At 37.8% G+C, this 72,089-nt stretch overlaps 5 protein-coding genes across 8 annotated transcripts; 3 read left to right on the top strand and 2 right to left on the bottom strand.

The window, feature by feature from the left end:
* Positions 1-9,590: 9,590 nt before the first annotated feature.
* On the top strand, positions 9,591-11,139 carry LOC108336938 (wall-associated receptor kinase 2-like). The gene is made up of 2 exons (XM_052880615.1): positions 9,591-10,485; positions 10,958-11,139. Exons 1-2 carry the CDS (start codon positions 9,591-9,593, stop codon positions 11,137-11,139), a joined length of 1,077 nt encoding a protein of 358 aa, XP_052736575.1.
* Positions 11,140-11,519: 380 nt separating this feature from the next.
* LOC128193368 (wall-associated receptor kinase 5-like) lies at positions 11,520-13,144 on the top strand. The gene is given in 3 exon segments (XM_052881112.1): positions 11,520-11,858; positions 11,860-12,177; positions 12,180-13,144. Coding segments are annotated over 3 exon segments (1,017 nt in total). The 5' UTR covers positions 11,520-11,525; the 3' UTR covers positions 12,546-13,144.
* A 13,225-nt stretch (positions 13,145-26,369) lies between these two features.
* LOC108337232 (uncharacterized) lies at positions 26,370-31,306 on the top strand. Its single transcript, XM_017573714.2, has 5 exons — positions 26,370-26,657; positions 28,923-29,061; positions 29,228-29,259; positions 30,298-30,384; positions 30,972-31,306. Exons 1-5 carry the CDS (start codon positions 26,469-26,471, stop codon positions 31,107-31,109), a joined length of 585 nt encoding a protein of 194 aa, XP_017429203.1. The 5' UTR covers positions 26,370-26,468; the 3' UTR covers positions 31,110-31,306.
* Positions 31,307-33,103: 1,797 nt separating this feature from the next.
* Positions 33,104-54,437, bottom strand: LOC108337998 (uncharacterized). 3 transcript variants are annotated; one of them, XM_052881111.1, is made up of 7 exons: positions 54,261-54,431; positions 52,988-53,927; positions 37,975-38,307; positions 35,671-35,760; positions 35,497-35,541; positions 33,856-34,315; positions 33,104-33,633 (listed from the first exon to the last, which is right to left on the bottom strand). In XM_052881111.1, the coding sequence occupies exons 2-7, from the start codon at positions 53,813-53,815 to the stop codon at positions 33,404-33,406; spliced, it is 1,986 nt and encodes a 661-aa protein (XP_052737071.1). In that variant the 5' UTR covers positions 53,816-53,927; positions 54,261-54,431; the 3' UTR covers positions 33,104-33,403. The 3 variants fall into 3 exon arrangements, with proteins under 3 accessions (XP_052737071.1, XP_052737070.1, XP_017430092.1); XM_052881110.1 differs by having other exon boundaries at positions 33,104-34,315; positions 37,975-38,047; positions 38,159-38,307; XM_017574603.2 differs by having other exon boundaries at positions 33,104-34,315; positions 54,261-54,437.
* A 7,704-nt stretch (positions 54,438-62,141) lies between these two features.
* Positions 62,142-70,117, bottom strand: LOC108318733 (probable methyltransferase PMT10). 2 transcript variants are annotated; one of them, XM_017556417.2, is made up of 9 exons: positions 69,296-70,117; positions 67,801-67,950; positions 67,455-67,725; positions 64,491-64,601; positions 64,128-64,287; positions 63,592-63,849; positions 63,326-63,448; positions 62,971-63,048; positions 62,142-62,893 (listed from the first exon to the last, which is right to left on the bottom strand). In XM_017556417.2, the coding sequence occupies exons 1-9, from the start codon at positions 69,929-69,931 to the stop codon at positions 62,689-62,691; spliced, it is 1,992 nt and encodes a 663-aa protein (XP_017411906.1). In that variant the 5' UTR covers positions 69,932-70,117; the 3' UTR covers positions 62,142-62,688. The 2 variants fall into 2 exon arrangements, with proteins under 2 accessions (XP_017411906.1, XP_052737068.1); XM_052881108.1 differs by having other exon boundaries at positions 69,285-69,417.
* Positions 70,118-72,089: the final 1,972 nt, after the last annotated feature.

The raw sequence follows: 72,089 nt of genomic DNA, 5'->3' as shown, positions 1-72,089 counted from the left end.
GTGAGTGTTGTTCTTGTTTGTCTTCTTCTCGTTTCTGTTGTTGTTTGTTAGGGTTTGGATTTTTTTGTTGTTTGTTTGCAGTAGCGTGGAGGATCGTGGTTGGCTAAGTTTTTTCCCTCTGTCATAGTTGCTTGGCAAAGTGGTTTGTGGTTGTCTCGTTTTGGCCTTGGCTTTGAAGGTAATGTCTTTGAATCAATATTATTGACTAAGGTGTCACAGGCAGCTATACCCGTGAACCTAGACCTTGACCAAAATCTAGTTATACAAAGAACAAGTCAAACATATCAGCTAGGAAAGCAAACAAAAGTAACAAATCAAAAATGGATTCAAATATTGGTTGTTATACCTTGGTGGAATGGCTAACAAGTATTTAAAAGCATCTACATTGACACCTTTAATTTTTCTCATGATTGCCTCTCATTCTTGAGGGTGTGTTGATGATGTTGTCTTCCATAATAGACGTCTTAGAATTTGCCTAGGCCATTTTTTCCTAAAATTTGCATATATGTGGCGCACACAAAACCTTTGTTCCACACCAGGTAGAAGTTCTTGTATTGCTGGTACAAGTCCCTTTCAAAGTAATCATTGACAATAGACAAGTTAAAAAACCACACATGAAGTTCAAACAGTAAAAAATGAATGTTAAATGAAGTTCTTCTATACTAACTTTTTGTTGATCTGAAATGAATGTCATTGTTGAACAAAGCTCCACACCACCAAGATCATCAATCAGCAATTGTAAAAACCAAGCCCAACTATCCTTATTTTCCACTTCCACAACAGCGTATGCCAAAGGTAACATTTGTTCATTTTCATCTCTTCCAACTGTAGTCAATAATTCACCTCCATATTTTCCTTTCAAGAAACACCCATCCAAACCTATAATAGGCCTACATGAAACAAAGTTATCCTTACAGGCCTTTAAACACACATATAGTCTCTTGAATATTAGAGTGTCCTCATTTGGTTCAACATTAACTTTGATAGTTGGACCAGGATTTGACTTTACCAACTCATTTGCATAATCATATACTCTTTTATATTGTTCTTTAAAATCACCTTCAATGTGTTTAAAAGCCATTGCTTTTGCCCTACATGTTGTAGACCGAGAAACACCAATATTCCATTTCTTAGAAACTTTGTTTTGGAGGTTAGTCAGATGAATATTAGGATTTTCTTTTATAGTCTTCTCTAACCTCCCACTTAACCATTTTGTAGTCATTAAACGAATGTTAAATTCTCTATTGCATGTGTGCTTGTATATAATCTTCCTTAATTGCCATGTACTTTCAACTAAATTATATGCACAATATGCATACCATGTACATTTTCCTTTTGCACTACAACATTTGACACAAACTCTTCTTTTGTCATTTTTATAAACCTTTAATTTCCTACCATTCTCTACACCATACGTTCTTATTGCCTTTGTGAAATCTTTTTTTTTTCAGGGAAGTACATGCCCACTTCCCATTTATATTGTTCCATACTTTTGGGCATTGAAAAAAATGCCAAAATCATCATCTGTGTTATCACTTACTACAACATTGTTTAAAGTGTCAGATTCCCAATCACGTTCAGATAACCCCCTAGGTCCACCAACTTCTACTTCGTCATTACTTTCAAATATATCATTCTCGACTTCATCTCCATGCTCAGTCAATACATCCTCTTTGGACTCATTCCGAATTCTCACATCATACTCATTATGTCCCTCAACCTTTGCCTCAGCCTGTGCATCAACATGCTCTCCTTCTCCATCTACATCCACACCAACATCAATGTCTTCCTCCCCATTTGCCTCAACCTCTGCCTGACCCTGTGCCTCCACACTATCACCCTGTACCTCAAACTCTACATCATCTTCTACCTCAACCTCTACCTCAACCTCTACCTCAACCTCTACCTCAGCCTGTACCTCAATTTCTACATTAGCTTTTACCACAGTCTCTACCTCAGCTTTTACCTCAACCTCTACCTCAACTTCTACCTCAGCCTCTACCTCAGCTTCTACCTTACCCTCTACATCACCCAATGCCTCAACCTCTGCTTTAGCCACTGCATCCACCTTTAGTTGACCCTCTGCCTCTACCTGCCCATCTACATCCACATCAACATCAATGTCAGCCTCTCCCAAAACAGGACCATCATCCTCTTCCTTTGGGTCTAACTCAATTTCTGCTTCACCAACCTCTACCTCAACTTGCTTTTCAACACTCTGACTCTCAACTTCTGCTTCATCACTATGTCTCTCAATTTGGGCTTCAGGAAATTATTCTAACATATCAAGATATTGAGGCTCACAAACCATGTGTATAACAAACAGGTAAGCTTGACCATTCAACATAGAAATATTCACCAGATGACATGCACCTTTATCATCAAATAATAGTTTCAAAGAATCTTCTAACACAGGACCACGACCCAATGAATACCACAACTCCTTTACATTTCTATAACTCATCCCCTTGAGAATGGACAAAATTACAAAATATCTCCATCTATCTGGGTCAATTTTAAAAGTTGTGGTTTCACCATAGTGGTATCTGAATATCCCATTATTCTTAAATTTACCCCATGGTGAAAGACGACTTCAATGTCTGAGTTGGCCATCTAAACTAATATCCAAATTGTTGTCAGACTACATTTACTTGACCCAACTAACATAAAAATAATGTTTTTACTAACATTATAAAGAACAACAAATTTTGACAATTAAACACATGCTTAACAGAAATGTCATATACACTACAAACAAAATACTATTATGGGGAACCATAAACACACGAATAACAGACCATAAAGAAGCAAAATAACTTTCTATAGGGACCACAAATACAACATAAAGAAATATTTTCACACACCATCATAGGGGACAACAACGACAATGGGACACCACAAACAAACAAAAAGAACACATAATGGGGGACAAAAAATAAAGAAATCATACACAAATGAAATGTTTTTTTTGGGGGGGGGGACCATAGCGAAAGCAACGACACACACAATAAAAGCTACCATATACACCTTCGAATGACGTTTTTTGAAACTCTGCGCGTCCAACTCCCCTATGTTCAGTCAATGAAATCTTCCTTAATTGTCTCACAATTGCAAGAATTGAAGGAGATTAGGCTCACAGTTTATGAAAACTCCAAGTTCTATAAGGAGAAAACCAAGAAATTCCATGTACAAAAACTTACGACTAAAAAGGATTTCAACATAGATTAAAAGGTGTTATTGTACAAGTCCAAGGTAGGGCCTATCGGTGGTAAATTACGCTCCAAACTGGAAGGCCCATTCATTGTAACACAAATATTTCCCTATGGATCAGTGGAGATCAAGGGATAATCTTCTTACAGAATCTTCAAAGTTAATGACCATCGTCTCCATACATTCAATGAAAATCAAGACATATTGAACAAGATTATGGATGAGGTGAATTTGACCACTCCAGTATCCCTGTTACCATGAAGGAGGTAAGTGTCCTCATACTTTTTCTTTGCATTCTACATATAAGGCATACATTGAGGGCAGTCCATAGTTTAAGTGTGGGGGAAACAATTTACTTTGTTCCCTATTTTGCTTTTTTAAATAAATATTTGCAATGGATTTGACGGTTTGAATCAGTAATTGGGATAATCATGAATTCAAGGAAAACTTTAAAAAATTATCATGATCAATAATTCCATGTTTTCTGCAGTATGTGAATGTTATATTCTTGTTAGGTATCAAGGGTGCCTACTTATACGGGTATTTTGTGTGAAAACATAAGCCATAAACACTTGAGAGAGTTGAGGAGAAATAAATACATTGTGACTTGAGTGATATCTTTCATATTTAATTTTCCTGTTAATTCAAAAGGACAACTCATGTGTGAAGCATAAAGAGACTTAAAATGTAATTTTTAGTAGCATAAATTATTTTGGATAGCCTAATGTTTCTTGATGCAGCTAGAATTAAAGTTTGAATTGCAGTTTTGAAAACGAGAGTAAGGGCTAAAATGTAAATAAAGGAATTTTTTGGGCTTCTCTACAATTTTAGAAAATTAAGAAGAGCGTAAATCGAATTTAGGAGATAATTCAGTTGATAATTCAAAGATAATTAATTAAATCTAGAAATATCAATAAGAAAGATCTTCTAAATATTTTTATAATTATCTAAATATTTTAATTCACCACTCCTTTCACTCATTGATTAATTCAAACTCCTCCACTAGAAGCGATCATCCATCACTCCTTTCACTTTTATTTTACCATGTAAATGCATCTCATTTCATGGAGGGCTAAGCTCCTAAGGCTATTCCACTATAATTTCACTATGGATTCTGAGCTTAAGTTGAATTAATGTAATTGTTTCTTTTGAATATTGATTTGGGTTGTTCTTCTTCTATGTCTTTCATCTCTTAATCATATTAAAAGTAATTAATTTTGCATCATATGATGTTTGAATCTACATGCATATTGATCATATGAGTTTGGTGGTTTCTAGGTTTGATTGAGAATTTACTTTGATTGAACTTAGGAACTTTCATGTGATTAAACGAGTTTTTTTCTACTAATTGAGAATGTACTTTGGTTGGTGGTAATAATTTCAACTATAATTAATTGAGAAGTTACTTTAATTAATTAACTTTTAATTTAGTTACGAGATTTAAGAATAGATAGAAATAAACACAATAGGATTTTATTGAAATGTACTTTGGTTGAATTCAATGTGAATAATCTAGAAATATCTTACATTCGATTGAGAATTTACTTTGGTTAACTGTATGATTGCCCTTAAATTAATTAAGAATGTACTTTAATTAAGTTGAAACCCAAACAATAATCAATTGAGCAATGAACTGTGGATAACCGATGATGAATTTATCTTGGAAAACTAGTGAAATTAGTCTATTTCATTATAATTGTTTCTAAGTTTCTTATTTGTTCTTCAACATTCTTTAAACATTAACTTCATTAGCATAGTTTCTCACTTTTATTCTTAAGAATTGCATAACATTCATAAGAGTCACGTATTGAAAAGCAATTTTGTATTCATTGGGAGACGCCTCAGAGTTACTTTAACATTGTCTACTTTCTTGAATACTACTTGGCAATAATGAAGTTTCCTTGAAAAGTAGTATTAATTTGATAGCTTAAATGACAACGTATCATAAGTGAAAGGATAAAGATGGTGCATAATTTTGGAGGGTTTGCGTGGTGCAAGCGCACGACCTTGATACTTGTATGGTGATAGGGTGGTGTTTGATGATGCTCTTAGAGAGGTTAGGCCAACTCTACAGGAAGGTGGCTAGAGGAGGTCACACGAGATGCTCTAACCTTGGTTGACTTAAGATGAGTAGTATGGCACAAAAATGACAGCATAACATTACTCAAATTCAAAGATGAATACAAAAGTAGGAGACAACTCTATTTATATGCTAAAGGTGTTTCCAAAATGTAAAAGCTAGACTTAAAAACTCAAACTTGTCTAGCTTGGAGAGCAAGGTCAAAAATCCTCTCCATTTGGACAAAAATCCATTCAATTAGGAGTAGGACATGTGGCCACTACATATAGGAAATCCTTTCCAATGTAAGTATGACACATGACCACTCTCTCAAAGGTTTGGACAACTCATTCTTGTGCCCCAATCTAGCTTTTGGGCGTTCCACTTTGGTCAACATTGGACCTTGACCCTTTGTTGACTTAAGTGGTCTAGCAATACATATTAGACGAGTCTATCAATGTATGATTAGACGAGTTTATCAATACACTAATTTGTATTTTTAGTGAGTCTATTCTACACATTTTCATATGCTTTATCCTTTGTGTTTTTCTAAATAAGTTCATGTAGACGTTGTTGCTATTACATGAATATTTTTTTACCAATGAGGAGCATTGGTGTCTTGAAAATAATGATTTTGATGATGTTTCAAAGTGAAGAATAAGAAGACATGTGTTGTATGAGTTTAAAAGAATTTTTGTACAAGAGAAGACACCGAGAACAAGCGGTTGGACTGTTAAGTGGTGGTAGAATTGAACCTGGCACCCGAGTAGAGGCATGACTGAGACCAAATGGTCACTATCAGTCAAAGACCGAACGGTATGTAATAGTTGAAGGCTAGACGGAGTATAGTCGTTCAAAGTCGAACACTGTTCAAGACCGAATAGACACTCATAGGACCAAACGGAGTTGAACATTGGCCAAACTTAGTTGAATACCGATCGGTCACTAACAATAAAGGTCGAACAATGTACAGTAGTTAAAGGGTGAACATTGTTCAAGACCGAATGGTCATCATCAGTTGAAGATCGAATGGTCGTATCAAAAAGGTTGAACTGTGTATAGCATATTAAGGTCGAACATAGTTGAAGGCTGAACAAAACTAAAAGACTGAATGGTCACTAATAGATGGAGGTCGAACACAGGCTAAACATAGGCCGAACAGTTAATGACCAAATGGTGTCGAACACAAGCCGAACATAGTTACAGACCGAACGACTTTGTAAAGAAGCCCAACGATATTGAGTCCAAACACTAAAATAAAATGAAGTGTTGGAAGGTATACGAGAATTAAGCCGAGAGGTGGAAAGTTGTATGAGAGAAGAAGAGAACCGAACGGTAGGAGGCTGTGACGAATCAAACTGAGCGGCAAAAGGTGAAGAACTCGAGCCGACCGGTTAACGAATCCTAACCGGTCCAAGTCTCACATATAATCGATTATTACTTACAATAATCGATTATCACTAACAGTTGTAATGCGTCTTTTCATTTTCAGACCACTAGATTATAAATCTCTTTGCCAAAACCTTCCAAAGATAACTTTGCGAATTTGAGAATACAATGAAATATGAGGAAGTTCTCAAGTTCTAGTTCTTGCTCTTGTCAAGTCTTGTGAATAAGAGAAGCTCGCGCTTTGTGTGTCAAAGATCGGAGCGGTTCTCTTCAAGTTGGCAGAGTTGTTGCTTTTGGTTCGTTTGTCGAAGGAAGGTGTTCTCGTTTCGTAAGCTTTATTTGAAATCTTGTAATTTGTACAAACAATATTTTAGTGAAAAGGTTAATCACTATTTATAGTGATTAACGACTGAACGTAGAATCTTTTGATTCGAACAGGATAAAAATCAGTTGTGTGATTTTTTCTACTCCCTACACTCTTATATTTTCTTCTCATCAATTGTTTGATAAAAAGTTTATAAGAAAGTTAAAGGAACCATTTTTTAAATTGACCGAACAAGCTCTTTGCTTTTAACAATCTATATCGTACTCTGTTTTAATATTTCCGCTGGGCAAAATCGGTACCGTTTGTTCCAACATATTTCATTAAAAAAAATGAGGGACACACTGATGCTAAAATTACATCGCACTTATAGGAAAAAAAACCTATTATGAAAAAAAAACCATGATTTCTTACACGAAAATCATTCCATACATTGACCACCATATATAAGGAAAAAAACAAATTCTTCAATGCATTCAAAAAATTATTATTCAATCCTCTCACTTTCCAAAAAGAGACCTTTATTTTTAGAAGTTTTTACTTTAGAGGATTAAGTATTAGCCTTCTTTAGCTTACCCTAGGTTTCCTTGTTGTTTGAATTGACTCATCATCCTCTTTAATATTAGAATCTTCCTTTCGTCAAGCATATTATCTCATTTGAAACTATTTTCAATTCATCCATAAAAGGAGTCTCACTAGATGTCAAAGGATTAGGAACTACCATTGACCATACAAACTATTGATAATGAGAGTGAAATCCTTTAAAGGAAGCATACATACAAACTATTGACAATGCGAATGACATCCTCTAAAGGAGGCATACCAACGAAGGAATTGAATTTCACTAGCACACCACCATCAAGATTCTTAACAAGAGAATGTCCATTCACAACACAAATATTATCATGATTATCCACCACTAGCTCAAGCTCAAGTTGTACCACCTTAGGTTGCAAAAATTGAACCATAGACTCCACCATAAGCTCCACCATACGCTTCATCACAGACTTTATCACAAGCTCTACCATAAACTTCACCCTTTAAGCTAAAAAACTCTTAGGTCCATCATCGCATCAACCACCTTATTAGGACAATAATGTTGTTGTATTTTTTTTCAAATTATTTTCTCCCGCTAGAAATAACATTAGCATCATGTTGTAACTGTCTACAATTAGATAGATCATGACCAATTACTTTACAATTTGAAAAAAATAAAGTTAATTTCTCATATTCCACATCAATAATAAACGTAAATCTTGGTCTTTCCACCAAAACTAATTAGGTAAATAAGATAAAAAGTCAACATAAGTCAAGAAACGTGCTAAGAAACCCTGAGACTTATTCTTGGTGTACATCTAAAGATAAAGGTGTACAAATTTCACATGTTATTTAGAAAACCACTTTCAATTGCCAATATTTCAAAGGAAGGTTATGAATGTGAATTCCCAACATTGAGTTTTTGTGAGTTTCATCGAAGTGGGGACAAAATTGTTTATCCAAGAAAAAGCACCAAGAATGCTAGGAGATAAATTCCAAGTTCCCAACAACCAAAATCCTTCGTGTGTCTTCTAAAGTGGAAAAAACAAATTCATAAAACCCTTTGCTAAGTGGAATTATCTTCCAATGACCCAAATGCTTCCAAGTCACACCAAGTTTTTTACAAAGATTTAAATGTGTAAGAAATTTATCCCATTTTGTTAACAAAATACCCCTATTCAAATGATTTTTTCACTCCAGCCAGATAAACTCCTTTAGAAATCTCCACATAAAGCATATCACACACGATAAAAGACCGGGGTAAATGTACTTTATTTTTATGTCCACAAATTTGAAGTAGATTTAAGGAAAGTTGACTTTCCTTGATGATCTTGTAAGCAACCCCAATGCATTTGAAAATTAAAAAAAAAAAAAGCGATATCATGCTGCAATCCTTCCTCCAACCCACTCACCCACCCACAAACAACACCTTCTATCATGAACCTAAAGTGGAGCAAACAAACCATTAAACTAATGTGTGAAACTTGCACGTGATGATACGTTGCAATTGCATTGTCACACCATCCAAACCACAATCACACACCAAGAAGATTGTTTCTTGATGCTAGAGTTTATTGTTTATTCTTTGTATTTTTACAAATCTATTATTTATTTTTTTATAAACTTATTAACTTTTTAAATCCTATAAATATTTTTTTCCAATGATTCTATTCAAAACATAATTATAAAGTTAAAATTATTTATTATTTTTTATCAACCTCTAAATCTCTTTTACTGTACACAAACAAATAACAAATCGTGTATAAACATGAGTTTAAAAGTAGTTTGTTAATAAAATGATAAATTTTCGTAATCACTCAAAAAATAATAATTATTATCATAAGAATACACTCATCAATAAATATTGACATTAATCGCAATGTAGTTTTTTAATAAAACTTTTATTAATCGCAATGTCGCCGACGTGAACATATTTAAGGCTTCATTTTTTTCTTAAAAATGACGAATACTAAGTACGCGTGTAAGTCTCCGTCAACGATTAAGATGTTCATGTCTGTAATCGTTTAGCAAGTCGTATATTTCTTGTCCGTAATCGTTAGCCAGTAAAAGAATATGGCAGGAATGAGATTGAAGGAGATGCAGAAGCAACTGACCAGACTGACCGTGGTGTTACTGATGGCCTTAGAAGCCGCCAGCCAAGCCCTGCCCGGCTGCCCGTACTCATGCGGAATTGTTTCATCGATTCCGTATCCATTCGGCATCGGCAATTCAAACCTCACCGGTGAAAACTGTTTTCTGGACAAAGAATTGAATCTCACTTGCACAAACTCAACCTTGTATCGCGGTAAAGGTAACGTCCAAATTCTGAACATAACCCTCGCCGGTAAAATCGACATGCTCACCTTCATCTCCGAGGTCTGCAAAAACGAATCGTTAGGTAGAGAAGAAACACACGGCTACGATGTCAGTCTCACAACACCGGCTTTTGCCATTTCTAGTGAGGACAACAAGTTCGTGACCGTAGGCTGCGATACCTACGGCTATCTCAACAGTTTCCGGAACGGCACAGAATCTTCAACGGGGTGCTTGACCAGGTGCGACACCTTAGAGAGCGTTGAAAGCATGCAGAGAAGTGGAAACTGCACCGGCATAGGGTGTTGCCAGGTCGACATTCCTCCTGGGATGAACAACATCACTTTTCAAGCTTTCTCCTTCAACAATTTCAATTCCACTTCCGATTTCAACGACTGTGGCTTCTCTTTCGTCGTCAAAAACGGCAACTACACTTTCTCCGTCGATCATTTAAACGGCGCCCCGTTCAGTATGACACCTATTGGCATGGATTGGAGCGTTGGAAACGACACGTGCGAAGCTTCCATGCTCAGAGCAGATTATGCATGCAAGAGTCCTTATAGCGAGTGTGAGAACTCCCCGTTTGCATATGGTTACCGATGCAAATGTAAACCTGGGTTTCAGGGAAACGCTTACCTTCTCCATGGTTGCCAAGGTAATTCCTTTATTTTTTACTTAATTTAACATTTAGACTAATTTAACAACTAAATTTTGGATTCAAATTAGCTTTCGCATTTTTCTTAACATATTATTAATTTAAACGTGCTAATTTTTAATACTCTAAACAAGGTCTTTGTCATATACGTATATATATGGCATGATGGGTTGAGTTTATAAGTCTCTTTAGAGATTTCATGCATAATAGTGGTTATTCCAATTACACTGTAATCATAATCAAACGAAATATATTAATTATTAATTCCCAATTCATTAGATCTGTTTTTGTCAAACATTATCATCCTTTGATAATTTATTAATTTGATGTCAAGCTTTTTATTCTTAATCTTCTTTCTCCTTCCTTCTTATTCAACCTAAGGGCCTAAAATAGAAAATTTGTAAGTTTTTTTTATATATATTATTCACATGTATTATTTAATGTGTCATTTAGACTTACAATTTCTTTGTAGACATTCCTGAGTGTAGTAGTAACAAACACAATTGCGATAGTGAAGATCATTGTCATGAAACTCCGGGTTCTTTTGAATGTTTCTGTCCTGACGGACATATCGGAAATGGGACAAAAGAAGGTGGAGGATGCCACCCAAGGCAGCCGGCCGATGCTTTTACGAAGATCGTCATCGGTATGTAAATAAATAATTTATTTCAGTTTTGTTTTTCTTGATGTTTTTAAACAATGGTTATTCAACACAGAACTAATAAAATAATTTGTTATTATGAAAAGGATGTGTTATTACGAAATCCTTTAAGGATAAAAATACTCATTTAACAGATAATATATTAACAATTCACTTTTTATAATTTTCGAAAACTTTTTAAAATATTATTATGTTATTAAAGTAAATATTTTATTTTTTAAAAGATATCAAACTGTATTTTTTTATCTAAAAACAAAAAATGGGTTATTAAAATTTTCTCACTCTATTGTATAAGCGCTTTATCCATATTCATATTTTGCTAACAGGCGCAGGTGTAGGATTAATTGCTCTGTTCATAGGGATTTTTTGGTTGTACTTAATGTTTCAAAAAAGGAAAGTCTTAAAATTAAAGCAGAAGTTTTTTCAGCAGAACGGAGTCATTCTAAGACAACAACTCTCCACAGAAGAAGACTCATCTCAGACCACTACAATTTTCAGTGCAGAACAACTTAAGAAAGCCACCAACAATTTTGATGAGAGCTTAGTCATTGGTAAAGGAGGTTATGGTACAGTTTTCAAAGGAGTTCTCTCAAATAACAAAGTTGTAGCTATCAAAAAGTCCAAAATAGTGGATAAGAGCCAGGTGGAACAATTCATCAATGAGGTCATTATACTGTCACAGATTAATCACAGGAATGTGGTCAAACTCTTTGGGATGTTGTCTGGAAACAGAAGTTCCTTTACTAGTCTATGAATTCGTTAACAATGGCACCCTTTTTGATTATTTACATAAGAAAGGTCAGGGAGTAAATGTGTCGTGGAAAACACGTCTAAGGATGGCTACAGAAGCAGCTGCAGCTCTATCATATTTGCACTCAGCAGCTTCCATACCCATCATCCACAGAGATGTGAAGACTGCTAACATACTCTTAGATGACACTTACACTGCCAAAGTTTCTGACTTTGGAGCTTCAAGATTGGTTCCACTTGACCAAACTGAAATAGCCACAATTGTGCAAGGAACCTTTGGGTATATTTAGACCCAGAATACATGCAATCAAGCCAGTTGACTGAAAAGAGTGATGTCTATAGCTTTGGGGTGGTTCTTGTAGAGTTGCTAACGGGGGAGAAACCTTTCTCTTTTGACAGGGCAGAAGGGAAACGAAGTCTTACAGTTCACTTTTTGTGTAGCTTGAAAGAGGATCGTGTGTTTGATGTTATTCAGGTGGGACTTTTGGATGAAGAAAACCAGCAGGAGATTATGCAGGTTGCTATTCTTGCTGCCAGATGCTTGAGACTTATAGGGGAGGAAAGGCCTAGCATGAAGGAAGTGACAATGGAACTGGAGGGATTAAAGCTTGTGAAGAAACACCCTTGGATCAATAGGCAAAAATTTTAATGAGAGTCAATACTTACTTTGTGAAACACAAAGCTCTTATGCATGGTGACACTATTGGCCAGCAGAATACTGAATATGAGAGAACATGAATTAATTGACTTCGGTAATGGAAGATGATCAACGCACAAGGCACAACATAGAAAGTTATGATTCTTCTAATTGGCTTTTGCACGAGAATGGGCAAATTTGCCTCTTATATTATCAAAATAGGCAAAGTCAAACAAATTTACGTAAATGGGAAAGTCGTGGGGGACCCAAACGACTTCAAATGAAGAAGTCGTGCCCCCCTGCACGACTTCACACTGTAGATTACTACAGTGCTGAAGTCATGCACCCCAAAAACGACTTCAGAGGACTGTAATCGATTACAGTGTGCTGGTAATCGATTACAACGTGTTGAAATCGTGGTCACCCAGCACGACTTCAAGTTTAATGGGAAAAACGCACTGGTAATCGATTACGGCAGGTGTGTAATCGATTACCAGGTTGTTTTTGGTGGAAGATTGACACTGGTAAGCGATTACAGGGTCGTTGTAATCGATTACCAGTGTGTTTTTGGTTGGTTTATGAAATTTTGTATTGTAATTGTGGTGGATATGTTGAAGTTTATTAAGTGTGTTGATATGAAGTTGTGTAAGCACGCATCGTTGTTGATTACATTGTGATGTATTGTTTTGTATAGGAAGAATATATCATTTGATTTAATAAAAATAAGAGAATATGATAATATGAAAAGACAAAGTATTTTATTCAATGAAAACTGCATTACATAAAGAAGAACAACCTAAAATGAAAATAAAATGAAAGTACAAATTGAAAGGCATCTAGGAAGATGGTCCACCGTGTGGACCAAAATGACGACGCAGATACTGGATGTCGTGCTCCACATTTTCAACTCTAGCATCAATAGTATCGAACCGGTCACCCATATTCAGCTCCAATTGTTCAAATCTTGCATTCATCGTTTCATTAAGTGTATTGAAGCTGTCGCCAACAAATGTTCGGAGATCGTTTATCCCCGTCATGACTTCATCAAATCGACTACGAGGAAGTGGTAGTGGTGGTATGAATAGTTGAGGAGGTGGGTTACGCTGAGGTTCAGGTGGAGGAGGAGAATTTCTATGCACCCATTTGTTGTCAGCATTTTGGATGAGTCCAAATGATTGTATGACTGCTCCTGATATCATCGAATGCCTAGTTGGTGGGACCGATATTTCACCCTCCAGTGGAACTTGAAAATGTTCCAAGATGCGGGTGACCAATGTTGGATATGGAAGTGGAGCACCGTCCCTCAAACCCTTCTTCATCCTATGTCGGATTAGATGGGTCCAGTTGATCTGCTTTGCCGTCATTATAACCCACATAATCATAATATCTTCCTTGGTTGCCTGTGCAAAGTTAGAAACACGAGGAAACAAAACACGACATATAGTATAATGTAAGACTCTAGCCTCAGCTGTCATATTCCCGGCTAGAAATCTAGTGGTGGGGCGATTGTGTGGCAAACAAAATAATTGTCTGGCTGCGTTAATATTAAAATCATCGGCCCATTCTGTTAGCAAAATGATGAAGATGAAGTTTTGATGATGTCCAAATCAAGTCAAGACCAATCAAGAATCAAAATGATTTGAAGATTTGTATTGTGATGGAAAGCTTTTGTAATACTCTTAGAAATGTGTATAGGACTTAGATAAGGAAAAGAAAAGTGTTTTGTAAAATTACTATAGTAAATCATTGCAACAAAACACTATAGTACTATTCACATGAATAGTAACACTATTCACGTGAATAGTGACGGTTAATGGTAAGAGTATCGCACTTAACACGAACGTGGGAGAAACTAGTCGTTGAAGAAACTAGCCGTTTATGACTATTGAAGAAACTAGTCGTTTATCACTATTGAAGAAACTAGCCGTTTATGACCGTTGGACAAACTAGCCGTTTATGACCGTTGGACAAAGTAGCCGTTTATGGCCGTTGGACAAAGTAGCCGTTAAGTTTGTCTTTTAGTAAATGGAAGAGCCTTTGGATGAGTCTATAAATAGACTCTCATTTCCTCTCAAGGGAAAAAAAACCAGAGACACAGAAACTCTTCCCTTGTGCTCAAAATACTCAGAAATTCTTGAGACTTGTGTGTTCTTGTTCGGCTTGTGAAACTCTTGTCTGTGGAGCTGGTGAAGTGCTGCTACGGTGACAGAGGAAATAGCCGGTTCATCCTTGGTGTGTCTAAGGAGGTGTTCGGAAGAGAATCATCCTTCGTGAAGTATTCGGAGGAGGTGTTCATCCTTCGTGAAGTATTCGGAGGAGGTGTTCATCCTTTGTGAAGACTCAAAGGAGGTGTAGTTTCATCTGTTGTGGTATCAAGAGAGGTGGTTTCTAAACTCTTACAAATTGTTTCTTTGTGATTGTAATTTGTAATTGTTCTGTGATTAGTGAATTGTTTATCTTACTTTGAGATAAACGACTGGACGTAGGATTGGTAAGATCCGAACTAGGATAAAAGCATCTGTGCAAATTTCTCTCAACCTTACTCTCTTTATTTGTCTTTATTAATTGCTTGGTAAGTTTAATTGAGTAGAAATTAAAAGGCACACGTTCGTATTAAAAACCCTCTTGGTTTGTTATTCCACGCTAATCATTCCGCTGTAGCCGCTCCTGACAATTGGTATCAGAGCTTGCTTTGATAGTCATTCAAATGGCAGGATCACATCAAACCTTTGTAGAGGGTGCATCAATCAATAGACCACCACTATTCACAGGTGAAAATTACGCATTTTGGAAGGTCAGAATGCAAATTTTTATGGAATCTATTGATATAGATATTTGGGATGTTGTTGCATTTGGTCCTTTTGTTGCAACTAACAATATGCAGCAACCAAAGCCCCGTGACCAATGGACCATTGAAGAAAAGAGAAGATCTCAGAATGATGTAAAAGCCCAGAATATCATTGCATCAGCATTGACTGTTGATGAGTTCTACAGGGTCTCTGTCTGCAAAAGCGCTAAAGAAATGTGGGAAACTTTAAGAGTAACTCATGAAGGCGGAGATGAAATTGGGTGTGCTAAAACGAATACTTTGATCATGGAAGAGAATAATTCAAGCTCTTCATCAAGCACAACATCAACTATGGGTCATTCTGATGAGCAAGCATATATCTGTTTAGTAGTGAACGATGACGCTGGAAGCCAAGTAAGTACCTCTAGCGATTCTGATGATTCTGATCATATTGATGAAGATGAATTACATGAAATTTATGTTGCTTTAATAGTAGAATCTGAAAAATTAGATAAAGCCCATCAGAAATTGAAAAAGGATTTTAAAAATTTAAAGTTAAATTTTGAAAATATTTATGAAGAAAATAAAAATTTGAAATCAGACTTCGAAAATATTCTTGAAGAAAATAAGAATTTAAAATTAAATTTTGAAAATATTTTTGAAGAAAATAAAGATTTGAAAAATAAAGTTTTATTTTTTGAAAAAAGGGTAAATTTACTAGTAGTGATAAATGTGCATCTTGTGTTAATCATAAGAAACTACTAGATAAAACAACCTTAGGAGAATGTAGTAAAAATAATGAAAATAAGGTTGTTAAAAATAAGTATGTTCCTAGAATTAAAAATAAACACAATCATAGAACCCGTAGAACTTGGGTAGAAAAAGGAACAACTTATAGGAACACAAATGTTGTATCATGCTTTTATTGTATGAAAAAGGGTCATACTTCAAATAAATGTAAAATTAAGCATTATGGTGTTCCAAGTGGTAGATATGTTTGGGTTATAAAATGATTTCAAATTTTTAATCTAACCCAAAGGACCCATACAAAATAGTTGGGTACCTATTGTTTAAAATTTAGAATTTCTTTAAAACAATATTTAAGAATTTTTTTTTAAAATTGTCTTTGTTCTAAATATTTGAAAAGAAGAATTAAGAAGTTTTTATTCCAAGGTAGATGGAACTATTTTTTTTTATATACAAAGCATATATAGTTTTAAATCGAAAATTTTTATGTGTGCATGTTGTCTTTGATGAAATTGTAGACCTTGAGGCAAAACCTCTTGAGTCATTTGAATTACATGCAGGCAATGATGAAGATTTGTAGAAGACAACAAATGATGCAAAGATTGATGACAATCCTCAAGATGAAGATCTCAACAATGTTTTATAAGCTCTTTCTCCTAAAAATATTTGCTTTAAATATCCTATTGTGTATGTTTGAATGAATCTTTAAAATTGAAATATTTTTACCTCATATGCATACATGCTTTTATTAAGGGGGAGTATTATCTTAGGGGGAGAACATCAAACACAACTTTTTAATTATGATCAAAAAGGGGGAGAAAATGTTTAAAGCTTATTTGCCTATTTGTGCAATTTGTGCTTATTCACTAATGCACCTTTTCTTCCTTAAGTTGTGTTTTAAATACAGATTATTACCAAAAGCTTTAAATCAAGGAGTTTTTGATCATCATCAAAAAGGGGGAGATTGTTAGCAAAATGATGAAGATGAAGTTTTGATGATGTCCAAATCAAGTCAAGACCAATCAAGAATCAAAATGATTTGAAGATTTGTATTGTGATGGAAAGCTTTTGTAATACTCTTAGAAATGTGTATAGGACTTAGATAAGAAAAAGAAAAGTGTTTTGTAAAATTACTATAGTAAATCATTGCAACAAAACACTATAGTACTATTCACATGAATAGTAACACTATTCACGTGAATAGTGACGGTTAACGGTAAGAGTATCGCACTTAACACAGACGTGGGAGAAACTAGTCGTTGAAGAAACTAGCCGTTTATGACTATTGAAGAAACTAGCCGTTTATGACCGTTGGACAAACTAGCCGTTTATGACCGTTGGACAAAGTAGCCGTTTATGACCGTTGGACAAAGTAGCCGTTTATGGCCGTTGGACAAAGTAGCCGTTAAGTTTGTCTTTTAGTAAATGGAAGAGCCTTTGGATGAGTCTATAAATAGACTCTCATTTCCTCTCAAGGGAAAAAAAAACCAGAGACACAGAAACTCTTCCCTTGTGCTCAAAATACTCAGAAATTCTTGAGACTTGTGTGTTCTTGTTCGGCTTGTGAAACTCTTGTCTGTGGAGCTGGTGAAGTGCTGCTACGGTGACAGAGGAAATAGCCGGTTCATCCTTGGTGTGTCTAAGGAGGTGTTCGGAAGAGAATCATCCTTCGTGAAGTATTCGGAGGAGGTGTTCATCCTTCGTGAAGTATTCGGAGGAGGTGTTCATCCTTTGTGAAGACTCAAAGGAGGTGTAGTTTCATCTGTTGTGGTATCAAGAGAGGTGGTTTCTAAACTCTTACAAATTGTTTCTTTGTGATTGTAATTTGTAATTGTTTTGTGATTAGTGAATTGTTTATCTTACTTTGAAATAAACGACTGGACGTAGGATTGGTAAGATCCGAACTAGGATAAAAGCATCTGTGCAAATTTCTCTCAACCTTACTCTCTTTATTTGTCTTTATTAATTGCTTAGTAAGTTTAATTGAGTAGAAATTAAAAGGCACACGTTCGTATTAAAAACCCTCTTGGTTTGTTATTCCACGCTAACCATTCCGCTGCAGCCGCTCCTGACACATTCCTCACATAATTTCCCTTCAAAGGGCAACCCAACCGAGGGAAGATTGGCTATAACAGTGAAAATGCTGGGTTTGATAATAATTTGGATGCTGGTTCTCCTGTGAATATTGATGGAGATACCGACGATAATTGCTATATTATGGAAAGAGTTTTCTGGTCTTTCGGTCCTTGCATAGAAGGATTCAAGTACTGTAAACCCATTCTCCAAGTTGATGGCACATTTCTCACGGGTAAATATCATGGAACTTTGTTAACCGCCATAGGTCAAGATGGCAATAGAAATATTTTTCCCCTGGCCTTTGCCATTGTAGAAGGTGAGACAAAGGAGGCCTTGATATGGTTCTTTCAACTACTTCGAGAACATATTTGTCATCAACAAAATATTTGCATCATCACTGACAGAGGAAAGGGTATATTGTCCGCCTTAAGATCAGATGAAGTTGGTTGGGAACAAGATGGTTTGAACTCTGTTTATTGCATACGTCATCTAGCATCCAACTTCAACACCAAATTCAAAAATCACGACCTAAAAAAACAATTCATCAATTTAGGTACTCATACAAAAATTCTTCTAACACTTATATACTTTTATAATTTTCTTAACATTATTATTCTTTAATTTATTTATTTTATTACCTTATTACAGCTTACGAGGTCAAGCAACCAACTGTCACAGCAAAACTTGCTGCTTTGAGAAACCAATACCCATAACAAGTTCAATGGATAGATAAAATTCCATTACAAAAGTGGTCTTAGGCTTTTGATGGAGGGAGAAGATATGGACATATGACGACTAATCTTGCTGAGTGCACCAACTCCATTTTAAAGGGAGCACGTTCATTACCAATATGTGCTCTCATCAGAACAACATTTGAGAGGACACAATCATGGTTTGTTGAACGCGGATTAAAGGCCAACTCCATGATACAAGCAGGACACCAATATCCTGAACAGATCGCCGACATCATTAGGAAAAATCAACAACAATCCGCATATTGTCATGTTCATCGCTACAATCGTGAAAATTCTGAATTTGATGTTCAAGAAATTTCAACCCCTCACCACTACCGCCCAGTTCCACTTTCGTACAAGGTCAGTCTAAATGAATGGTGGTGTGATTGTGGACACTTCCAAGCTACTCGTCTCCCATGTCATCATGTCATTGCTGTTTGTGCATTTTCGCATATCCCCCTAACCCAAGTAATCGATCCGGTATACAGTCTTCACAACATTTTCAAGGCATACGAAGTACAATTTCACCCAATCCAAAATGAAGACTATTGGTCTCTGTATACAGGTCCAAACTTCATACCAGATCCTAAAATGCGACGCAACGCATCCGGAAGACCATCTACAAATAGGCTTCATAATGAAATGGATCAATCCAATCCAGATAAGCCAAAAAAATGCTCTTACTACCGCAACGAAGGTCATCATAGGAGAAATTGTCCTCTTCGCCAATAGTTTTTTCTTAATCTTACCAAATTGTAATCAAATCCATTACTCATATATTACTATAAATATTTCCTAGATATATTTATTTTCTCTTTTCCTATAACATAACCAATACATAACATATGTCAAATACAAAATCATTTTCATAAACCAAACAAAAACCAACTGGTAATCGATTACACAAACCCTGTAATCGATTACCAGAGTGATTCTTCCTACAAAAACAACCTGGTAATCGATTACTCACATGCCGTAATCGATTACCAGTACATTTTCTGTCTACACATTTCAAAATCTGCAGGGTCTCCATTTCAACCCTGTAATCGATTACAAGCACCAGAAGTCGTTTTTAGGATGCACGACTTCAACACTGTTGCCATGAACAGTGTGAAGTCGTGCAGGGGGGGCACGACTTCTTCTTTTGAAGTCGTTATTACCCCCACGACTTCACTTTTGGTCAATTTTTGCCTAGATCCGTAATAAATTCTTCATTTTTGCCTAGTATGGTGCAAAAGCCCTTCTAATTAGAATCAATATTATGATATTATGCCATGACTTGGTTATTGTAACGTGCAACTATTGTGATCGAATTTTTTCCTATATTTTATTGTAACTAATGCTAGTTTTATTACAGGATTATAGTTATATTAATGTGTGTATATAAACAAAAAATCTGTCATATAAATAATTAAGTTAAATTTCTATACTTTTCTCTGTCAGAGCTCTTAAGTTGGAAGGCTCTCGATTACGTCTTCTATAACCAACAGAGATAAAAATAAATGACCTATTAATTGTCTTCTCTCTATCACGTTGGATGGAGATAACTATTGGAAGCTACTAATACTTCCAATAATTAGAGCTTGCAAATTTGAAATATGTTGAATAGTATCTGTAAGTTAAGCCCGTTTGTCAAAAAAATAAAGAATAACATAAATATTTAATAGGACACTGCTTGGACAAGCATCACATCTCACCGTTCATCCAAGACCACCTTACATGTCTTCATTACAATCTACTAACATTTTACACTTTCTTTTAACTTTCTTATTCATTTCAAACTGATAAACAAGGTTAAAAGTTTCAGAAAAAAACTATGCTAATTGCATTTACTAAAGCAAAAAAAATAATAATAATAATAATGGAGAGGACATAACTCTCGTATTATTTTAATTAAGGGCATAATACATGTTTGGTTTAATAAATGATAGAACACACATGCAACTTTTCATTATGTCTGACAAGTGAATAACGATGATCTAACAATAAATATGATTAAAGACTTTAGAATAGCTTGAATTGAAAGGATATTCATGAAACTTAAATGCCTGATATGCAAAACCACGATTCTAAAGCGGATAATACGCTTCGATTTTTAGAAAACCTAAACATAAAAAAAAATGGAGGCATTTATGTAATTTCAATGACCTTATAGGCATCGGTTTAAGGGGAACCGAGGTAGAAAAGCTTTTATTACCTCGGTTGTTTCAGAACCGAGGCATAAAAGGCTGTAAAATCCCACATGTCCCTCTACATGCATTAAATTTTTCATTTTGAAATTTTTTTGAACACTTTAGACATCAATTAAGCAGATAACCGAGTCAGTATCCCTTGATATTTTATGCACTATTCTTCTTCTTCTCGTGCAAGAGCATCTTCCTCTCACATCTCTGATTTCCCTTTTCTTTTTCTTGTTTCTCTCTCTTCTCTACGCTCCAATCTCGCTCCTTGCGCCGCCTGCTCTAAGCCCTGTTGCCGCTAGGAGCCACCACCACCTCGCCTGCGAGTGCGTCGCCTTTGGAGTGAAGAGCAAGCGGTGGGCGTTGGGAATGAAGCAACTTCTCGATAATAGCTCCTAGGGTTCTAATGCAGATCCTCATCCCTAATTTTAGTGTTGCATAGTGGAAAATCTCAGATCTATAGATCTGAAGGCCCGGCTTCAACCCCTAAAGACCCCTTCTCCATCCCCAACGTCCATAAGAAGTTCCAAAAGCTCACCCGCAACATCTCCAAAGTCATAGCCTCATTCAGAAATTCGCTAAACCTCGATTCACCTCCTTCCTCCAAAGCTCATGCCTCTTCGCGGAAACTTGCCTAGGAAGTGTCGTTCGCAACCTTACTCAGCTCTACCCCTGAAGCCAACTCCCTGAGAAACTTATGTCCAACATTCGCAAGCATTATGATTCCTTGCACCTCAGGTCCCAGAAAATTAATGCCGCCCAAAGTTTTTATCTTTCCTCGCAGTTTCGGTCTTTATGGTGTTCTGGGGAAGTTCTAAATTCAGTGCGTTTTGAGGCTTTGAAAGTCTTCACTTGCGATTGATGTGTCTGGAGCTGATCGTGGATGGAAACTTTGACATTGTGGTTGAACTGGGATTGAGTTGTTTTTGAAGATGTTGATGTGAGTAGCCCATTTTGTCAAGTTTCGATCTTGTCGTATCAGTGCTTGATCTTAGTTTCCGCTTTTTGTTTTTTTGTCGTGGGTTTTGCTATTTTTCATGCCTCACCCTCCCGAGTTCACTCAGTGTTTTAAATTGTGGCTGCCATCTTGGTTTTTTAATCACATTTACCCTGGTTAAATGCAACCGATGCAGTCGCAATTGAAGTTGTAGATACTTTAAAAACATAACTCTCTCTTTCCTTTTTCATAAAACATCTCCTCCTCTTTGTTTTCTTTTGTTTTTCAAAACCAAACTCTCATTTCCACTCATTTTTCATGTAAAGATACACACACACCTCTCACTCTTCCACTTTTATTTTTCACACTTTCAACCAAGAACCTGAGGCTCCCTTTCCACTTCTTTCTTTTTTTAACAACTCATCCTCTTCTCTTCTACCTTTCTTTTTCACCGACTCCAAACTTTCACCTTCACTCTTACTTATATACTGGCAAGTGAATTCTCTATCCATGCAAGTGCATCAATCTTTTCTTCATTTAACTCAACGACACACCACACTTCATCCCTATTATCATTTCTTGCTTCTTTTTAAAACAAGTAAAACTTGATTTACTTTGACTATTTTTTTTGGGTCACTTTTTTGCACCTTTTGTGATGGCTGATTGAGTTTATAAGTAATGCTTGGTGTTTACTTCATTAATGAACATGTTTGGGTCTTCAATTGTTGACTAAAATGGCCATTTAGGTTCTTTACGAAAATTGAGATCAAGTCAATGTCCATTGATGCCTTTCTAATGCCTTGGTAATCGATTAGAACAGTCTTATAATCGATTACCAGTGGCTTAAGGACCATTTGTATAGAAAGTTCAACCCCACTCCACAGTTGGATGAACAACACTTCCCATGAAAGTTTTTCCTTTGTTATTGGTCATTTTTTCCATTTTATAACATGGGTGAGTGGGTTGAAAGTTAATGGGTGTGTTCCATGCACCAAAGATGATCTTAGTCCATTGATTTGTTAACAAAAATGTCCATTTAGGTAGTTTGCTCCAATTGAGGTCAAGTTCATGACCATTGATGTTGTTGAAAGTAGAATGGCTAAATTTCTCACACCAAGAGGGGGGTGAATTGGTGAAATATAAAAACAAAGTTTTCTTTAAATCTTTTTCGAAAAGTTGATGTCTTTAAAAGATTTCTTGAAACACAAGGAAAAAGATTTGTTTATGTAGTGGAAATATAATCGATTTAATGCAGTATGCAGTCGACTGAATAAAAACTACAGGGATAGAAAGATCAAACACTAGGTTTTTATACTAGTTCGGCCAAGCCTACATCCAGTGTCATTCCAACCACAAGAAGTCAATGCACTATAATTATCAAGGTTTTTACAACAAGGTTTTTATAGTGACCTCGTCAAAAATATAAAACACCTCTCTAACCCTCTATTCAAAATATAAGCATATACAAAATAGACTAGCAGCAAGAATCTCCTCTCCTGCAGTCCAACCCTTTGAGCCACCCTCAAAGTCAAAAACGCAGCACGCTCTTCTTCCTGTAATCACAACAGGGAAACCACAAACCAATCTTTGCAAGATTGTAGCCTCTAATCTTTCAGTAATACCCAAATGTGTAGATATTATCAACCTTTTGTAAATGTAGTTAACTTGTTCTTCAAGAATCCACAAGTAGATGAATACCACAGTCACTTCTTGTTTCTTGGAGCTTTTTCCCTTTCTCTGTAAGAATGCACTCTCTGCAAAATATCACAAAACTGTTAGAATCACAAAAGTTCTTATAGAGATCAAGTTCGTGTAAATTATAGATTTTCACAATTCAGATGCATTTTAATCGACTTAGCTACTAATGCAATCGATTGTAACAATTCAGTCAAAGCAGTTAGCAGCAATTAACGCAGTTAATTGAATGTGCAATTAATGCAATCGAACCATAATAAATGCTTGGTCAACTTATATAAAAATATAGCCGTTGTAACATTTAACACAAGCATTAACAGAATTTCAAAACAGTAACAGACTTAGTCGAATGCAAGTTGCATATAATCGACTATGTAACACAGTTAAACAGAGTTTTGAAAAACTTCTTCTTTGAAAATCCTCACAGCACACTTTGAACAAGTTTGTGCAAATCCACGAGTTTTAATCGACTCACTCCATAATGAAGTCGACTTAAAACTGTTGTTTTGCCACACAATAAAAGGTTCAGCATAAGTGCTTGTGGTTTTCTTTCTATAAAACATGAAACATGCATTCACCAATAAAATCAATTATATAGCACAGTGAAATGTAATTTATCAACATAATCACGTTCTCCATGCTTTAAACAGATTTATGCATTGATTAAAACATGTAGCATGTAAGCAATAGAACATGTAACACATAAACATCACATGTGTTATTAATTATGTTGTCATCATCAAAAACCAGAAGCTCTGAGATTGTAGGTTCAGCTAAACTAGTGCTCTTCCTATCAACAATCTCAACAGATGCCTTTCTCATGCTTGGTAATCGATGACCAAGGCCTGGAGGGCTATTTATACAGAAAGTTCAACGTGACTCCCCAGCTGGAACAACACCACTCCCCATCATGGTTTTTGCTCTGTTTTTGTTTAATTTTTCCATTTTTTGAGATGGGTGAGTAAGTTCAATACTATTGGGTGTGTTCCATATATCAATGATGAGGTTAGACCATTGATTTCTTCAAAAAAAAGTGTCCATTTAGGTGGTTTCCTCCAACTAAGGTGAGGTGAATCTCCATTATTCCCTTTTTAAAAGGCTTAGTAATCGATTACATGGGTCATGTAATTGATTACCAAGGGCTTGAGGGTCATTTGTACATAAAGTTCAACGTGACTCCCCAACTAGAACAACACCACTCCCCATGATTATTTTTGCTCTACTTTTGTTGATTTTTTTCATTTTTTGAGATGTGTGAGTGTGTTTAATGCTATTGGGTGTGTTCCTACACCAATGATGAGGTTAGGCCATTGATTTTTTCAAAAAAAATGTCTATTATGTGGTTTCCTCTAACTGAGAAGAGGTGCATGACCGTTGTTCCCTTTTTGAAGGCTTGGTAATGGATTACATGAGTCATGTAATCGATTATGAGGGGCCTGAGGGACATTTGTACAGAAAGTTCAATGTGACTCTCCAACTGGAACAACAACAGTCCCTAATTGGAACTACAACACTCCCCAAGATAGTTTTTGCTCTATTTTGTTGAATTTTTCATTTTTTGAGATATGTGAGTGAATTCAATGCTATTATATGTGTTTCCTACACCAATCATGAGGTTAGACCATTGATTTCTTCAAAAAAATGTCCATTTGGGTGGTTTGCTCCAACTAAGGTGATGTGCATAACCATTGTTCTCTTTTTGAAGGTCTGGTAATCGATTACAGGGGACATGTAATCGATTACCAGGGACTTGTGAGTCATTTGTACATAAAGTTCAACATGACTCCCTAGTTGGAACAACAACACTCTCCATGATGGTTTTTGGTATGTTTTGGGTCAATTTTTCCATTTTATGAGATAGGTGCGTTCAATGTGAATGGGTGGTGTTTAAGTGCAATGATAGTCCTATTACCCATTTTTCCAATTTTCCATTTTTCTATTTTTGGACTTCACCTATCTTGCTCCTATTACTCATATGCTCTTTTTCCTCCACATTGAAATGGAATAAGATGTTGTTCATACGCTCAAAATTGATGTTGTTCCCACAAGAAATTGAACAGAGAAAGACGAGAGTTTTGTCGAGAGAAGGGAAGGAGCTTCAAAGGGAGAGAGCTTCAACAAGAGAAGGCAGAGACCTTCAACCTTGAATGAGAGAAAGGAGAGAGCTTGAACCACAACATACAAAGTGTGGAGAGAGAACGAGTTTTGTTTGTAAGAGAGAAAGGACTGTGAATGATTTTAGGTTCGTGAGAGAGAAAGAAAAAAAAAAGCAGAGTGAACTGGAGAGAGAATGAAAAACTTTTTAAAAAAGTAAAGATATTTTGAGAATACCATTTTCCACATAAGCCATAAGCCATCACAAAAGAAAATGTCTCGTAACATTTTGACGCGTGATTGTTGTGGAAATATAACACGCGATTGTTGTCAAAATATTGTTAAAATCTGATTATTACGCGTTGAATGTGTAGGTAACAATAAGACTTTAAATGGGAAAGTTTTAATAGCTCCGCTTTAGAGTTTTGATAGCTTTAAAAACATACAAATCACAAAGGGCATAATAGGTATGTCAAGAATTTGAGGGTGTAGGAGAAAACGATGTGGTGCAGGAAGAAGGTGTGCACTGACGAACCCAGAAGCCCATGAAGAAGAACACATCAGGAAAAAGGGGAAGTTAAGAGAATGTGATAGAAGAGCAAGAAACCATATTGTTTCGACACACAGAAAGATATTCATGGACTCGCACAACCAAAAACGTTGAAGAAGGAATTGACCGTGGAAATGAAAGTGACTTGGAAGAACAACAAAAAGAAACGTTGTTTACCCACGCTGTCCCACTTCAGTGACCTTCCCTTCGAGCATAACGACCAACCCCATTCAGAAGATGGCGCGCGTGTTCCCGATCCTGACCAATCTCGCGCAGCACAATTGGCGCATGAATTTCAAGCTCAAGGAGATAAGCTGGCAGTGGTATTTTTCTTTGTTACACATACTCATGTTGTTGTCTTTGATTATGTTGTTCATTTATTATTTATTTTGTAGAAGCGAAAGGTGGACTAAGATAAATTAGAGTTGTTAAAACTGCGTACAAAGAACTCAGGGTGGGAAAATATGACTACAATTGAATCGTTTTTCTGAATTTATATCAATTTAATGAGACAGGGGTCGCTTAATTTTTTATTTATATAGAAAATTGATGTTTTTCCCACTCTGATTTGCTTTTCGGAACCTGAATGTTGAAAGTTTTATACTAAGTATTTTTCTTAAGAGTTTAATTACACTATACCTAAAGCACTTTTTTTGTGGTTTTTTCGCAGTACACTGGGATCCTAAACACCTTTATACTTTCAAGTGAAAACCAATCAAAAGTCACGTTTAATATAATTTAGATATTATAAAAGGTAATAAATTTACATACGTAAGGGTTTGTGATGCGTGATTACATGATTGTAAAGTTCTATTAACTTGTATAACTTGTATAAATTTACGTTCACCCTAAACACGAACTGAGAGAATGTAAAAAATATCTTATTTGGTGAAAAACATCTTGAATTTGCGTTGAAAAAAATCCCAACCTTTTTATTGGTTGCTCCTCGGTTAGAAAACCATCATAGAGCTATCAACAAACTCTTATTCTCCATGCTTTGTCTCCATCTGAGCACTCAAATAGATCCTTAATGTTAATGATGGTTGCAATACAGTGACCTATTTTAAAAAAAAAAATGGTATAAGGACTCTGTTAAAAATATTAACTGAGAGTAGCTATTTGGAAGACTTTTAAATGATTTTGTAGCAATCAGAAATTAGAAAATTAGAGTATGAAAATCTTGCCTACAGTCTCCCTTGTATATCTTGTATATCTTGAAATTCCTACCCATTTCATGTCGAACTTATTGTTTGTCCTAGGTTTTTTCCAATTTATGCAAGTATACATGAAAGCATTGTTAGATCTTGTCTGAATAATCGTGTTCAAGAGAACTTATAACCAAAGCAAATAGCTAAGTAATATGAACTAAGCATTCTCATAAGTTAAAATTAGCTCATGCATAAGTAAAGTTTAGTTTTTGAAAAAACTTAATTTAGGGAACTTCTATGAAAGTTGAAGTGTATAAGTTGATGTTAGCTTATTGGAGAAGCTTGATTCATTTGACTGCGTGTTCTTATAGTTGCTTGTTCAGAAGACATCCAAACAAGACCTTTGTCTGTTTGAGTCTGAGATTTTGCTTCTATAAGTTTAGGTCTAGATACCAATTTGATTATTGAATTTTTTTTTCATGCTGTTTCCAAATTAAGCTACCCGATCTGGAACAAATTTTTATTTGAAGTAAATAATGGTAACAAACAATTATTAATTTGAGTATTGTTAATGAGTATTCTTTTTGCAAACACTTGCATTTCAGCTATATGGACATAGCTATGGTGGCACTCTCTTATACATTTACTTACAGTTGGGAGTAGCATTTTCTTGGTTTAGGGTTTAACTCCCGCACTTCAAGATTATTTTGGCTCCACAATTAATGACCCTCTTTAAGACTTAATACAGAATTTGGTCACTTTATGCATGCAAGAGATTGTTAATAGTAAAATTGATAAACAAGACATGTCCTTTTGTTATGTATCAATTTCATATCTCACCGGCTTTATTCCAATATATCTACTTATTTTAATCTTGAAACTGTAAAGAAGCTAAAAGTGATAAACGGGTGGTTATTGCTTCATAGATCTATCAATAATCAACACCCAATGTATGAAGGAGAAGGAATAGTAAGCAATTACAGTGACATAAAGATATGACAGGAAAGAACAAAATATTCCATTAAGAATGAAGGGAAATGACCAGGTCATCACACCATTAATCCCCTCTTCATTATTCTCTTTTTCTTACGAGTATCAGTACACAAAATCTCTCAATTATGAATTTGTTAGCCTTTGCCTCATGCTCCTTCTCTCGTCCAGGATTCCCAGACTCCTCCAACAGTTTTGATCCTTCTTCTCTAGCCATGTATCCATTCTGACTTGCCAGCTTCATTGCAGGATCATACTCACACACACACACACACACATGTACACATATATATGTATGATGTATTTATTATGATTCTTTTTTCCTATATTTCATATGGGTATATATGCCATGTCCTTGTTCAACAATTTTTAAAATTTGGTGTCTCCTTGTGATGTTTTATGTCTTTGTCAGTGCCTGTTTTGTGGTTAATTCTATGTTTGTTCTTCCAGGATGGGAAGTACCAGGAAGCACTAAGTAAATGGGAGGCTGCTCTTGCGTTGGCACCTGATGTTCCAATTTTGCATGAACAAAAAGCCCAAGTTTTACTAGAAATTGGAGACACTTGGAATGCTTTAAAGGCTGCAACTCGTGCGTCTGGGAACTTGATTTTGTTTAATCTTGTGTATTGAGTCAAATGAAATTTTAAATTACAATTTGTTATATATTTATTTCTGCAAAGAAGTATTATAGTTATTTGGGGCTTTTCTTCTGCTGATTGTTATATTTTATAATCTATGTGCCCTCTATTTGACAGGAGCGACTGAATTGGACAGATCATGGGCTGAGGTATGATACTATTTTATTTGAAATAACCATTACGCATTGTGACTTTTAAAATATTCCTTCCTAATGATATTTATTACATTAATTCTGTGCTGTAATTTTGTTTAGTTTCAGGTAGTAATTGTGCCTAAATAAATATAAAATTCTTAAACTCAAAAACTTTGACTTGTGTGTATGTGATCTATCTCATGCATATAATTGATTTTCCTCATTTTGATCTCCAATTATAGGTTAAAATTTGAGGCAATTATGGGCTGGTTGTCTTATTTTGTTTATTGAATCCCAGAAAACTAGTAGTATGAATATATATATATATATATATATATATATTTGAAACTCAGTTTCAGTCACCCGATTCACATTTGTTCTTGTAATGTATATGCTTAAGTGATGTGTGTTCGGTACTGTAAAGGAATCAGCAATAAAATGTAAGTGTAAGATCTAGAACCTTGTTAGATTTTTCTTGGTTTTGAGATAAAATGCTCTAACCCTTTGTGAATGCTTAGTGTACTACTGTAATATATTGTTAAATACTCTAACCTTATTCAATCTCACAAAATTGACTTATAAGGTGAGATTTTCACTCATATATATATTCTAAATTAGCATTATTTCTAGTCGATATGATACTTTCAACATATACCGTGGAGTTTTCTTTGTATTTTGTACAAGTGTCTTTTGTGTATTTGTACAGATGTCAGCATTAGACAGCTGTCAGTAAATGACTCATATAAATAAGTCAGTGTAGTTGTGATTGAGTAGGTAATTTGAAGAGTACACAGATTCATTGATAGTTATTTTCTCTCTTCTCTGTTCCATTTATCTTAGGTTGGCTTACTACGCTATGTCTGTGTTAGATTTGGTACATGATCACTATGTTACATTTTATATCAAATTCTTTGCGTATTGTATTTGTAGGACTTATGCCAAAAAATCTGCCGAAGTTTGATTTTGAATCACCTATGATAATGCGTACTAGAGCAAAGCTAGTAAATTTCAGCTTCATAGTTGATGAATACATTTCAATTTTGATCCTTCCAGGCTTGGGTCACACTAGGCAGAACACAACTGAATTTTGGTGAGCCTGATAATGCTATTGAAAGCTTTGACCGAGCTTTAGCTCTCAAGGTTAGTAATTGTTTTAGCACATGATTTACTTTTCATTGTAATTTAATTTCCTTATCACAGCAAAGTTATAACCAATAACTATTAGGATAGTCTCTCTATATAGGTGCATAATACATGTGTACTTCTTGCATTCATTATCAGAATAATATTCGGTTCTTAATCTTTTCTTATAGTGTCTTCATGATGCTTGCTTAATAGTTGGGTTAGATTATCCATTATTGACCTTGGATTTATATTTATATATTCAATAACCAGATGATTGACTTGCTATAATTGGCATTCAAATATAATGGTTAAATAAGTGGTAAATAATTTTACAAATCACACTTTCACTGAAACACATTTTGGAGCAGTAGTATGTGGAGAAACTAATCAGTGATTGATCACAACTTCAATATTTTAATTAGCAGTACCAAATGAGAATTGTCATCACATTTTACTTTTGGGTTGAGGTTTTTTCTGGAAATTTAGGTTCTTGCCCTTGTTATATAAGCATGGTCTCTTCTGAAGCTTAAGCTGAATCACCAAGGATATTCATATTTACTCCAGTTTTAGATGGATAGTGAACAAACTTCATTGCTGTGCAGCCTGATTACGAGGAAGCTAAAGAAGATAGGAAAACCTCTTTACATCTTGTAAAGAAGAGAAGGCAACTTCATTCATCTGGCTTGAGTGACACTCAAAATCGTTATGTTGTGGGTGAAAAGGATGAAAGCCACCAGTGAAGGGATATAAAATTGAATATTTAATGTGATATTTGGTTATTCTAGTTGCTGTAGATATAGCAAATTTCAGTCTGTATACTTTTCAGTAGCTCAATGCTCAAAAAAAGTTCATTAGGGGGTAAAGGTGGCACAATAGTTATGTTGATAGTGTAATGATGGTTGTTTCATATACTAATTTCAAAATGGTTGAAATTCAATCATTCCCAAATTTAGAACGGTCACTGAAAAAAAGTCAAAAAAACAACTAATGCAGTCGAAATATTGAACATCTCTCTAGACTCAACCTAATTTAGACCGTTTTATGTATAAATTTAATGTGGATTTTTCCAATTTAAGTCACTTATTCTAAGGTTTCTAATCTTCATTTTTGTATCATATAACTAAATTCAGAAGGAAATGTTGTATAAACAGAAGTGCAAAATAGAAGATACAATTTCTTGTTTAACAGTTTCATACCAAAAACAACTTAAGGAAAATATTTATAACTTTTTCTGTATACCTACAATTAAGGTGATTTTGGAGTCTAACATTAGATTTTCATATCTAATAAATGCATATTTTTAATTAGATTTAAAATAAAATTACTACAGTGTCACGTAATGAAAAAGAGAACTAGTGTTGAAATTTTCAATTTACTAAGTTAGAATTTATGTTATAAGTGTGTACTCCTGAAGTTCTTGATAAAGCTAGAAGTGGAATATAATTCAAGAGAATATTTCTTCATATTTAAATTAAATAATTCTAGAATTTTAATATGTAAGAAACTACAATTATTAGAATGGAGTTTAAGAATGGTTAATGAGCTCTCCTATAAGTATGCTACCAATGGTTAATAATTCAAACCTTTGGGGAAAAATAAGATGGAGGAAAAAGAATAAGATAAGAACAAATATTAGTATTAATTTTCGTTTGAAATTGTAATTTCAATGAATGGCGAATGATAAAAATACTTCCCTCTTGTTGTAGGGTGGGCAAAAATTGTTTGTTTAGTTGATTTTAGTCTTGGTCCAACAATTAGAGACTGATTCTACACTCTAATACACTAATTTGACTTAAATTCAAATTAATTAACAGCTTATTTTATGATGTTAAAAATTTTTAGGCTTCGCTCTTAACAGACAAAGTATATAAAGTCAAAATGTTGGTCGGTTATGTCAAAATAATTTTGGGGATGTGAGTCAACGTTAGTAAAAAGTAGAAGAGCAAGTAATTTAAAATTGTATTTGTGGCATCAAATACTACCGGTTTGTCTTTACAAAATCCTTCCCCAAAGGTTTTCTTTTCTTTCAAATGCCTATTTTTAAAGCGGATAATTAAATTAAAATAATTATAACTATTAGTCGAGTTTACATTAAATTTACAAACTCACTACTTTCATATAAAAAATTTCATCATAAAACTACCATTCTCCTGCCCAATGCTACAATGATACAGGATCACCAAGTAACATTTCGGCAATTTTATATACAGTAGACCAAATTCCCTCTATTTAAAACTCTTTTTTAAATCATAAACTTTATTATTGGCTTTAGATTAATGCAAAATAAGGTCAATAAATCACTTCAGAACTTATACAGAAAAAAAAAAGAATAGTGTTTCCCGAATTCCTAGAGAAGAAACTACCAGTGCGAAGGTTATGTTGAAAAGGGTGTATATGGATAAACAACTTAATTATATTTTAAGAGATGTATTACTAGAGAACTTATTCATAAACTCAACCGTGAAGCTTACTACAGAAATAAGCTGAAAAGAGTATACTTTTGGTTAACTAAATTTAGAGTTGAAGAAACCAGTTTTTGCAAACTAAGTTGAATGTGGAAGAAACTCTTTCAAACACCCCCAAAACTATTCATTGAATCAGGCATCAAATGTAAACTGCTGTTCATGGCTTGTACGAAATTGTTATTGAAACATTGAAATGTAAACGGATAAAACACACCCCCCTCTTGATTATCAACACACCGGACCTAGACACTAATTTAAAGAACATCCGGTTCCAAAACATGACAATCAGAACATTATATTCTGCATGGAGCAAAGTAGCCAATTAATTTTCATATCAATCACATATATTACAATGCTATACGACCTGCAAAAGGACCAAGACTTCATGTATCACAGTTTCTATTGATGCTCTATGCTCTTTGGCCTCTAAAATCCTTTCTCACCAAAAACGGCATGTATCCAAAAGTCAGCAAAAATCTATCGTAGTTTTACAGCCTAACAAAATCAGTTATCTAAAACAAATGCAGGAAATAGAAAACATTAGGTATTAGCAGTTAGCACATACGCCCTTATTTTAATGTTCTCTCTGACTCAATCTGGATTGCATTCATTTTCTCTTCAGAATTCAGAGTATTTGCTGCAGTTATAAGCATCTCCATTCCTCCAACTTTATCAGATTCCCGTTCACGTTTTCTGTTCCATTTCTTGTCAATGTCTTCATTTGGCTTTAAATCCTTCTGTCCAATTTTCCCTTTCTTGCTCTCGTATGCCTTTCTTGCCTTGCGTATTGCTAGTATCCCTGCATCACATTTTATGCAGAACCATTTCCCCACAGGAATCAAATTCAGCGGAGGTTTCAAACAGTACATATGGTATGCATGATCACAGCCATCACAGAGAACAATCTTATCATCATCTTTGTCAGTGAAGCAGACTTGGCATATACAAGAAGGGCAATACCAACAGTGACCGTAAGTCCTAAGCTGCTTACTAGACAAACACCTTACATGGTAGTACTTACTGGGGCAAAATAAGTGACCACAGATTTTTATTTTTCCACGCTGCACCACTATTTTACAAATTTTGCAGACAGATAGATGTCTCGGCCCAGCGGAAACTGGAATCCCATCACAAGTACAGATTGAATTCTCCTCCAATTCATTCAGTTTTTCCTCTTTTGTAGGGATGATTTCCTTGCAGACAATGTCGTCCAGTTTCTTTGGGACATTCAACCGTTCACACACCACACAGTTCTCATGTTGACATCCAATTCCACTGGCAGTACAATTGGCACAGAACCAGCTTTTAGGGGGTATTTCTTCTACAGCAGGCTCAATACAAGACAGATGATACATCTCTTCACATGAATCACAAACCAAACAGTCTACACCTTCTGCTTTGTCTCCACAATGCCTGCAACTGCCAACTTTTAATGTAACACATTCTACTCTCCGCTCCGGCTTCATGTGAGAGATTGATTCCTGGTTACACAGCCATTTGACAAAACATAAAAATCAACACCGGTTTAATATATCTCAAGGAAAATTTCAAATCAAGTGAAGTGCATTTGGTACTCTGATTGAACAGCATAAACAATCCATGCACCATGAATAGTTAGACTTGCAAAACCTAGGAAGATACTTAAACACATAGGTCTAAAAAATCAAACAAGTCACCAGTGTGTTCTGATAACAGCAAAATTTAGACACCAGAGGAAAAATTAACTACACTTATCGTATCTATCAACCAGAGGAAAATAACATTTTAAAGGTAGGGAAAATTTTCAATATATAGGGATTAATCTTTTCATTACCAAGCATTTCACTTAAGAAATTGCCAAGTCAAAATGGGTGGTTACCATAGGGCTGATAAGCGATAAATTCTGGTCATACTAAACAACCAGAACTCATTCTACATTCATTTAGTTTTTAAGAGAAAATCAAATAGAAAAGATAGAAGATAATAGAGGAACCTTTGGTCTTTGATCATGCAGAATAATGCAACAGAAATTGATGCTACAACGATGAATATGATATAGCCAAGACAAAAGTGAGCAAAAAAGACAATCATTATTTGTCTAAGCTCTAGTGCTTCCAATTAGAATTGATTAACAATCAACAGCATGTGTCTTGGTCACCATAATAGACAGCATTGGTCTCTTTCAGTAGCTAGAAGGCTTGCAACTTGTTTCTTTATTACTAATGGTGAAAAGGGAAACCAGCAAGCCAAAGTTAAAAACAGCCTCATTGGAATTTGAAGTTTGCATTATATAGTACACAGAGAAACTTCTGTCACTTAAAAAGACTGCTTGGTGTTTGCTTCATAATTTTATGTCATGTTTTTACACAAAAAACTGAAACATGGTTCGTCTTTCATTTTGTTTTAAAAAACACCAGGGCATATACATGTATTTTTATTTCATTACTGAATCTTACAATACAATGCAACTTACGATATCAAGGTAAAAATAATACTCTCCTGTACATGTGCATAGAATAGTGGCAGAAGTGTGAGAGGATTTGGAATGTGCGCAAACTTTTTTCTGATTACCAGATACAAGGTGCTTTCAAGTCAATTTATCTAAACATCAGATTTTTTAAACTCGATCCAGATATATGCATGATCAGCACATGAAATATCAGAATAAAATAGACACTCTTACCACTTGTTTTCCGTCTTCGAAGGATCTGGGCGTTGAAATCACAACCTGACAACATAGAAAAGAAATTATTTATAAACAACAAGAAAAAGACGTAACCCAGCTAAAAGTGAATAAAATTCGGAAGCAATGAAAATATTATGGAACTGGAAAATAATTAACAAGAGTTTTCTTTACCCGCTCACAGAAGGAAGCTTTTGACAAGTTGGAGAGGCTCCTGGCTATAGCAACAATCTGATGGCCAGTATTTTGAAGCTTCTGCCAAACCTAAGAATATCAACAAGGCCAAGTCATGTAAAATAAGAAATTAAATTCTCCTGTTACCTACTCGGGCTAGAAATTAACAAACACGGTAAAGAAATACCCTGAAGATTGTGGACAGTTCTGACTAGGCAAAGATGATGGATGGCTCTGATGCAATCATGTTGATATAGGATTTAAAATAATTTATTCATCTTAGGAAATATAGTAGTTGATAACATTTTTAGGAACTATCCTTTTTTTGCAAAATTAGACAAGTTTGTCGGCAGTCATTAATTAGCTCTTGAGAATCTGATTATATCTGATTTGGGTGTATATCAAATATAGGCCAAGGAATCATGGATGAACCTTCACACTACATGTATTGTATTCTAATAATTTGAAGTTAAGCCTAACTCATTAACAAAACCAGCTTGTCCCTATTCGTATACACTACATTGGCCTTATCACCAGTTAGTGAAACACTAGAAATACATCAACCTCCAGCCCCAGCTAAACACTGGTGCATGAATAATATGATAGGTGGCCCAATAACAGATCTAGAGCAGGCTCTTATACCATTTTAGAATTCGGATTTGATATTACAGGTAGTATTTTACATGGTCTTCATCTTAAGTAGTATGATAAGTAGTACTTTTTACTGGTGCATGAATAATATGATAGTTAGTATTTTACATGGTCTTCATATTATGACATCTGCCACTCCTGTTCCCTTACAAGCTTTTGGTGATACAGATTAGGCTACAGATCTTAATGATCGGAGGTCCACCTCCTGAGCTGTCATTTTTCTTATATCAAATCTCATCTCTGGGTGGTCTAAGAAACAAGCTGTTGTTGCCAGGTCTTGCTCAAACAACTGCTGAGATATTTTAGGAACTTTTAGATTTTATTCCTACTAGTTTAATTATGTATCTTGGTTTTATTACTAGCATATCAATCCTGCAATCTCAGGGGTTTGTTTCCTAGAACAGGTTGTGCTTGTTTCAAAAATTATCCAAAATACGCATATATGTATGTATATATATCACATAAATTCAATGAGACAGAATAAGAGAGAAACTATTTTGTGGGATGTTCTTGAGCTGTCCTGGTCATTGGCTGTGTGACACTAACCGAAAGGGTAAAGGGAGGCTGAAGGAGAATGAGAGAGAGGGTAGTTGTGTGTCTATTAGGTTAAATTGAATTTTATTGGACCTGGCCTACTTTTTTACCATGTGTTTTAAATCTTTTTTACCATGTGGTTAAACCTGTTTTACCTTGTTGTCCAGGTGTGCCTATTAGGTTAAATTAAATGTTTTTGGGCCTGATCCATTCAATGTGTTTTAAACCCTAAAATATAAATATATCCTTGCTGTTTAGGTTTCTCTTCTTCAAGAATATTGTGCCGCCGCTTTGTTTCTTCTCCTGTTGGTCCCGCTGGTCTCTCCATCTTCTTCTTTCTCCACTCCTTTTTTTCCGCCATTGCCGTTCTGCATTTGCCAGCCGATATGCACAAAGCGGCCACTATGGGCTGCCACGAAAAATCCGATTCGCCACTGCCTTATTGTGGCTGCAGCTTGGAAACACGTTACTGGTTTCCACCATGGCCGAAATTTGATAACACCGGTTTATCCAACCTTCATTGCTTCACAATCTCATACATCCAAAATTGTGCATCTTGCATCTTTGTCTAGTTCACTTATCATTTTTTTTTGTTCCTTAATTGCACATAATTGTAATGGCGAAATGGAAAATGGAGACAAGCCCCCCACAATGCAGTAGAATTATCATTTAGCCTTTCAATGGAATGAAAAAAATTATCTAAACTCGTCTCAACTCATTAAGACCATCTTGAAAACAAAAGGAACCCCAAAAGATTATCCGACATTCAAGTCGTGGGATGAAGAAGACTCTATGATCATGGCATGGTTTTGGAACTCAATGGGTTCTAGAAATTAGTTACACGTGTGTTTCTCAATTCAGCAAAAAGTCATATGGACTCCAATAAAGCAAACATATCTTGTTAGTAGGATATTAAGTGTTCTATTAGAAGTTGTTAAAAGATTCTAGAGATCTAAAACTAAGAGCAATGTTTTCACCAAAAAGAAAAGAACAAGAACAAGCACATCATCATCATGGCACTGAATTAAAGCACATATTCAGTTACCTAAATTTTACAAATTTTCAAGAGAATCATAGCTTCGTAAAAGTTGTAACGAGAGGCAAGCTGTTATAAATTACCTCTTGAAGATCAGATAAGAAAAGTGTAGGCGTTTGCTCATAAGCTTGTTCCTTCATCCTTGAGTTTATCTGGCTAAAGTCAAATATAGTTTCAGGTTTCATTTCTTGGAAATTTTCAAGCAGTACTTTACATAATGAACTGAACTCTTCGGAGGCTAAGATATCGCAGAACAATCGCTGACACCTTTCAGTTGCACCATGACCATCAGGCTCAGTACAAAATCCATTATGCACAGCATTTTCTTGCCCATTAGCTTCACTCTGTAATCTGTAAAGCAAACAATCTAAATCCAAAGAGCGTTCTTGACCATTACTGTCAATTTTAAGAGTTTCCTGCAGAAAAAAATGAGAAAAGTAAAACTGAAGGAACATGTCCTGTAAGCAAGTGAACTTCTAACTGATCAACAGTCATTGTAGTGGCACAACTAATTTTAGGATGAACCGTAAGTGCATCTCATATACACCACTCCATACCACCATTATCATTGACTAATGAATGATATAAATGCTTTAGTACGACACTCCCCCAATGGTCAAGTAAATAATCTATTTAAGTCTTGCCTACAATTAAATCACAGTTTTGCAGAAAGAATAAAGTATATAGCGTGAAAAGTTCAAAAACAACTTTGCAGAAAGAACCAGGAGTGTTTAGTGTGCTTGAAGTCATCCAGAGTCATAAATGGCTATAGTGTGAAGCACAAATCTCGATTACAGCAAAATTTTCTCTCTTCTTATTCCCACATTAAATACAAATACTACTATAATAGTAACTGTCAAAATATAATGCAATTCAAATAAAGTAATGAGCTGACAAATTTAACCCCTTGGCTGGACTAATTATTTGCAATGAAGCAAATTATTATAATGTAAGATTAAAAAAAGGAAAAGAATCTATCACGCTTTCTTCCCATATCCTCTATCTCACCAGTTGAGAAATAAAAGAGACTATTTGAGAGTTTGAGAGAGATTGAACACTCCTCTCATATCTTAACATATTTATATTGATAGAGTTCTAATACAACGAGTATAGGAAAGAGCAAAATCAACCTAGAAAGATAGGTATATCATATAGTAAATTTTCAACCGATCCAACATCTTGGTACAAACTTCTCTGGATAATATCTTCGCTTGAATAAAATGATAGTCAAGTGTCATGTAAATCTCCTCTTTTAAATCACCATGAAGGAAAACATTTTGGATATGTAATTGATGGAGAGGCCAATGGCATATAATTGTCATGACAAAGAAGAGGCAAACAATAGTCATTTTAGGTAGGGAAGAAAAAGTATCACAATAATCAAGACCATAGATTTGAGTATACCCTTTGGCAACCAATCTATTTTTAAGGCGATCAATTACACCATTTGGCCCAACTTTAATGGCATAAACCCTACGATGACCAACAACCTTCTGTCCAAGTGATAGAGGAGCCAAGTATCATGTGCCATTATGTTCAAGAGCATGTATTTTAACAATCATGGTTTGTCACCATCCAAAATTATCAAGTATCTCCTTCACATTTTTAGGAATGGTAATGAAAGATATAGAGGAGAAAAAAGAATAGAAAGGGCTCAAACAAAGATAGCTTAGAAAATTGTAAACAGGATAAGGATTGCATGTAGAGCAAATACATTTCCGAATGGAAATAGGCCATCTAGAATCTTCATTATTAGATGTAGTATAGAACAACAATGGTAAAGGACATGATGAAAAGGACACACCATGAGGTATTGGACCAATCATTTCAGTTCGTCATTGGTAAGTGATAAAAGGAGGTGATGGTCCATGTGAATTGGGCTAATGAGAGGAATTTGGATAATTGGGAGAAATTACAGTGTTAGGAATAGGATATACAAAGGGCTCCACTAAAGACATAGGCAAGACCCGATGGAAAAAGTTAACACCTTCCATGGAGGAAGAGAAGGAAGGAGTTTCATCCAAAAAGGTGACACTTGTAGACATGTAATATCTTTTGGTGTTAGGGAATAACACTAACACCTTTTTTGAAGACAAAAATATTCTAAAAAGACACATTTGATAGCTCAAGCTGAGGGTTTGTCCAAACCTGAAGACACGTCATGACAAAACACAACCAAAGACTCAAGGAATATTCAATGGAATATGCAACTTTATTGTGTCTAATTAGGCAATAAGAATGGCATCTCAGGAGTGATGGACAAGTACATTGACACCACCAAGCAACAAGGTATAAGTGATTTCAACTAATTAGTTTTTAGTTTTACCAAGGACACAGACGGTTATTTAAAAGTTCAGACAAATCCTTCATTAAGTAAACCTAGGTACAATGAGAACATTCATCAACAAAAATTACAAAATAACAAAACCCAAAGATGAGTTCGGCTTGGACCCCAAATGGTGAAATAAACTATAGAGAATACAAAGATGCATCTTCTTTCAATTCTTTTTGGTAAAAAAGACCGAATACTTTTCCTAATTGACATGACTCACATTCATACTTTCCTAATTGATATGTATTCCAAATATGGTTTTGGAGTTTGCTATGTTTGGGAATCATACTTTTCAATTTTGATAAATGTGGATTACCCGAGCAATCATGTAAAAGCTTAGGAGATGGGGTTGCTAAACAAGACATTACATTGACAATCTAGTGTCAAGATAGTAGAGTCCTCTAGTATCCAATTCCAACAATTCATGCCATCTAATGGTATCATTTACATAACTTCATGTCCTTATACTCCTCAACAAAATAAGAATGACAAAACAAACATATAATTGAAACTATACTCAAACACTTCTTCATATTCATCTTTCTCATAATTTTGGATGGATGTTGTCGTTATAGTATGCTACCATATTAATCGGATGCCATTGATTGTCTTGATGATTGGGCACCCCGCTCTCTTCTTTTTACTCATTCATAGACTTCCTCCAGCTATTTCTAGTAACACATGTTTTGTGCATAAACTCACTTAGTCAAGATAAACTTCCTCCTTGGTCGTTCAATGTGTCTTCGTAGAATATCATTACTCTCATAATGAGTATCAATGTTTCTATCCTAATCTTCAAAAGGTATTTCGTGTCTACTAAATCTCTTTCTTTGAGTTTGTTTGATATAATACAATTGTTCATTCCAATGGCGACATATACAGTCACTTTCCCACCACCGTCGATCTTCTTTCATCATCACTAGATGACTCTGTTGTAACTTGAGGATGTTTCTCCAGCACCTCTTGAAGTATATCAACATTGTTCATGGCCTATTGAAATTCTAGTACGAAATCCATCTTGGACAAATAATGATATAACAGAGGTCGAGCTCAATCTTTCCTCAACACTATCTTTTGTACCGAATCTAATATTGATAGGGATAAGAATAAGAAAGGATGGGTAGTTTATGAGAGGAGGAATAGGAGGAAAGGAATATAACAAACTAACAGTTAGGATAGTTAGGACTGTTTTTGGTGAGATTGTAAGATTGTATAAATAGCGGCTGAGTAGAAGGGATTGGGGGACTTTTGATTGCTTAGTTGCAAACGGGTTTATACCTGTGGAAGAGGGTTATGCCTCTGCGGTTGAGTGTACAGATATTATACTTGTGAATAACATTCAGACTTCTATATCTTTCTTTCTTTCTGAGTCTTTTTCTGCGAGGAAGAGAGTTCTTGATTAGGTTCCCCATTTAGGAACCTATCAATTGGTCCGACCTGCCGGATCAATATCGGGGAGTGTCGAGTGTGGAGATGGAGGAGGAGAAGTTGGAGTTGGCCTTTATTAGCATGGATGGCTACGCCGGAAGCTGGTTTCGATTCTGGCGAGAGAAAACCAAGACCCTGTCTTGGGAGGGGTTGAAGAGGGCGCTGGGTATCCGATTTGGGGGAGGAACTAGAGGAACGGTGTATGAGAGACTCTCCACCATACGACAGACGAGATCGGTGGGCGAATACATACGTGATTTTGAAGTTCTGGTGGGGCAAACGACCCAGATACCCGAGGAGCAGATCATGGGGTATTTTCTGTCCGGTTTAAGAGAAGAAGTGAGCGATCATGTCCGGCCTCATGATCCACCGGATTTGATGACCGCTATGCGGGTGGCGAGAGATGTGGAAAAACTGTGCGCGAAGGCGGGAGGAGGATGGATATCTAAGAATCCAAGTTCTTGGGGAAAAACATCGGGATCGGTAATGAAGGTGGAGACGAATCGCGAACAAGCGGGACGAGCGGGACCAGCGGAAAGTATCGGTTCTGTAAACAAAGGTGCGACCCACGGGGGAAACCACAGGAGAGACAGCGGCAGCGGAAATGAGAGGAGTGTCCGCAATCTTCCCTACTCGGAGTACATCAAAAGGAGGGAAGAGGGGAAATGTTTCAGGTGCGGCGGACCCTTTGGCCCCGGTCATCGTTGTACGGAGAGGGGGATAAGGATGATGATTTTGGCTGAAGAGGAGGAAGAATCGGAAAATGACGGAGAGGATGAGTTGAACATCACCAAGATGGAGTTATCGGCTCTTTCTGCCGGTGGCCTCACGACATCCCGGACGATGAAGCTACGAGGGAGAATGGGTCAACGTGAGGTATTGGTTTTAATTGACAGTGGCGCTAGCCACAATTTTATAAGTCGACGGGTGGTGGAGGAATTAGAGATGACGGTGGTGGAAACCCCCCCGTATATGGTAAGCTTGGGAAACGGACATAGGGAACGAACTAGCGGGTGTTGTGAAAAGGTGGCATTGGAGATGGGGGAAGCAGAAGTGGTTGAACGCTTCTATGTTTTTGAGTTGGGCGGAGTCGACGTCATTCTGGGGGTGGAATGGTTAGAAAAGCTCGGGAAAGTGGTGGTGGACTGGAAAGAGTCAACGATGAAGTACCGACAGGGAGAGAGGAAGATAACAGTGAAAGGGGATCCCACTTTAGAACGAAGAGTGGTGGGCCCCCGAGCTTTACAGAAAATAGATGAGGTGGCAGTGTGGTTATTGGTTTGGGAATTGGGCTCGTGTGAGACCCAAACGAGCGGCCCAAATTGTTCGGGGCTTACTGAAAGACAAAAACATCATATGGAGAAGTTACTAAAATTTCATGACGTGGTATTCGCGGAGTTAGTGGGGTTGCCACCTAGCAGAGAGACGATGCACCGAATCACCCTTAAAGAGGGCACAGGTCCAATCAATGTCCGTCCGTACCGATACCCACACGTGTTGAAAGATGAAATCGAGCAGCAAGTGACGGAGATGCTTCGGACGGGGGTGGTCCGACCAAGCCATAGCCCGTACTCGAGCCCAGTGATTTTAGTCAAGAAGAAAGATGGAAGCTGGCGCTTCTGCATCGATTACCGAGCCTTAAATCGAGCGATGGTGCCGGATAAATTCCCCATACCGGTGATAGAGGAGTTGCTGGATGAGTTAGGAGGGGCTACCTATTTTTCGAAGGTGGATTTGAAGGCCGGGTATCACCAAATCCGCATGGCTGAGAAGGATATAGAGAAGACGGCGTTCCGCACGCATCAGGGGCATTACGAGTTCGTGGTGATGCCTTTCGGACTCACCAACGCGCCGACGACATTTCAGAGCACTATGAATCACCTCTTTAAGCCGTATTTGCGGAAGTTCGTGCTAGTTTTCTTCGACGACATCCTCGTTTACAGTAGAACCTGGGAGGAACACTTGGAGCATGTCGGAAGGGTCCTGGAAACGCTGAGTCGGGACAAGTGGGTGGCCAATCGGAAGAAGTGAGTTTGGGCAAACCCACGTTAAATATTTGGGACATATCATCTCGCAGAGAGGCGTGGGGATGGACGATGAAAAGATAAAGGCGGTGGTGGATTGGGAACGACCAAAATCGGTAAAGAGTTTAAGGGGATTTTTGGGTCTGTCGGGGTATTATCGGAGGTTTATTAGGGATTATGGCAAAATCGCCAGGCCTCTAATGGAACTATTGAAAAAGGGGGGCTTTGCTTGGAACGGAAGGGCGGAAGAGGCATGGCAAACGCTGAAGACAGCCGTCACGACCGCCCCAGTGTTGTCCTTACCCGACTTTCAGCAACCTTTTCACATTGAGTGTGACGCGTCGGGGACAGGAGTGGGTGTTGTACTAATGCAGGAAAAAAAACCAATCGCTTTTTTCAGTAAGGCTTTATCTGAAGGAACTCTCAGCAAATCCATTTACGAGAAGGAATTGATGGCTCTTGTGTTAGCTATCCAGCATTGGCGTCCTTACCTACTGGGGCAGAAATTCGTAGTGCACACTGACCAGAAGAGCCTCAGGTATTTATTGGAGCAAAGGATCACGACGTAGAATCAACAAAACTGGATAGTTAAACTGTTGGGATATGATTTCGAGATTATGTATAAGACTGGGACGACCAACCGAGTTGCTGATGCTTTGTCTCGCATAGCAGAGGGTGAAAAGGAAGAGGACAAGGAACTGACGGTGATAGCCAGGCCTTACTGGCAAGACTTTGAAGAAGTCACGAAGGAAGTGGAGGAGGACGAGAGGCTACGAAAGGTGATTGAAGAGATTAAGGGGGATCCAAATTCTCACCCAGCGTACACGGTGGAACACGGAAGGTTGCATTACAAAGGGAGGTTAGTATTGTCTGCAAAGTCTTCGTGGTTACCTAGGCTAATGGCAGAATTCCACCAAACTCAAACGGGGGGCCACTCGGGAGTTTACCGGACATACCGGAGGATAGCCCAGTCCTTATTTTGGATCGGGATTGTGAAATGGTATTCTATTGAATGAAATGGTTCTCTTGCATGTTTTCATCCTTCTCCTTAATCCTATATTTATAGGATTAAGTGAATGGAATACACACTCACATACACTCACATACACACTCAGATTTAAATACAAATACAATAATTCTAACACTCCCCCTCAAGCTGGAGCATACAGATTGTATGTACTAAGCTTGGAATAGATGAACTCGGTGTTGAACTAGATGATTTGTCTTCAAGAGTGTGAGGCAAACATAGATGGACTAACAGCAGCTTGTGAAACTTCAACTTCAAAAGTGGATGAAGAAAAAGCAGTGGTGGCCAATGACAAACTGCAAGGACTAATTCTCCAATCAATGATGGATGAGTGACGGGATCAACAGTGGTAACTGAAAGCTAAGAGCTACAAAACTGCAGGGACTACACTAAAACCTCATCAATGATGGCTGGGTGACGGGATCAACAGTAGTAGCTGAAATCTACAAAACTGCAGGGACTACACCCATATATATGTGACTTGCAGTGTCTTGGAAACGTACTCCCCCTTAGTGTGGAGATGTGGAATATCACAGTTGCTGGACCACTAAAACAAAATACAAGATTAAGCTACAATGCTGAAACAAAGGCATCAAAGATCCAAATTGGAGGTCCAAATTCTTTGCTGGACAACTCCCAAGTGGTGATACTTAGCAGTGTATCACAAGAAGATCGGGCTAACTCTAGCACCGAACAGCGGCAAACTGTGCTAACTCTAGCACAAAACAGCAGCAAACAGTGCTAACTCTAGCACTGAACAACGGCAAACAGTGCCAAACATCGGGCTAACTCTAGCACCGAACAACGGCAAACAGTGCCGAACAGAGGCAAACTACGCCTGGACAACGGCAAACGGCGCCTGGACAGCGGCAAAGGGTGCGTGGCAGCGGCAAACAGCGCCGGACAGCGGTCAATAGTGGCTGGACAGTGGTCAAACGGCGCAAACAGCAGCAAAACAGTGGCTGGACAGCGGAAAACGGCGCCAGGACAATCAACGGCGGAGACGAAGATAGACGAAGATGGCAGCAATGGCTGCTCTGATGGTCGGAACAGAGAGAGGGAGCTCCGGCGACGGCTTTGGAGGTGTCGCGGTGAAACTCCGGCGCCGGGAAGGCGGCGCGTGCAGAACACGCGGCCGAGACTGGCCGAGAAGAAGCGGCGCGTGACAGCTGGTGCGGAGGCTTCGGACGCCGGCACCGGTGGGGTTGGTCGTCGCTTGAAGAGGCGAACTAGTTCCAGTGGTCGCCGGTCGGAACGGTGACGGTGGCCGGCGACAAGGCGGCGCGTCGCGTCCGAGATCTACCGGAAAGAAGAGACGCGTGGAGGCGCGTGGAGAGGAGTCTGGTGTTGTCTCCGGCGGGGTTGGCCGTCGCTCGAGGAGACGCTCCAGATCTGCTGGTCACCGATCGAAACGGTGACGGCTGCCGGCGGCCGGCAGCGGACTGGCCGGAAAGAAGCGCTGCGTGGCGGCGCGTTCGGAGGATTCTGGTCCTGTCTCCGGCAGGGTTGGCCGTCGCTCAAGGAGACGGTCCAGATCCGCTGGTCACCCGTCGAAACTGTGACGGCGACCGGCGGCGGCGGCGGCAGCGACAGCGGCGGCGGCGGAGTCAGGCGATGGCAGCGGAAAGTGGCGGCGACATCAGTGGCACACTCGGTCTTGACTGGTGCCGACTGTGGCACTGATTTAAGAAGACGAGAAATGCCCACTGAAATATGAGGGGCTGCCTACTGAAACTGTAGGGGCTGTCGGCGGCCATGGCAGCCGGCCGCCGGCAGACGGCAGAGACCAAGTAGAAGAGGATCAGAGAACTTGCTCTGATACCATGTGAAATGGTATTCTATTGAATGAAATGGTTCTCTTGCATGTTTTCATCCTTCTCCTTAATCCTATATTTATAGGATTAAGTGAATGGAATACACACTCACATACACACTCAGATTTAAATACAAATACAATAATTCTAACATTTTTTTTTTAACTGTAATTATTGTATTTGTATTTAAATCTGAGTGTGTATGTGAGTGTGTATTCCATTCACTTAATCCTATAAATATAGGATTAAGGAGAAGGATGTAACATGCAAGAGAACCATTTTCATTCAATAGAATACCATTTTCACAGGGATGAAAAAGGATATTACAGAGTTTGTGGCTAAATGCCTTGTGTGTCAACAACACAAGTATTTAGCGTCATTACCGCAAGGATTACTACAGCCCTTGCCCATCCAAATGCAGTTTGGGAAGAGATTAGCATGGACTTCGTGGTACGACTGCCTAAGTCCCAGGGGTATGACGCTATTTTGGTGGTGGTGGACCGTTTGAGCAAGTATGCCCATTTCATACCGCTCAAACACCCTTATTCGGCAAAGACGGTGGCTGATATTTTCATGAGAGAAGTAGTACGATTGCATGGGATCCCCAAATCCATCGTGACCGACAGAGATCCATTATTCTTGAGCATGTTCTGGAATGAATTGTTCAAAAGCCAGGGGACGCAGCTGAAAATGAGCACCGCATATCACCCAGAAACGGACGGGCAGACGGAGGTGGTGAACCGTATTCTGGAAGGTTATCTCAGGTGTTTTTGTTCAGAGCAACCTCGAGGTTGGATGACAGTGCTATCCTGGGCGGAGTTCTGGTATAACACGAGTTACCAAGGAGCAATACGGTGCACACCTTTTGAGGTGGTTTACGGGAGAGCGCCTCCTTCTTTGCACAGATTCATTCCTGGTGAATCTCTGGTGGAGGCCGTGAATCAAGAACTTCAAACCAGAGACGAAGCTCTGAAACAGTTGAGGTTCCATTTGGAACGTGAGCAGGATCTTATGGTGCACCAAGCTAATAAAAAGAGGCGGGTCGCGAATGTGAATGTGGGGGACTGGGTATATTTGAAGATCCGACCCCATAGACAAACCTCGATGCCAACCAGACTCCACCCAAAGCTGTCAGCAAGGTATTTTGGACCTTTTAGGGTGATTCAGAAGGTGAGGGAGACAGCTTGCAAATTGCAGTTGCCAGAGACAGCTCGCATCCATCCGGTGTTTCATGTTTCACAGGTGAAGAAGGCAGTAGGCGAGCACCAGGTGGAGAAGGACCTACCGCCTGATCTGCAGGCAGACGGGCCTTCGTTTTGGCCCGTGAATGTGTTGGGAAGGCGGCAGCGGACAGAAGACGGTGGAAGCATGCCGCAACTGCTAGTGGAGTGGCAACAAGGAGGACCAGAAGGGGCCACCTGGGAAGATGAAATCACCATCCGCGAACAGTACCCCGATTTCAACCTTGGGGACAAGGTTGATGATCAAGGGGAGGGTATTGATAGGGATAAGAATAAGAAAGGATGGGTAGTTTATGAGAGGAGGAATAGGAGGAAAGGAATATAACAAACTAACAGTTAGGATAGTTAGGACTGTTTTGGGTGAGATTGTAAGATTGTATAAATAGCGGCTGAGTAGAAGGGATTGGGGGACTTTTGATTGCTTAGTTGCAAACGGGTTTATACCTGTGGAAGAGGGTTATGCCTCTGCGGTTGAGTGTACAGATATTATACTTGTGAATAACATTCAGACTTCTATATCTTTCTTTCTTTCTGAGTCTTTTTCTGCGAGGAAGAGAGTTCTTGATTAGGTTCCCCATTTAGGAACCTATCAAATATTCTCTAAAATGATTGACCAATTACTGTTCAAATAGGTACATGTTTTAACCATAACCCTTCTCCCCATTGCGCAAACCACAACTATCATCTTTTTCCCACCATATATTATACTTATTTGTCCTTATTATCTTCTATTTCCATTCCATGTCTCTAGGTGAAGCTTTATCTCACCAAGAGTGGTGATAAGTCACGGTTAATAAGATGTGTGCCCTTCAAAGTAGTGGTACTTGGGAGTTAGTTCCCTTCTAGCTGGCAAATCAATTGTGATTTTGTTTAAGGTAATTTAATATTGCAGAAAAGTAAGAACCAAAAATGTTGTGGTAAGCTCAAGTTTAGAAGCAGAATATAGGGCAATGACATTAGTCACTTTTGAGCTCATATGGCTAAAAACATCTTCTCAAAGAGCTCAAATTTGATGAAAATTCCCAAATGCACCTTGAATGTGACAATCTAGCAACATTACACATTGCCTCTGATCATATCTTTCATGAGAGAACCAAACATATTATGATGGATTCTCATTGCAAAAGAGAAAAATTGGAGTCTGGATACTGGACTACTAGATTTGTCAACTCTATTGAATAGTTGGTTGACATATTCACCAAGTCTCTAAGAGGACCAAGATTCACTATATTTGTAGTAACTCGGTGTTGAAATGTAATATGAAATATATATTACTTAGTTCTTGGTTCACTTACACCATTTTCCTTAATCCTATACTTATAGGATTAAGTTACTGGAATACACCTCACACACACTCAGATATATCACATACACACTCACAGCTCACATTCACACTAACACTCCTTTCCAACTCACACACAACTCATACACACTCATACACAGTTCACACACACTAACCAATAATTCTAACACTCCCCCTCAAGCTGGATCATACATATTGTATGAGCCAAGCTTGGAATAAACACACTCAAATGGAAATAACATCAATCTGCAAATACAAGCACTAAGAAACTTCAACTTGGAAAGTCTTCAAACACAAGAGATTTCCTTTGTAGTGTTGTCTTGGAACGATACTCCCCCTCACTGTAGGGACGAAATTGTCATCACTTTCTGATGGGGCCTGTAGTGGCTGGAAGCGACAAAACTACAGGGACTGCCATCACTAACTGACGAGGTGATGGGGACTTACAGGGACGGCCATCTAGCACTGACTGATGGGGCCTGCATGCCATCACTAACTGACGAGATGATGGGGACTTACAGGGACGGCCATCTAGCACTGACTGATGGGGCCTGTATGCCATCACTGACTGATGAGGTGATGAGGGCCTACAGTGGTTGGAAGCATACTCCCCCTCACGATTGAACAACATGAACGTGAAGGTGGAAGAATGGGTGAGAACCGATCCGTACGAGGGTTTGGACAAATCTGAAACCCATAACTTCGGAAGATTCAATTCAGCGGACGGTCTCAAAGAACAACTCCACATGAGCTCACATGAGCTATTACAACAAGGCAAAAAACGGTGCCGGACAACGGCAAAACGGTGCCAGACAGCGGCAAAATGGTGTCGGACAGCGGCAACGGCGCCTGGACAGCAGCAAAACGGCACCAGGACAGCAGCAAAACGGCACCTGGACAACAGCAAATCGGTGCCGGAAAGCAGAAAAACGGTGCCGGAAAGCGGCAAACAGCGCCTGGACAGCGAAAACGGCGCCTGGACAGCGGCAACGGCGCCTGGACAGCGGCAACGGCGCCTGGACAGCGGCAACGGCGCCTGGACAGCGGCAACGGCACCTGGACAGCGACAACGGCGCCTGGACAGCGGCAACGGCGCCTGGACAGCGGCAACGGCGCCTGGACAACGGCAACGGCGCCTGGACAGCGGAAAACAGTGCCTGGACAATCAACGGCGGAGACGAAGACAGACAAAGATGGCAGCAATGACTGCTCTGGAAAGTCTGAACAAATAAAGAGAGGGAGGTCCAGCACTTCACGGTTGGCAGCAACTCACTTTAACGGTTCAGCTTGGATTCAGGCAGATGCTGGAAGCACATGGTCACGGCCTTGGTGCAGCAAGGAAGGCTCGTAGCAGTATTTTCCATGTGGGCAGCAATAGCATTACGGAGAAATGTGTAATTTTTAATTTTGAGAAAGAAAGTGGCTGCCACACAGTAAAAATGGTAATGTCCAGCAGGGTCCTTTGAACAATCCAGCTGCCACGTAGGACATGTACATTAAAGAAGAGGACTTTGCCAATTAGTGGGAGGCAGTAGTACGCCCAATGAGAGGGGCACACCTATTTTCGTGGAGGAATCTTCTTCCTCTTTGGGAGCTTCGTCCAACACTGCCAAGAATAAAGAAGCTCACGGCCTTGATCCAGAAAGAGGAGATGGAGATTCTGTGAAGACCAAAGAAGATGGAAGCTATGGAGGGTCAGAACAGAGAGAGGAAACTCCGGCGAGCAGAGGGCGGCACGTGGACAGCACGCGCTTGTTCGCAGCACACAAAGAGGCGACGCGTGACGGAGCGTGGAGGAAAATCAGGCGAACCCACTGGCGGGGTTGGCTGTCGCGTGAAGAGGCGAACCAGATCTGCAGATCACCGGACGAAACTGCGACGGTGGCCGGTGGCCGGCGGTCGGCGACGGGATGGCCGGAAAGAAGCGCTGCGTGGCGGCGCGTGACTGAGTACTGGCTCTCGAAACCGGCGTGGTTGGCCGTCGCTCGAAGAGACGGTCCAGATCCGCAGGTCACCCGTCGAAACTGTGACGGTGGCCTGCGGTGGCCGGCGGCGGCAGCGGCGGCGGCGGCGACGAAGTTAGCAGCAACGGCAGCGGAAAGTTGCGGCGACAACAGTGGTACACTGGGTCTGGACTGGTGCACTGAAAAGAAGAGAAAATGTAATTTGAGGGGCTGCCGGCTGAAATTCTAGGTACTGCAGGCTGAAATTTTAGGGCTGCCGGCGGCCATGGTGGCCGGCCGCCGACAGACGGCAAAGATCACAGAGAAGGATCAGAGAACCTGCTCTGATACCATGTTGAAATGTAATATGAAATATATATTACTTAGTTCTTGGTTCACTTACACCATTTTCCTTAATCCTATACTTATAGGATTAAGTTACTGGAATATACCTCACACACACTCAGATATATCACATACACACTCACAGCTCACATTCACACTAACACTCCTTTCCAACTCACACACAACTCATACACACTCATACACAGTTCACACACACTAACCAATAATTCTAACACTCGGGAACATACAACATATATGCTCTAGTTGAAGGGGGGTGTTAAAATTTTAGAAATACGGAATTGATCCTCTATATAATGAAGAATATCCAGATTATCTGTTTTACTAGGAACCTTTTTTATTATTCCTGTATCGTATATTTATTACTAGAGGATATCAAATCTCCTCTATTTATTGTACTAATTCTTTTTTCTCAATATAAATAGAACTCCTGTGTTGTCTAAAAAGCACATGGTTTCAACTTAATGTTTCTCTCTTTCCTAGAGTTTACAAAAAATACAGAACATAGGTTGCAACTCAGCTTTACTTTTATACATAATTATTCTTCATTCAACAGTGTACATGCATGAGGATTTAATCTTTGCACAATAGCAATGTCAAACATTGACTTTGCCAATTAGTTCTCTTTTGTCATAAATAAAACTATCAAGTATGATCCACAACCAAAATACATTTTTCCCTTGTGTTTGAACTGAGTACACTTCCACTTTGGACGTAATAAAATTTTAACCAGCCATAGCTGCTCCAATGCACAATATCTAAAACGTATAAGAGAAATGATCCCCAGATTTTGTCATGTGAAGATGTTCTCCTCATCATTTTTGTTCTTAAATTCACAAATTTAACAATAAGTAACACACCTAATAATCAAATGCAGCTCATGATGGGTTACTTAGGTTATTCTTACTAACATTTAGCATACTTATTGAACTCAGATCCTATCTGTGTTTGTGTCCAAGTAACTCCATATCTTTGAAGCATTAGCAAATTAAGACTAAAGAGCACAGAGACAAAATGATTAGCAGTATTCAATATTTCTTCTACTAACACTAGCATTCTACTTTACGTTTTTCTAATGCATCACTCAGCTTAATAAATCTTCTACAAATACTCACTACTATATACTTCAAAGCCACAGCAAGAAACCAAAGACCAGAAACCTAATATCGTATGTTAGAACAAATGCCTTAGGGAGCAGCTAAAGAAACAACCACCGTACTACATCAACCCAAATATAGCCAGAGTAAATCATCCATAATTAACCAAGGAAGGATAATATCTCTCCATAGTCATATTTTTCAAACTAGTTAACTAAAACATTTTTATAATTACAAGTCCAATCCAGTCCATATACCCCTGAATATCAGCACTCCTGCAAATTATTCCATAACTACAAGTAATAGGCACGTTTGTATCTTACCAAAAAAAAAAGAAAAAAAAAAGGTGATTGACCTCTTTTTAACATAAACCTAACAATCTACCAGCTATCACCACCTCTAACAATTTTATAAAATGACATGCATGACACATGAAACATCTTGTACGGAGTGATGACAATATAGAACCATCAAAGGCACACATGTAAAAGCAGTAGGGAAAACTGGTCGAGCAGGTAACTTACCAATTCCAAATGCTTTCTGCTGTTCTCCTGAACTTTAAATTCTGAAGCACATTTTACATGCTTGCGCCTCTTATATGTTCGAAAACATTCAACTGCACCAGACTTCCCTTCTACAACACCAAATCCATTTGTAAGTACTTCTACATGATCTACAGTTTCATTCTTCAAGCGATCATGTTCAACTGGAGTAACACCACTCCCATCTGCAATTGCCACCTCATTGTTTACAGCTTCATCCTTTGAGCCCAGATCTTCTCCACTGTAAGCAACAACATTCCCATCAGCAATTGCCACTCCATTATTTATAACTTCCTTCTTTGAGCCCAAAACCTCTTCGCTTTCAGCAACACCATTTCCACCCTCAAGTACCATTCCATTATTTACAGTTTCATTACTCAAGTCCTGAACTTTTTCTTCACCTTCAGCAACACCATTGACCCCCACAACTGTTAACCCGGTATTTACAGTTCCATTCTTCAAACCCCAAACTTCTTTCCTATTTGTAACACCATTTCCTCCTTCGTGCGTCACCCCATTATTTATAGCTTCACGCTTCAAGACCCGCACTTCTTCACCTTCAGCAATACCATTCCCACCTTTACTCGTCACCCTACTATCAACAGATTCCTTCTTCAAACCCCGAACTTCTTCACCTTCAACCACAACCCCATCCTTTAAAGATTCATCCTTCAAGCCCCGATCTTCTTCACCTCCAGCAACATTGTTTCTACCTAGATTTCTACCCCCGTAATCTCTATCTTCAGAGTCTGACCTCCTACCCAACACAGCCCACTTATCACCATTGCTAGTTCCATCCTCAGCTTGCATTTCCACAGAATCCCAATTTCCAAATACTCACGGCAGAAAACTAGGGTTTCCCCGGAAACAGATCCAAAACTCTTCAAGATTTGTCTCTCACCAACTTCACCGATCAACAACGCTGAAAACCATAAACACCAAAGTCACCAACACAACGCAATTTAAAATACACGCACTCCATTCCGAAAACCCATATAAACCAACAAAACAGCCACCTCAACTTCAACCACTAAGGTAAATGCAGCGTAAGCAGAAACGAAAGCTAAAAAACAACTAACACAAACAAAATACCGACACGCTTTCATGGCACAAAATTCAGTAAACGTCCAAAAAAAAGTGAAAAACAAAAGCACCCCAAAAAGCTTTAACTATTCATTTAACATTTAAGAATTGAATACCAAAAACGGAAACGGAAACAGCGAGCGAAAATTGAAGAGGAGGAAGAAGCGCTTACAGTGCAGAGAGGGGATTAGAGCGAGTGGGTTAACTAACGCTAATTGGAAGAAATTGAGTGTGAAATTGTTGTTATGAAGTTGGAGCGGTAACAAAGAAGAAGAAGGTGTTTCTCTCTTATCCTTCTTGTTTTATTTAAACACAACAGTCTTTCTTTCCCCGGTCATTTCTTTTCTCCGTCTTTTCCTTACAAAAAAAAAATAATATAGTTCCAAGAGCCACGTGGCTCTGGTTGGGGTTGGGCTTTGAGAAAGCCCGTTAAAAATTCACAGAAAGCTAATTTACTTTCAGATTTTCCTCCCACACCTTCTTTTTCAATTTTTAATTTGTCATTTTTGTTCTATAACTCGTTTAACCTCCAAAACATTCATTGATGTTCTAGATTAGTGTCCTTACATATGATCTCTTACTTTTTACATTGGATTTAGCAAGAGTGTTATAAGATGCGAAAGTTGAACTTAACCAACTCCTTTGAGGTTCTTTTCATCAAAGCATTGCGAACAATAAGAAAGGTAGAACTAGTTTTTCAGATATTTTTAAAATAATTAGAAAGTCTTTTAGATGGAGTCATCCACAGTAATTTCAAGTTCAACTTAGTTGCTGTAACATTCTAGATTTTATGATTCATAGTTATAATTTAGTTTCGGATTGCACAATTCAGAGAGAACTATTCTACTTTCAAAATTTAACTTTTATAATCTGAAAACAAAACAAACTTTCAAATTGTCATACACTCTTCCATATTGATTAATGTGGAAATATGTTTGGTTCTTAAATAATGTAGAATTAATTATATTTTTGTATTTATTTTTGTATTTTAACTTTTGCATTATCTAATCTAGAAGTTAATTTTTTAACTTTTGGATTACATGTTCTAGAAAGAAATAAATTTTATTATGAGAATAATGATGCTTATGTTTGTAGTAATCATGATTTGTTTGGTTTATGAGATGATTTATTTGAAAAGTCCATTAATTAACTATACATTACCAAAGTCATTTACAATTGATTATAACTAAAATTGGACTATGTGATTATCCATTTAAATTGCATGACAAAATAATGAATAATGGTGGAAGATGAATTGTGAAGTTACTTTATGGATATCATAACTATGAGTTAGCAAATGAAAAACTAATGAAAAATTCATATTGTTAACATGATTAAAAGTTTGGTGAAATCCAAAATCATTTTATAGACTTTGAAGAAGAACAATCAAGTGAATGTACAATATAAAATATGTATATCAAAGATAAGTTAAAATCTAAAAGTCAATAATTATGGTCGCGTGACATGTATATTTATTAAAATAGATTTGATGAGACATTGGAAATTATGATAAATGTTATTTGACATACCATGATTCAATAAAATTATTGAAGGCATTTAACATTGTTTTGCTTATTAATAGTACATACAAAACTATCAAATATAAGTTATCTTTAGTTGAGATTGTTGGTGCAACATTCACATGGTTGACTTTTTTTATAACTTTGGTGTTGTTGGCAAATGAATGAAATGAAAGGTTTAGACACTAGATTTGTTAAATTTGGTGTAGAGCACAACATATAAATTAGTGTCACACTTAAATTTTCAAATTGACATAACTTTGTGCACAAAAACTCCAAAAAAGACTTAAATAGGATTTGTGTCGAGGTAAAAAATTATCATTGATTGTTGATATTCAAAACAAGTTAAAGGTTCTTCAAACCATAAAAAGTGTATTATTGCTATTTTTTTTTCAACTACTTTTTTAGTATTTTTAGCACATAGTTCATATGGCTAGTCTTTGAAATATTATGGTGTCTTCCTACTATCTATGTACCTTATTCATTACATTCTTTGATTCTAAGATTGATAAAACCTTCCATGGATATCATCAAAAACATTTCACTCATTCAATAAATAGTCATTTTGATAGTGTACTGATAATAGCATATTTTACCATGATTTCAGTGTCGAATTGAGAGAGAATATCAACTCTTTCTTAGCTTTTTGCCTTGTAAATCCTAGTTTTCATTTAGTTTCTTAAGTGGTTGCATCTTAAACTTTAATGATTCAATTTCATCACTAATCCCAATTTTTTAGTATGTTTAGATCATTTACATCCAAGCGTGTATGCCAAACTGAAGAACCGAAGAACCATATAAGCAAGAATGAAGGTAAAAGAGGAAGTTTTAAGAGAAAAGATAAATGCTAAAGCTGGGGTGCGGCTGGCGTGCAGCTGAGCGCCACCTGACCAGACTTGCTGTAGCTGAGCGGTACAGCTCTGTGCAGCTGAGCGCCACCTGATCGTGACTTGCTGCCGCTGAGCGGTACAGATTTTGTGCAGCTGAGCGCCAGCTCTCTGGAATGTTGTCGCTGGTGTGCAGCTAGCGTGCAGCTGAGCGCCAGCTCTCTGGAATGCTGCCGCTGGGGCGCAGCTGGGGTGCAGCTGAGCGGTGGCAATGCTGATGTGGCAAAGTTGGTCTATTTAGGGATGAAACTCGAAGGGCTTTGTATCTTTGGCTGCCCAAACACGTTTTCTCTCAATTGGAGCTCTTGGAGGCAAGCTAGGAGCTGTGGGAACAGTCCTTCTTCAACCTTGGGTCTTCTTCCTTCTTCCATTTCCACCATTGTTGTAAGCTTGAGCTCTCCATTCATGGAGAGCTAGTTTCATTATTGTTGGGGGATTGATGTAGCCACTGAAATCTTATGTAAAATACTATGTTTTGAATGAATTTATGTCTCTTTCATTGATTGTTAGTGTTTAATTCCTTTTCTTAATGCTTGTTGTGAACTTGCTACCCATTACATGATTTTAGGGTTTGCTTGATATTGGGAAATGTTGGGTAAATCTGGACTTGGATTAAACACCTAAAGGAAATTGTATCTAGGGATAGAACTAGGACCTTTGGTTGTCTTGAATCTCAATTCTTAAAGCGGATGAACTTGTTAGGTTTTCTAAGGGATTGGAGTTTAAGAAGTAAGTCTAGGCTCTCTCTACCAAGGGATTGGGTTTGAGTAAATTAGAAGATTGACATTGGCTAATTAATGAAGAGGAAGTGATTTTCTATACATAAGAGTGAAGTAGGTGAAATCATACCCCCAACAATACCATTCCATATCATTTATAATCTTTCCATTTCCAAGTGTTTGAGTATCTAAGATCACTTTTATCATTTATGTTTCATCTTTAATTTAATTGCACTAAAACCCAAATTATGAATCATTATTTAGTCTAAATTAGTTAGATATTATACGATTGTCTAGGACACGAGTCTTTTGGGAAACGATATCCGGTCTTACCGGTTTTATTACTTGAACGATTTGGTACACTTGCCAAAGTTCCAACATGTACATTTTCTACTTTTATACTTTGTATCTGATGGTATATCCCCTTGTCATGGTCAAACACTTTCAAGAGGAGTTGAAGTAATTTGTGGAAGATGGGTCTAGAATCTATCTTTTAGGCCATCATGGAGCTTTTAGAGTAGGAATTATTTTTTAGTCTTGTATTTTTGGCCAAGTAGTCTAGGATTTATTTTGAGTTTTGTATTATGGGTCTAGTACATTAGGATTTATTTTTGGGCCATGTATTTTTGACCGAGAAGAATAAGAATTTTGAACACTTAAGTCAATAAAGGGCCAAGGCCCAATGTTTAACCAAGTAGAAGCCTTAACTTGTTCACTAAGGGGGTCAACACTTTTCAAGTTATCTTGGTGAGCAAGGGAATGTGTATCTCACTTATGTGTTAGTGGTCATGTGTCACTCTCACATTAGAGAGGATTTTCTATAGGTAATCGCCACATGTCCTATTTCTAATAGAAAGGATTTTTGTCGCATGTCCTCCTCCTAATGGAGAGGATTCTCACCTTGTTCTCCAAGCTAGCCAAGTTTGAGTTTTTAGGTTTTGCTTCTACAATTTGGAGACACCCTTAGCCTATAAATAGAGGCGTCATTAGATCATTGGTAAGTTCTTAAAAAAAATTCCCTTATGTCTTGTTGAGTTTCAAATTCTACTTTTGATTCTAGTAGGTTTTTTCCTACTTTGTATTTTTTATGTTTTGAGCTTTCAAAATCAAAATATCAAATATGTTTTGGATGTGTAGTGGTCTTGTTTTTCACTTAAAAGAAGTGAAAAAAGAACAGTTAAAACCTTATCAGAAATGCTATAAAAGAAGTATCAAAAAAGCCTAGCAAAGTACTAAAAGTGGTGTGCATTTGACCATTACCACTAGTGTGGAAAATTTCGTGTAGCTGTAATTTTGCTTTCTGTTTTGTGCATTTTGAGCTCTTTCCAACAGCTCAAAATCTTAGCATTTGATGTTAAAGAGTGGCATTAGTGTCCTATTTTCTCAAAGTTTTCCAAAGACAAGAAGTATTAATTTCTATTCTAGGAGTTAGGAGATTTGTACCTATAGGAGTTAGCCTCCTTCTATAGGAGATTTTTACCTAACTTCTCAAGCATAGCATCACCACTCAATGAGTTGGTGAAAAAGGATGTGAAATTTGAGTGGGAAGAGAGACAAGAATTGGCTTTCAAGCAACTCAAGGAAAAACTCACCAATGCACAAAATTTAGGTCTTTCAAACTTTTCAAAAACATTTGAGATAGAATGTGATGCAAGCTTAGTGGTGTGGGAATAGGTGGAGTCTTGTTACAAAAGGGGCACTACATTGCCTATGTAGTGAAAAAATCAATGGTTCCACTCTTAACTATCACACCTGTGACAAAAAGTTGTTTGTCATATATAAAGGTCCCTTCAAACTTGGGAGCACTATCTAGTCCCCAAAGAGTTTGTCATATATAGTGACCATGAGTCACTTAAATATTTGAGGGGACAACACAAGTTGAACAAAAAGCATGCAAGATGGATGGAATACTTAAAATAATTTTCCTATGTGATCAAATATAAGAAGGGAAAAATAAATGTTGTAACCGACGTACTTTCTAGGAGGCGCAACATTTCCTCTAAACTTGGATTCCAAAATTCTTGGCTTTGAACACATGGATGAAATGTATGAACAATATGATTTCTTCTCCTCCATCTTTGTCAAAAGAGGGTTTAATGGGAATTCTATATGTCCAAGGGATACTTGTTCATAGAGGGTAAATTATGTGTGCCTCAACATTCCCATAAGAAACTCCTCATCAATGAATCGCATGAGCGATGTCTCATGGGTCATTTTGGAGTGGACAAAACTCTTAGCATTTTCAAGAAAGATTTTACTAGCCACACATGAGAAAAGATGTTCAAAGGCATTGTCATAAATGCATTGGATGCTCACAAACCAAGGCCAAGACCATGCCTCATGGCTTGTACACTCCCCTCCTCATTTCTTCATCCCCATGGGAAGACATTAGCATGTATTTTATCCTTGGTCTACTCAAAACACAAAAGGGATTTCATTCAATCTTTGTGATCGTGGATAGATTTAGCAAGATGGCTCATTTTATTCCATGCCACAAGGTAGATGATGCTAGCTTCATAGTTAAACTCTTCTTTAGAGATATGGTAAAGGTACATGGCATGTCAAAGACCATTGTATCGGATAGAGATACTAAGTTCCTAAGTCACTTTTGGAGAACTATTTGGTCAAGGCTACGAACCAAGCTTCATTTCTCAACCTCTAGTCATCCCCAAACGGATGGTCAAACCGAGGTTGTGAATAGATCTTTGGGTACCATGTTGAGAGTAATTCTTAAAGGCAACCACAAACCTTGGGATGAGTACCTTTCCCATATTAAGTTCGCATATAATAAGGTGGTTCACAAGACCACCAAGATGTCTTCCTTTGAGGTTGTGTATGGCTTCAATTCTTTTGATCCTTTAGTCCTCATACCTCTCTTAAATCCTAGTGAATTCATTTAGAAGGAAGGGGTACCTAGGTTCAAATTTGTGAAGAAAATGCATGAGAAGGTGAAGTCTCATATACAACACCAAACCGAGAGATACAATAAGCACAATAACAAGGGAAAAAGGGAAGTGGTTTTTAAAGGAGACTGGGTTTGGCTTCATTTGAGATTTCTGAAACAAAGGAAGTCAAAACTTAATTCTCGTGGTGATGGACCTTTTAGGATGCTTCAAAGGGTAAACAATAATGCATATAGGCTAAAGTTTTCATCTGAATATGATGAAGGTGCCACATTCAATGTGTGTGATCTAACCATTTTTGTAGGAGATTTGGAGCAAGATGAAGATGAAGAGCCTCTAGATTTGAGTTCAAATCCTTCTCAAAAGGTTTTGCTTCTACAATTTGAAAACACCCTTATCCTATAAATAGATGTGTCTCTTACTCTTGTATTCATCTTTGAATTTGAGTAATGTTATGCAACCATTTTTTGTCATGCTATTCATCTTAGGTCACCAAAGGCTAGAGCATCACATGTGGTCTCCTTTAGCTACCTTTTTTTAGAGTTGGTCTAACCTCTCTAAGAGCACGATCAAACACCACTTTATCACCATCCAAGAACCAAGGTCGTGAGCCTTCTTCCCCTCAATCCACCAAATTTCGCACTATCTCACCATTTTCCCCATCACCATAGCTTGTTCTTCTAGTTTTGACCCAACCTAGCTAAAAGGATTCACCTAACCTCTTTTTTAACACCATCAAACACCACTTCATCACCATTCAAGAACCAATGCCATGAGTCTTCTCCTCCTAATCCATCAAATTCCACACCCCATGTTCCATCTCACCATCTCCATAGTTTCTCTTTTAGCGTTAGCCCAACCTAGTCAGGAGAAGTACTATCAGTGCCTCTATTACATTTTATATTTTGATTTGCCTTATGATTCTACAATCATGGGCAACAATAGAACTCCTAAGGAACTTATTGAGCTGGTTGTTAACCATCAACCGTTCTATATTGTTCCATTTGTACTTACAAAACATCTAATCCATTTGTTGCATAGATTTAAAGGTTATGGCACCTCCTAAGGTTCCTGACAAACATGATAGACTAAAGACTTTTCCATTATATAGACTAAAGACTTTTCCATTATAGTGCTAAGGATTGGTTTCCTCTCAATTTTATAACTAGTTGAAACAATTTAAAGAGATTGTTCCTGGAGAATTTTTTCCCTACATCCAGCGCTGTCTCAGTCATAAAAGACATGTGACATCAAACTTAGATATAAACACTTGTTGAATACTGAGATATATTCAAGAAATTGTGGCTATCCACACCACACTGTCAGTGATCAATTTCTATTGCAATCCTTTTATATGTTGACAAACTCAACTAGTAGTGGTGTCTTAGTAAACAAAAACTCCAATTACAATCTCATAGAAAACATCGCCTCAAGATACATGCCTAGATACAAACATGCACCATGTTCAACGAGGAACCTCAATAAATGTTTTTTCATCCACTTGGCCCTAGTCATAGGTGGGTAAGGTTATGAGAGTCAATTGGGAAAGGTTTATGAGAGGCATGAAAGGTAAGATAACTTTGTTTGGTCTAAGGTAGTCGAGGAGAAAAATGGCACTGGCTCCTGATAATTTCATTCATTGAATGCTAGCTCACGAATATGGGGAAAGGGAAACAAAGAATATTTTATATATAAAATTGAATTGATTCTGTCCAAGGCAATTTCAATTCCTTTCAATTCAAGATAATCTAAGCAGTGAAATATAATACTATATAACATTTTGTTCTACTTTATGTGATCTTTTCCATTAATCCAAAGACAAACATAAAACTGAACATGGAATCACAAAAATATGAAACATCTACATTTAATCCAAAATAACAATAAGGTGTGCCAAAACACAGTGATGTTATCAGTGTCTACTTATGATTTAGAACATTCAGCCATTATCAGAAAACTGAGAAGATATGCAAGTATTCCTAGTTGATGGAATAACACATCATACAGATAAAAGAATAGTCGAAGAGTACGAATAAAATAATTTATTGAATCTGAAATAAATAAATAAAAGATACAATAGTACAGTATAGAGATCGTTTCTAACAAGTTCATTACTCTTAACAGTCATCTTGTCAAAACAACAAACACTATCAAACCCTAGCATGTGAGAGTGAGGGAACAGAGAACATTACAGGTGAAGCTTTTCTGTCACATAATAAACAACTTTCAAGCATCTGGTCTAGTCTACACTAACTTGAGCTTACATCACACGAAGATTAATTACACAAAATTATTTCCTAAACATATGACCAATACTGTAGTGATTGATACAAGACAAATATTCTTCTTTTTTGTGTGTGAAGTGTTTAGAAGAAAACTGTTAGTAGGGATCCAACACTGAAGGATACCACTTTTGGCAAATAGATAATTTTCTTAGAAAATTACATGAACGGGGTTAGTCTTGTCCACATTTTGCAACAGAATGAGATATCAGGTGGAGTGTCATGTTCCGGTTGCATGAGCCAATTTACAAACATTTCTTCAAAAATGTTGCTGACACAATTGAGCAACTCAGAATGGTTTCTCAGACCTTAATATCTTCCAACTTGAATAGGGACCCTCTCCGACATCATTTAGGGAACTTGACCATCCCAATGCAGTTGCAATTTCTTCAAGTTCACCAATAATGAATGTGGTGTCACGTATATATACACGCCCTCCTGGTCTTAGTATCCGATCCATCTCAAGCATAATGCTTGAGATGTTACACTTTTTCCTGAGAAACAATTAGTTTATCAAACACTAATAATGGGAAATGTCTATAAAGAAAAAAGTATAGTGTCTCATACACACCTCTTCTTTTCAACAGAGAAAAGACCTGCTGCATGCAGCAGATCATATGTTCTAGGGTAGGTGTCAAATGGTTCACACCTATCAAGGAAGAAATTCCCTCCTCAGTAAAAATTAAGAAAATGAAAAGAGACACATGAAAATATTTGGCAACTGATTTCAAAAGTAGAATAAATAAATAAACTGATGCTATAGATTTGTTTATCTCTTCTAGTTTAGATCTCATTCTGCCAGTATGTGATTAATTGCTTGTTATACTCAAATGCCTCCAAATTCTCGGTGAGCTCAACTCACTTAGATAAGACATAAAAGCACATTAAATATCAACTTTCATAGTGTAAAGACAAAAATCACGTACCAATCATGCACAACTCCTATCAGCCCACGGTCATATATAACAGGCAAGGTATTGAATCCACTAACAGGGACAACATTCATAACCCAACAGTCAATACGGAGATCAAGCAGTGCAGCAGCAACCCTGCAGTTATCAGAGTAAAAGTAATGTCATAATACACACTGCGATAATAGCAAGGTCAGACAAACATTCTATAGAAGTCAAATAACTTGAAAATGTCACAAAAAAATGAGATAAAGATAACAAGAAAAGTAATACTCCCATACCCTCCAAATCCTGCCCTCATGTCCATTACATTTCTCAGGTTATACTCCTTCCAACGGAAAGCCCGAACGTAACTTTCTATTATTTCAAACCAATATTTTGTATCAGCCCTGAAAAGTTCATCTCTGGATACAATGGCATCCAATTGGATGCTTTGGAGCCTTTTTGGTGGTTCATGGAGACGCAAAGGCCACTCTGTAACATTTGCTCCAAATCCATTACTAGGTAATTCAGTGATGCAAGCCTTAAGGTTGACATACCTGCAAATTGTTTTGTGGCTATCATAAGTACTGATTTTGTGATTGTAAAGAAATGCAGGCATATAATTCTAATTGACCAGTTAAACTTTTACGGTATGAATCCTATAGAAAGCCAAAGTTGCAACAATTTCTTCATTATAACTTTCGGTAAACTTTCTTGGAATGACAATCAATCTTGACATCACTGACTCCTATTTTCTACATTCCAGTTCAAGTAATAATGACAACCACAAATCAGAGATATATGGCAGGATTAAACAATATATACAGTGTCATACCAAACATTATCTGGATCGTCATTGGACTCACATAATGGAGGATGCTCAGCCATGTCTCGACTAAGGTAGCAATTATTGTTCATAGGCTTCTGCCATATAGCAATATAACCCTCCTTTCGTACAAGTTCCCAACAAATGTTAGCTGTCAAGTTCTCCATTTCTGTTCAGTCCAAAGACCATTGGGTTTAAAACTAAATATCCAATGTCAATATATGAAGATCTAGGTCATTTATACCATATCATGTTGATTACAGAAAGAATGGATTGAGAAAATAGTTGATCCTCAACATTTAAGTATCTATCAACCCATTACCCATTGAAAAATATTACTTCTGTTAGGTAAACACAGAAATTATGAGCTACCTTTCCATTTCTCTTGAAGGGCCTCTTCATGTTTGTAAACAGGCTGTGCTGCCCAGACAAAGTAGCCACCTGCTCTCAGGAGCCTGTTGGCCTCAAGAAGCAAAATTCCATCTCCATTAAAGCCATGTAAAAATAGAATATCAGTACAAAGAACTAAAGCCTTAAGCATAATTGTGATCCAACTTTCATAAAAAAATTTCTCAAGTTTATTAAGTCAATATGTTTAACCTTGGATACATCTTTTTCTGAGAACAATTCATTCCATAGGGTAGCTCAAATATTTACATAAATTGTTTTAGTCACATTGCTCAAAAATAGCAAATGATAGTGCGCTATCTACAATCAGCTGTCATGTATTTCTCTTTTAAGAATTTTAATAAATTTGATATTTTATGTTTTCCTTAACCTACTGTGCACTTCGTATCAAATTGGTGTTTTCATTGCCCACCTCAATGCCTCCCAAACCCACCAGAGACGTGGAAAAAACCCTCTAGATTATCTTGAAAAAATTAGCTGCTCTATAGACCCAATTCACATTTGTTCGTGATTTTAATAAAACTCCCCATACCATACTTCAAAATACCATGGAAGCTCAACAAACTTCCTTAGAATTTAAAAATGAGTCAAACCTTGTTCCCACCTCTCATGCCACCGACCACAAAGCCATGAGCTAATCCATAACCATGCCTTTGCAAACCTCAAAGTCATCATCTAGTTCAAACCCTTCTCAAGTAGGTCTATACAACTGCCCAATACTACAACTACTTCCCAAACCCATGCATCTTTCCCACCTACCCCATCCTGCCCTTTTCATTTCCCCAAGCTCCAATCCAACTACTCCCATTTGAGGGCACGGACCCTTTAGATTGGTTGTTTCAAGCTAACTAGTACTTTAATTTTTAACAAATCCCTTGGGAATTCTGCCTCCACATGGCTGCTTTTTTCATGTAAGATGCTTAAGGCTGGGTTTAAATGGATGTACCAAAATCACAAGTTGGTTGATTGGCCAACTTTAGCTAGGGCTTTGGAGTTATGTTTTGGCCCTTCTACTAACCATCAAGCTTCAAGCTGTGCCAACATGGTTCAGTCTCTGATTGCCAAGCCACTTTTGAAAAACTATACAACAGAGTAATTTAGTTCACTCTGAAAACGACCCTTAGCTGTTTTATTTCCGGCCTTATACCCAAGATTTGTTGAGAGCTAGTCATCCTGCAACCCACATGTATCTATCAAGTGCTTGATCTCACTAAATTAGTTGAGTCCAAAATCCAACATTCAAAACCTAAATACTCATGATCAACATTGTCCCTCCCATAACCATCTCAACACCTTTTACCTCCAACTAGCCTCATCCAAGCCCAATCCACTACTTCCATTGCTTCATCCATACCCATAAAATTCATCCATGTCGAACTTCAAGAACACTGAGCAGCTAGTATGTTTCAACTATGACGAAAAGTACTAGCCCCATCCAAGCCCAATCCATTACTTCCATTGCTTCATCCATACCCATAAAAAAATTCATCCATGCTAAAGTTCAAGAACAATGAGCAGCTAGCATATGTTTCAACTATGACGAAAAGTTCTATCTGGGTCAAAAATATACAACCAGCCATTTTATTATAACCCCCCACCAAACACAAGCCCCAGCCCAAACCTCCCTATCATCAATGAAATCCATGGTCTGCTTCTTTTCAACTAATCCTTTCAAGTCATCAATGACACACATTCTTCTCACACTTTCAAGTTTCAAGGTCAAATAGCAAACTTACCGATCACAATCTTGGTAGACATTGATAGTTCTCATAATACCCTACTACCCTGATGAGCTTCTCTCTTGCAATTGTTCACCATACGCCTCTCGGTTATGGTTGGCAATGAAGACATATTGAATGTCCTATTCAATCACACCCTTTTTGGTTATGGCTTCCCCTAAGGCACAATATCTATTCAATCACACTCCTTCATCCCTTTTTACCTTATCCCTATTGAAGGGGTTGATGTGGTGCTAGGCATGGATTGGTTACAACCTTAGGCCCACATGAGAGATGATTTTTCCACTCCCTATTCTTTCTTTTTACTCATTACAACTCTCATTTTACCCTTTTTGGATCTACATCTCACCACTGCACAATAACATCTTTCCACCAAATCTATCACTTCTACACAGACTCCGTTGCATCTCTACACTTGCTTGCTTATTGTTGAAAGTCGCACATCAACTAAAAATAAGGTTAATTTAGAGTATATATGTGGGTGCAAACCTCACCTTACAAGCTAGCTTTGTGTGGTTGAATTAGACTTAAAGTTCACTTCTTAAAATGGTATCAGAGCTTGGTTAGAGTCTTTCCTAGCGAGATTTGTGTTTATTGGACATATCATTCCACTTGTTATCGGACCACCCATTAATGTCTAGTCCCACGCACGAGATGTATATACCTCAGTGTGAGGGGTGTGTTGGAAGTCCTACATCGACTAGAGATAAAACCAATTTAGAGTATATATGTAGATACAAACCTTACCTTACAAATCGGTTTTGTGGGGTTGAGTTAGATTTAAAATCCACTTCTTAACACTTATCATCACATTGACCATAAAATAGTTTCTCCCTCACCCCTCTCTACCACCAATCCTGCCCCCATAACCCTCAATGAATTTCAACATGTCTTTCCCACACCCTCCCCACAACCACCACAATCCTCTATTACATGATGCCACCCGTATTGATATTAAGCCCGGCCACAATCCTCTATTACCCTTATGAACACAAACAAAAAATGGCATCCCTCGTAGCCATCATGTTACAAGATGGCATTATTTAACCCAGCACAAGCCTCTATCTGCAAAGAACTGTTTCAGTCCCAAGGTACTATGTGTTTCATGTTTCATATAAACTTTAAAAAACCATAGAATAGTTAGAAGGTGAACAATGAGAGATCAAAGGCTTAAATAGAGAGGAAGTACCATCACGAGTCCAATTAATTCTGCATCTTGAACAATGGATGAGATCAAATGCCTGACTTGGGAATAATAAACGGTGTGTAGCAAATACTGCTGCCATGGCAGGCACACCTCGCTCAAGTGCAAATTGAATCTGATTTTCATGAACATCTTTTGGAGCTATTGAAAAAGTGGTCACATTACGTTGCATCAAAAAGGCACCAAAACTTGCCACTCCACAACCAACGTCTAATGCAACTCTGGTGTTTTTACCAAATGAAATGTCAGGAACCATCTGCACATTCAATTTCAAAAGTGCTCTCAATATGTTAGCAACAAAAATCAGAACAAATATAAATAAGAGACTTACCTCAGAAATCTGATCCAGGTATTTATCTGCACCATGTATAAATTGAGTTCCACCACCAGGAAAAACAAATTTATCATTCTTTATTGATATCCAATTTTGCCCACCTTTATCCTCAACCAAACGTGTATGGGGTACATTACTAAACCAAACCTGTAAATAAACACATGTTAACAACCCCTTTTTTCCCAATTCAAACCAATTGAAAAGTGTGAGAAGATACAAAATTTAAAGTTCAAGAGTTTTATAAATCAAGATTAACAAAATTAAGAAAAAATTAAGTAAATTTTGAATAAAATATCAGATTCAGCTCCCACCATCTAATTAAGATAAAATCAAACTTCAAATACCAAAGACTAACAACAAAAGTCGTATCCTACTAGGTTAGATTGGCTCATGGGTCACACATTACAATTGGACTCAGTTAAAAACCAAATTCTTAAGAATATTATTTACCATGAGATTACTTGTTAAGAAGTAAACTTTAAGCCTAATTCAACCCCACAAAAAGTTTATAAGATAAGGTTTACACTTGTTTATAAGATAAGGTTTACACTTAGTCTTATCTCTAGTCTGATATGGGACTTCCAATATTACTCATAACAATTTCTTCCAAAGTCCTTGGTCTCCCTCTTTCACTCTTCACATAACTAAAAAAATCATTTAATACATTCTTCTTATTGGTGCTTAAGACTCTAGATGATAAAATTTTCTTTTCTAGATTACCCTGATGTAAAGGTTCAGATTAAAACAAATTCAAATTCAACGATCCCTATCAGTTAAATTTCTATCACCTGACACCATTTGATCACTGTTCATCTCCTGCTCATTCATTTTAGCTTCTCGTTAATACACAAGCATCTCAAAAAAAACCGTGCATTTTTTTCATTTCAAAAAATGATCCCACTATTAAGTTCATGGGTTAAACAATTAATATATACATTCTAATTTTTATATAGAAAATCACTAAGACGGGTACATTAGTATACTTTCTGACTAAAACCTTCCACCTTAATCCTTAACTCGTATAGATAGCACTTGGAATTCTCCTAGAACGAGCACATATTATCCTAGAATGAGCTCACAAGTTCTCAATGGCCATCCATGTCCAGTGTGCTAAGTAATTAACTCTTTCAAATATCACCACTCACCAAAGCCACAATCAAACACCCCTCCTCAACTTCACCACCTAGAGAACACAAAACAACCTTTCTCATGAAACAAAAACTGAACATGTTGGCGACCCGTACTTTGGCCACCCTCCTCAAATTCACCAGCGACATCAGACAAAACACCCTTTCACATAAAACAAAAACTAAACATGTTTGCGAGCTGTCCTGGCTAATGATCATTCATGCAAAAAAGCGTGCTAACTAATGAGTCATTTCATCAAAACCACTACACACCAAAACCCAAATGCATCTCACTAACCACCCAAAGAAAGAAGACAGAAAACCAACCTTTCACAAAGAAACAAAAAAACTTACAGAGCAAGTACCTCGTCTCTGCTTTTGGGCCAAAGTACGGGCCGCCGGTAACCCTTGGGCGGCGGCACCAGACAGTTGAGGCCCATCCCTTCTTGGGGGCAATGCCGCTCGTACTTCTCCCCTCTCACGCTCCCTTCCAACTTCTTCAACACTTCCTCATTATCCAAACACGGCACAAAATCCACCATCCTCACATCACACACCTTATACTTCTCCACTTTCTCCCTCACACCACTACTCTCCTTTACAGAAACGCTGCCGTTTTGCCCTTCCTCCTCCAAACCCGGATCTAACTCCCCCACTCTGAAATCCTCCGTCATCACGCCGTTCCCGTCCAACACCCCCATTCGCTCCACCGGCGGTAACGGCGGTTCACGAAACACTTTCGGCTCCGGAAGATGAGGCGCCATCGCCAGCGGAGTCGGAGGAGGAGGAGGAGGTGGTGGCTGCTCCGGCGAGGGTGCATCGACGGCGGCAGAAGAGGAGAAGGCGAAGGAAGAGTAAGAGGTGGGGGAGAAATGCGTGAAGAGGAAGAGAAAGAGGGTGAGGGCGAAGAGTGTGAGAGCGGTGACTCTAACAAATGAAGAGGTTTTGAGAAAATCAATGGACCGTAGGGACTTCATTTGGTTTGAGTGTGTGAACGACATGAACAGATGAAAGTGTGGATCTCACTTCGGAGTTAAGACCAGAAATGAGATTGGTACGAGAATCAGTGAGAACATGCTTTAGTTAATGAGATAGCGTGTTTGTGTTGTTATTGTGTCGTGTTGGACGCAAGAAATGGTGACAAATAGGATCAGTGAGTGGGTGAAAAAGATACTCTCCCTCAGAATCCAAAACTGAGAGGAGGAATGAAAAATATACGTAAAATTTAATTCTTCAAGCTTCAGGATGTTTATATATCATATTTAAAATTCAATTAGTGGACACGATATATTATATATTTTATCTTTTAGTTAGTTTGTTATTATTTCTTATTTGCATTTTGGATTTAGCTCATATTTCTTTTATTATAAATAGAAAACCCTATGTGTGTATTTAATACAAGGGAGATTAATCCAAATATAGTTTTTCACTATATTTAACATGGTATCAGAGCAGGTTCTTTGATCTTCTTTCAGGGTATCTGTTGTATGCCGGCGACCGGCCGCCATGACCGCCGGTAGCCCCTAAATTTCAGTGGGCAGCCCTTTCTCTTCTTAAATCTCTGCCATAGTCAGCATCAGTCCAGACCCAGTGTGCCACTGTTGTCGCCGCCACTTTCCGCTGCCACTATCGCCACCGCTGGCCACCGTCACAGTTTCGACGGGTGACCTGTGGATCTGGACCGTCTCTTCGAGCGACGGCCAATCACGCCGGTTTCGAGAGTCACTTCTCAATCACGCGTCGCCCCGCAGCGCTTCTTTTCGGCCAGTCCGTCGTTGTCGCCGCCGCCGAACGTCATTTGCTCCGGCGAAGTCAAGGGTTAGGTGCGCCTTGAGAAGCGCAACCCAACCCTAGTGGTCCCGTCCTCCGAAGCCTCCGCACCAGCTGTCACGCACCGCTTCTTCTCGGCCGCGTGTTCTGCACGTGCCGTCTTCCCGGTGTCGGAGTTTCACCGCGTCACTGCAGATCGTCTCGCCGGAGCTTCTTGAGTGTGTTTTTGGTTCCTGTGTTCTCCGTTTTGTTGGCTTGGGCTCATACCTAGGGTTTTCTCCCTCACGTTTTTGGAACCCTAAGTCCCTTTTTCTTCTCTAAGTTTAAAATGGCTTCTTCTACTGGAAATCTGTTTCACTACTAAGGATGTTGATTCTAGCAGTGGGTGCTACAGAGAAAGATTTGGCTAGAGATGTAAAGTCTAGGTTTGAGAATGTGATCTTAAGCAAGATCAACTCAAAATTTGATGTCCAGGCGCCGTTTGTCGTTGTCCAGGCACCGTTTGCTGTTGTCCAGGCGCCGTTTGCCGTTGTCCAGGCGTCGTATGCTTCCAACGACTGTAGGCCCCCATCACCTCGTTAGTTAGTGATGGCAGTCCCTGTAGTTTTGTCGCTTCCAGCCACTACAGGCCCCATCAGTCAGTGATGGCAATTTAGTCCCTACAGTTTTATAGCAGTCAACCGTTGCTGCAGTCGCTACCGCCTCAGACAGACGCAACTGCGTCAGTTCTTCTTGGGTTAGAGTTTAGCCCAATCTTCTTCTGATACATTGTTAAGTATCACACTTGGGAGTTGTCCAGCAAAGAATTTTGGACCTCCAACGTATCTTTGGATCTTTGATGCCTTTGTTTCAGCATTGTAGCTTAATATTTGGTTTTGTTTTAGTGGTCCAGCAACTGTGATATTTCACATTTCCGCCCTTCACACTAAGGGGGAGTACGTTTCCAAGACACTGCAAGTCACATAAATATGGGTGTAGTCCCTGCAGTTTTGTAGATTTCAGCTACTACTGTTGATCCTGTCACCCCATCTATCATTAATGAGGATTTAGTGTAGTCCCTGCAGTTTTGTAGCTCTTAGCTTTCAGCTACCACTGTTGATCTCGTCACTCATCCATCATTGATTGGGAATCAGTCCTTACAGTTTGTCATTGTCCACCACTACTCTCCTCCATCCACTTTTGAAGTTGAAGTTTCACAAGCTGCTGTTAGTCCATCTATGTTTGTCTCACACTCTTGAAGACAAATCATCTAGTTCAACAATAAGTTCATCTATTCCAAGCTTAGTTCATACAATTTGTATGCTCCAGCTTGAGGGGGAGTGTTAAATATATTATATCTTTTATCTTTTAGTTAGTTTGTTACTATTTCTCATTTGTATTTTGGGCTTA

The sequence above is a fragment of the Vigna angularis genome, chromosome 7, assembly GCF_016808095.1.
Source record: "Vigna angularis cultivar LongXiaoDou No.4 chromosome 7, ASM1680809v1, whole genome shotgun sequence".
NCBI lineage: Eukaryota > Viridiplantae > Streptophyta > Magnoliopsida > Fabales > Fabaceae > Vigna > Vigna angularis.
Note: the sequence above shows the minus strand (reverse complement) of the source record. Positions and strands in the feature narration are given on the sequence as shown.

Excerpts from the sequence above, each read along its gene's own strand:
- LOC108337998 (XM_017574603.2), bottom strand. The coding sequence starts at position 53,815 with ATGCAAGCTGAGGATGGAACTAGCAATGGTGATAAGTGGGCTGTGTTG. Across the intron at positions 38,308-52,987 it reads GCAGAAAGCATTTGGAATTG|GAAACTCTTAAAATTGACAG; the intron begins GTAAGTTACCTG and ends TTTTTTCTGCAG. Across the intron at positions 34,316-35,496 it reads TCGAAGACGGAAAACAAGTG|GAATCAATCTCTCACATGAA; the intron begins GTAAGAGTGTCT and ends CTGTGTAACCAG.
- LOC108336938 (XM_052880615.1), top strand. The coding sequence starts at position 9,591 with ATGGCAGGAATGAGATTGAAGGAGATGCAGAAGCAACTGACCAGACTG. Across the intron at positions 10,486-10,957 it reads CCTTCTCCATGGTTGCCAAG|ACATTCCTGAGTGTAGTAGT; the intron begins GTAATTCCTTTA and ends ATTTCTTTGTAG.
- LOC108318733 (XM_017556417.2), bottom strand. The coding sequence starts at position 69,931 with ATGTCGTTCACACACTCAAACCAAATGAAGTCCCTACGGTCCATTGAT. Across the intron at positions 64,602-67,454 it reads AATTAATTGGACTCGTGATG|ATGGAATTTTGCTTCTTGAG; the intron begins GTACTTCCTCTC and ends GCTTTAATGGAG. Across the intron at positions 63,049-63,325 it reads ATAGGAGTTGTGCATGATTG|GTGTGAACCATTTGACACCT; the intron begins GTACGTGATTTT and ends CTTCCTTGATAG.
- LOC108337232 (XM_017573714.2), top strand. The coding sequence starts at position 26,469 with ATGAAAGTGACTTGGAAGAACAACAAAAAGAAACGTTGTTTACCCACG. Across the intron at positions 29,062-29,227 it reads TGCTTTAAAGGCTGCAACTC|GAGCGACTGAATTGGACAGA; the intron begins GTGCGTCTGGGA and ends TCTATTTGACAG. Across the intron at positions 29,260-30,297 it reads TGGACAGATCATGGGCTGAG|GCTTGGGTCACACTAGGCAG; the intron begins GTATGATACTAT and ends TGATCCTTCCAG.